This window comes from Artemia franciscana, chromosome 1, assembly GCF_032884065.1.
Source record: "Artemia franciscana chromosome 1, ASM3288406v1, whole genome shotgun sequence".
Lineage (NCBI taxonomy): Eukaryota > Metazoa > Arthropoda > Branchiopoda > Anostraca > Artemiidae > Artemia > Artemia franciscana.
Window position 1 is genome coordinate 50,332,116 of NC_088863.1, and position 60,948 is coordinate 50,393,063.

General features: G+C 35.2%; 2 protein-coding genes across 2 annotated transcripts in view; one reads left to right on the top strand and one right to left on the bottom strand.

Annotated features, from left to right (window-relative positions):
* Window positions 1–133, bottom strand: part of LOC136031051 (CDK5RAP1-like protein) — a 118,138-nt gene extending 118,005 nt beyond the window's left edge. The window contains exon 1 of the mRNA XM_065710265.1: window positions 1–133. This exon is cut by the window's left edge and continues 164 nt beyond it. Coding sequence (XP_065566337.1) covers window positions 1–110 — 110 coding nt within the window. The 5' untranslated portion in view covers window positions 111–133.
* A 31,321-nt stretch (window positions 134–31,454) lies between these two features.
* LOC136031054 (B9 domain-containing protein 2-like) lies at window positions 31,455–60,197 on the top strand. Its single transcript, XM_065710281.1, has 3 exons — window positions 31,455–31,866; window positions 42,520–42,783; window positions 59,667–60,197. The coding sequence occupies exons 1-3, from the start codon at window positions 31,779–31,781 to the stop codon at window positions 59,834–59,836; spliced, it is 522 nt and encodes a 173-aa protein (XP_065566353.1). The 5' UTR covers window positions 31,455–31,778; the 3' UTR covers window positions 59,837–60,197.
* The last annotated feature ends 751 nt before the right edge of the window (window positions 60,198–60,948 follow it).

Sequence of the window (60,948 nt, forward strand, 5' to 3'; positions counted from 1 at the left end):
ACAGTCACTTTATTTTTAGGCTGCTTTGTAGAGAACATACTGACTGTATAGCAACATTGAAGTTTCTGGGACTGTAAGTAAAGTCTGATAAAATTCTTTAGTCCTAGCATGTTTTGCAGTTTTGAAAACTCGCCTTAGAATGCCACGCATAGTAAAACTAAATAGAATAAAAGCCAAAGTCCGAAAACTTTCGCTGTCAGATTTTTCTGATAATCAGGACTCATCCTATTCTTAAATTATGCTGTTCACAGTGGAAGGGAGAAATAAGTAGTGACAAATAGCCGGAATTTAGTCTTTATTGTGGTTTTTAACTCTTTAATAGCATTACCTATTCGCACAAGTTACATATCTTTCGCACTTTTGCTACCGTTTGAAGAAGAAACAAGCGAATGATAACGACTCCATAGAATACCTTCCTATGTTTATAAGAATAAATATGATGTCTACATTAGACCTTAAAAAAGAGTTTAATCCTTTGATTGACTAAACTTGGATGCAACGTAAAACCACCTGGTTTTCTGTATGACTGGTATTTTTCAAAAATGATTATGTTTCTTAAAACGACTTTGAACTTGCTTCAAATCTAAGCTTAACGGTAGTTTTGGAGCATTTTCTATTTCAATTTCTCAGCTGTATATGTTTTTTTCTCTGAATCGATGGAAAAATCGAGAATCTAAGGAAAGGTCTATTTGTAATTATGTGCACTTGTTTGTTTGTATCATAAAGAAAATAAAGTGTGCCAGGTTTAAAGATACATTTATTTTGTCAGAGGATTAAACTTTTTTCGTCAAATTGACAAGTGCTCTCCTAAATGATATGTAAAAATTCTTTGAAACAATTCCTTCCAAGCTAATAAGCTGAAACTCTTGCTTGAGGGTAATGTCTGTGGCAAGCACTTTAATGTGAACTTTGCCGTTCAGTGCCAGATCGACTAGGTACAGGGCCCGATTGGTTTTTTTTGTGAGGGCTAATCTATGTATTAAATTTTAAACAAAATTCAGATTCAGTATATATATATATATATATATATATATATATATATATATATATATATATATATATATATATATAGTAACAGGAGACAGACGGCTACGTGATTGGCTTCTATATATTGGTTCTCGTTGTCGCTTGTCTTTTATACGTGCCTAAGGGCCCAGTGAACCAGCATGTTGCTTTAAAGCATCCTCCACTTCTCACATTTTCACATAACGTTGATCATAGCTGTTTATGTATTGAAATATTTCTTCCCAGAGATCTATTGTATTACGAGAGGGGTCTAAAAAGTACATTTGGCCATATAAATGTGGTTCAAAATCCCCGTCAGGGGCTTGTGAATGATGAGCTGCTAAATTGATTTTTTTTAAATTTGACCAGCTACTTTGAAGCTGAAAACATTAAGACTATTGACAATTGGATCGTCACTTATGTTGAACTAAGCTGAAGAAAAATCTGATTTCAAGTTTTGTATTTGTTTGTGGAATTCTTTAGAGAGCAAGTGATATTCTATAACAGGCCAAGCCAACTAATTTGGAAATTGTGGGAGTGGCAATCCAATTTTACCAAGCAGTCAGCAACATCTGAATAAATCACTTTTGTTGCCTGTTTATAAAGTGGCAAAATAAAGGACTGCACAGTGAATACATAGAAAGTTAAAGGGTGTCCAATGACTTGCAAATAACACTTGCGTAGTTGCCGGCATCTTTGAAGGATTTTACTGAATTTTGTGCTAGAGTTTAGATGGTGTTGTTCTTCTAACAATACATTTCTTTCCTCTTCACTTTCATTTTTGACTCCTTTTTTTATTTTCGCTGTTGCTTGTTTTCTAACAGGACAATTCTTCGTACTTCATTGCCAGTTTTAGCAGTCTCTGATACTTGCTGTCACGTTTCACCTTACCCTATAATTCTTTGTTCCTTATTTTTATTTATGACACGTTCTGATTCCCGCGGTTGCATGTAATTCTTGCTGCTGCTTATATTCTAACTGCACCTTTCTTTGTTCTTTGTATTCATTTTTAATTCGTTCTGATCCTCATTGTCAGAGGTCTTATAGCCACATATTTTGTTGGGTACTTTTATGATATACCCCCTGCAGATCAAGCTGTTCGTGCATCAACGGTCTGTAAACTGGTTTCTTTCGCTAGTTTCTTTCAACTTAGCGCGAGAAAAGACAAAGAGAAATGAAAGAATAGATGTCAAATATATAATTTTTGCTATATATTTGCACATTAAGAGGTGAAGGTAAAGTATTTGGACAGTGTGAATTCAGAAACGAATTCTTAGTTCATAGTATCAGAATAATTGTAGCGAACACATTTTGCATGCAGACCCCTTTTACCTTACCCCCAACCCCCCTAATGTGCGAATATATAGCCCAAATCTGTTTTCAAAGTATTATATTTTTTCATTAATTAGGTATAGTTTATCTGGATTAACCTAACCTCACCTTTTGAGGTGTAGGGGGTAAATCATACAAGTGCTTTTTTTTGCTTTTCAGCTTCGTTTTCAGTCGTTTTGATTCTTTCTGCCACTTATCTTTTAACCTCATATCTATTTGTTCTTCGAGTTCGTTTATCATTGCTTTTTTTAATGACCTTTGCCGTAGCTGATTGGATTGGTCAAATAACTTTTAATGGTCTAGTTTGCTCATTTTTGCACGTAAATTTATATTTCTCATGAGGTTCTCTTCATCTTCCCCCATTTGATGGTCTAGTTTGTTCATTTTGAGCCTACTTTTTTGTCCTTTTTTCATTTTTTGTTTTCATTTCGAGATTGCATTAGTTACTTTTTATCCTCTGGAAATTATGAAGCTGTGAAAATGTCTTCTGAAATGTACATCACTGATTATGAATACTTGAAATTAACATATTTCTAAGATTTTGCTCTACAAATCCATTGTTGATATCGGATATTATTTTATTGGTTTTAGCCTGGAAAACAATTTCTCCCCTAAAGCAACACTTACTAGAAATGTCAAGAAAAGGCTATTTCATAATGTAGAGAAAAATATTCATTTTGATGAACTGTTTAAATGAAATATATTCATTGACTAAAGTGACTTCAAGAAAGCTAGTGATTACATAAGGCAAAGAAAACTCAAGTCATACGAACGCATATGATTTTTTGGTCGAAGGCTTCTAGCCATAAACAATAGCAATAACACGAGCAGTAGCTAACCAATTTATGAGACGGCCGTTTCCTTTCTAAATTCTATGGGATCTACGACAAATCTGTCAACAATGCAGATATCAATAACTTTAAAAACTCTTAAGTTAAGCTTACGTGTAAAGAGTAAATGCTCTAAGTTAATTGAGACCTCTCCTTAAAAGTTTTTTTCTAGGATCAAGAGATTAAATTTTTTCACAATACGGTACCTGATACTTAGATGAAGTTTTTTTCAGGTTTCAGGTTTAGGGAAGAAAAACTTTGTTCAGGTTTAGGAAACGAGATCAATTAAGGCTGTGAGAAGTCCCTTTCTATTATTTATTTATTGCCTTATATTATATTCTGTAATATGGCATACGCTATACGACATATAACTATACGACAGGCTGACATCCTCAAATTCTTGTTTATCTGCTCTTGTTTACCAATTTTGTTTTCCTCGACCGTTACGTAACCTTTACTTATGGTCAAACTCAAATCTCTAATTTATTACAAAACGGGACTGAAGATGACGGCCCTTAAAAGCGAATGTTAGAACAATATTCGGAGAGTTCTGATTCACAGTTTCTGGACGACAGATAGATATAATAACTGCTACCTTTATTTGGCTTATCTACTTTCCTCTTGGATAACCATTCTTTTCTTGGATACTAGCTTTTCAATTAAAACGAGGGACAGCCTGTCGTGTGTATTTACAAGATTTAAGGTAAGTTTTTTTTTATTTCCAGATTTATACTTCTTCGCCCAAGCAAGGATTTCTCATCAACCAGAAAGAACTCTCCAGCTCAACTTCTTTCCACTTTATATTTCTTTACCTGTTTTTTTTTTACATACTCCTTCTAAAATAAAATTCCTTGTCTGGAGAGATTGTGACTTATAATAGGCCTTAGGAAACAGATAGACTGTTGCCATAGTAGATAGAAAAGTGAACCTATTCGCACGCTGAATACTAGTGACACGCTAGCATAATTCAAAGCACTATTATTTCGCTTACTCACCCCATAGGGTGGGACCTTACAAAGTGGTGGCTAGCGGTGTTCTTTTCTGCTCTATGGTGGCATTCTTACTGTTGTCTATCTATTTTTTCATTTGATTTTCCCCCCTACAATTTTTTCTTTGCCCGAGTCGGCTCGTTTTTAGCAAAGGAGATTCCCATATTCCTCCCATATTCCTATCTATAAGCTAGAAGTTTCCTGTCTATAGACTAACGTACTAGTTTCACCAAGTACGATAAGTTTTTTTCTCATTAATTCATGAGTTAAGTCTCTTTAAATTATCTGTAAATATTTTTTTTTTGCATTTTCTTTAGTGTCTGTAACATCAATATATTTTTATTGACTCATACTAAAATTAACAGAGCATATCTGTCTCCTAATAAATTTTATTGCTCATTGTTAAGATTTACGATTTCCACCGGAAATTCAAGTAAAGATAACCCGACAAATATCCCAGATAATTCTCAATTAGCCTATCAACAGGTCCCTTCTCAAATAACCCACCAGATGGTAGTTGACCCTTTTTCACACATTCAAACTTTAACAAAACCATCGGAAGTAGAGACTTGGATAAGACAACTTAAAAACATGAAGGCTACTCTAAAATGGGACGATGATTATACTTTAGTTATGGCGTCAAACACCTGTAGAGGAATTTTCCAGCGGTATGTGGACGAAATAATTGAGTCAAGAAATACTTTTACCCTCGACGACCTATGCGAAAAATTGTTAAGAAGTGTAGGCGCTAGAAAAACCCCTCGGCAATGTCTGCAGGCAATAGTAAAAATGAAGCAAAAACCAGAAGAAACTGTCTTTATATTTTGTATGAGATTAAAAACGGGAAAGATAGATTATTGTAAAGCAGAAGGGTTAGACAACTCAAAAAGTATAGATGCATTTGCCTTAGTCGATTCAATTGTTCTGCAAGCGTTTGAGACGGGGCTGCGGAGTGAGCTCCAAGAAGCGGTTAGGTTAAGACAAGACGATTATGATAATCTAGACGAAGAACTTGAGATCGCCCAAACTATTGAGTCAGTAAAATCTAGCCTCAGATCTAACAACCAAATGGACTAATTTGAATATTTTACGGCAGGGGTCGCAGAAATAAATGTTAGTAGAAACAGAACTCCCCGCGGGCAAGTAGAAAGGGCTTCCCGTGGTAAAAACTTCAAATCAATTCAATTCTTACCAGCAGGGTCCACACCAAATGGCCCGGCACCCGAATACGGGAAATATTTTTTGTGGTCTAGAAATTATCAAGGGCCACAGGGATCGCATTTACAAGGTCCTGGGAGGTATTATGAAAGAAATCCCAGAGATAGTTATAATTATTAGAGCCCTAGAGGTCATTTTGATCAAAGAGGTATTGTCCTACATCATTTTATGTATTTATGCTATTCTATTTTGGTTTTGTCTATATTAGTTTAATTTACTTTGTTTTTAGGTTATCTATTTAGTTAATATTTTTTATATTTCACAATTTGTTTTACGCTCCAACTTACATTATAGCAATGACTGTTGAGTTAACCATTAATAAAAAAAAGTCTAGATTATTTACGTGGTCGAAACGAAAGGGCTTCGGAACAGTTTTTATTCTATAGCTTAAATAAGAGTAGGGAAATCAAAATGAGAGCATGCATGTCTATGACTATGTAACAGCTGAACTTTAGGTAGTTTTTTTTTCGCCCGGGATCAATTTGTCACACACATAAACCGCCCCCCCCCCAGATTTCCCGGGTATTAAAATTAAAAGCGTGCTTATGTAAATGGTGCCCCAACTTATACTGCGCCCAGGGATTACCGTACCCCCTTCCTTAGCTATGCCATCGCATACGAATGCGTCAAGTTGGTTTTTGTAATCTTTGAACTTAAGATATTAATATATTTTTGTCTTGTTTTTGCCGGTCCTTCCGACCTTCTATGAAATAAAAGATGCCATTCGGCTGTAATCTCGCTTCGGTCCTTGGTTTTTCCCCTCCTAAAAATCTATTAATACAATATTAGTTTTTAACTCTGTTGAGGGAAAATCGATGCAGGCAAGGTCAAACTTTAAAGGAAGGAAAATTGGAGAAAAAGAACTTTAAGGGAGAGAAAGTTGAAGGAAAGTAAGAGAATAAGAAGTTTAGGGGATGGAAATTTTGCTAGCCACTGCGTGTACACAGTTTGAGTAGTAAAGAAAAAAAGAAAGAATAAATATAAAAATTGAAATGTAATTTTTATTCAATTCAAACTGTTTTCTACAATACAGATGCCACTTGGCTGTGGTTACTCGGCTTGCTTACTAAAAGATTCAAATCGGCTGAGGTAATTCAAAAGGTGTTATGTCACAGCATAAGTTTAGAAGAGAGGGGAGAATGGCAGAAAAATTTGTTTATTTTTCACTTTATAGGACCAATTTTTTGCACATGGTTATTTCAAACACGACATAAATCTTCAGTTACTATATGTTTCGGTTTTACGGTTCGCTTTCTGAACCTGAACTACGATTTTAACTTCTGTTGTGTGAACCGCAATTCATACGATGATTTTGATAGGGCCTTGGTGTCAAAGGTTTGTTTCTTTGTCAGCAATTCAATTGTCATGTTGTCAGACAGAAACATAAAATGGCTCTACATTAATGGGAAGCTCAACCCAGTTAATGGATTAAGCCAACCACCAGACGCCACGCTTCTTCAAACTCGACCTTTCTCACTCGCGGATGAAGAAGCAGTTTTTTTGCAGTGACAGTACAGACAGAATCAACGACAATGAATTCAACTTCGCCGAAAGGAAGTTTGGACTTTCCAGGTTTTGAAAGTTCAACAGTTTAGGAATTACCAGATGAAAGACGTAGAATTAGCACCAATTATAAGCTTAATGCTTCAGCACGGGACAAATGATTACGCGAAACTTGGATTTAGTAGCACAAAAAATGGGGATGCCCTGCAAAGACAGGAAGACCGGGACGCCAGGTTGAGATTTAATGAAGATAGAAATGGCAAAAATAGCCATATTACAGTTAGTCCACAGGACCATGACTCCTTAGGAGAGGCTGCTAGTCTCCAAGACCAGCCTGATTATATTGATACTTCGGAAAGAAATGAGAAATTGAATAATATGAAAGGAAATGAATGTATATTTATAGATCCACAAATGAATCCAGGAAAGCTTGAAAAGTTACTGGAAAAGTGGAATATTGTGCCATGGCTGCAAAAGGAAGTTGACAGGCTCATTTTGTGGGAGAGGATCTTGTAGGGATGCCACCACCGGAAGAAGGCAGAAAATCAAATGCGCAAATTTAAAACTACTGATTCCTAGGTGCCTGATTTCTGGTGTTTTCCAACTGTCGCATTCACATGTCCTCATGGCCGCCCACCCTAACGCGGAAAGAAGCCTAGTCAAACTAAGAAATTTCTGCTATTTCGACAAAATGTCGACACATGTCCGTAATTGCTTAGTTGTCTTAGAACCCATACCTGATGTTACTTCAGAGACTGTTTGTAAATTTTTACTGCGTCGCGTTATTTCTTATTTTGGAATATTTTGTTTTCTATTGACAAATTGTCACGCGGTTTTCCGCTCAAGTCTTTTCAAATGACTTATGAGTTTCTTGAAGGTGAAGAAACTCTTCACCAGCCATCGGGGTCCTTCCACGAATGGAACAGCAGAGAACAAGGTCAAACTTCTTAACCCAAGCTCTGGATACGGCCTTGGCTAATGGGTTTTGACGTGCTTAAATAGAATTGATGTTATTGTGTTGCTATTAAACACCATTATTATAGGTTCCGCACAAGAGGGAAATTGTTTTTTCTAATTTAAATTATCACATTGTAAGACTGAGGGGTAGGAGCACTTGATGTTAAAATAAAAATCAATAAAAAAAGTCCATTTTTCCAATCTCTAACTGCTGATAAAGCTAACTTCAGTTTAGGTCAAAATAATTTTGGTGTGAGATGTGCCTTTATATATATATATATATATATATATATATATATATATATATATATATATATATATATATATATATATATATATATATATATATATGCATAATTACAAAAATTAGCCCGGTTTGACTTTTGTTTTAAATTATGTTTTTTTGTATTCGCATATATGTATGGCTGAGTGTTTCCACTCTACTAATGTCGTATTAAAATATTCGATTACCAAAACACGTAAAACTATAGTAGGATACTTTCTGAGAAAAGTATAAATAAAGTAGAAGCTGTAATATGTCTATATAACTAAGGTTTAAAGACTATCAAGACAGACGGGCTGCTCATTTGAATTTTGGGCATACACTCAAAAATATTTAAAAACGAAATGATAATGGTAATTTATAAGCTACGACTATCTTAGGACATAAAGGTTTTAGTCAATGGCTTAGGGATCATTCTGTTTAAGAATTGATTTAAGAATTTCTATGTATAATTTTATGGACCAAGTACATAAGTCGATATCACCGTCCTCTTCATCCTCCCAAATCCGTAAGCGCTCGCCATTTCTTCTAACGGAAATCTTTTGGACCTGGTTAAGATTGTAAAATGTGAACTCATGTCAACTTTTGAACAATTAATAATTGTATGCCATTTACCACTGAATCGAATAGGCAGTGAATTTAACTTGTATGAAACAATATCAGTGCCGTACAGAATAAGTGACTCCCAACATTATATTAAAACTCAACCTTCTTCCGACTTATTTGCTGTAACAAATGATGCTGATTCATACCTTTTATTGAACCGTTATGATTTAGAATTTAATTGTGTATCCTATAAACAGAAAACCATTTGTGATAGCCATATAGTTCTGAGAAAAGCTAGCTTCAAATCATGCTCATATACAGAAGATACAAGTGCAATTAACCAGTTATGCGAAAGGAAGGTAACAGCGTTCTCCTCACCATTTGCAGCTGTTTTAGACCAAGACACCTATGTCTTTGCAAGCCCTTCGTCAGGACCAATTACCCTGAATGTTGTCTATCCTGAATCAAATTTATTTTTAACTAATCAAACTTATAAACATTATTCAATCAATGTTAGTGAGGCCCAAGTTTTTTCTATCAACAGTGAGCGTAAAATTAGTCATTCGCCTTTTATAATTCGAGATTTTTATAGCCCTGTCACTTCGTTTCATGCCAAATCTTTTTCGCCCGTATCAGAGGTGGAAAAGCTTATTTTTATCATTATATCAAGTAACGTCAAACTTTACCATTAAAGAACTGAATGAGTACTGGCAAGAAAAATTAATATCAAAAACTAATAGAATTGATAAAACTATTAAATTTCCACTTGGACTCTTTTTGACGGGCGAACCAACCAGTACTCATCCACCATCATTAACACCAATTTTTATACTCTTAACTATATTAACAATTGCAGTTATTTTATGTATGTGCATGTCTGTGCATTTACACAGAGAACATAGTAAATGTTCTGATACAATGTTTATGCCTATCCAAAATATGAGGGAAGAAATTCCTCCAGAAGAAGGAGCCTTGTGAAAAATTTATCTTGTGACTAAATGCTCAAAAAGGTTGATCGAAACTGAAGAAAAATTTGAATTTTTAGCTGGGAGCCTACTATACATAAATAAACATTAAATTAGGTTTCATGTAGGAATTTGGAAAAGAGAAAACATTTACTTCGATATTATCCCCCCTTCATATTCATTACTTGCTCTTCATAGCTTAGCCTAAGTTATTAAATTTCCCACGAGGGGTATTTACATTCTTCAAAGTCGAGTGATTGACAGTTAAGGGTTATTCAAGAACCTTATTGCAAAAACGGACGTGCTACCGTTACCTGGCATACGAAAAAAAAATGCACCCCTCGGCAAAGCAGTCGATATATTATGTGGTTAGTCAATCCTATATTTTGACATCATATACAGATTTGCATAAAACCCTTTTTGTCTGCTCAGGCATGTCGAGCTTATATGATATAACAAAGGGGTCAATACTCTGACGAATACTACGTAAGTATAAATATACCACAATCGGGAATTTTCATAACTAGACTAAAAGAAGTATATTCGTAGAATAAATTTTTTTTACCGAAGTATTTCAAACTCTTATGAAAGGTTCATATCAGTAAAGATTTTTGGGGTATTGCACCAGGGAAATTCATTTAAGATTCAGCTTCGAATAACCGCTAACGTTAATAAAATTTGTGTAGTGTACCGATTTTAAAGAAAAGAATAAAAAGAACCCTTAGAAAAAAAGAAGACACTGAAAAAAAAGGAGAACGCTTGGAAAAAAAAACAAGACTGGAGAAAAAAGAGGAAAAAGAATGATAACTCCGGCGATCCAAGAAAAAAAAGAAACAAGGGATAAACAGATTTTTTATCATCTAATTCAATTATTTCTTGATGTCCCTTGTGAAAGAATCTTGTTCTGTCAAAGATTATGTTCTGTCAAAGATTTTGTTCTGTCAAAGATTAAGTTCTGTCAAAGATTCAGTAGTGTTCACTTTATTTATTTGTGCAGTGTTAAAACTTGACGAGTCAATACTAATATTGACAAGAACCGGTGTTGTTCTTAGCTTTGCCTTAGTGATGGTATATCATTGTATAACCATACATTATATGCTGTGTAATAAGTTCTTGTTCGACACAAGTTTAAATTCTAAAGTTGACATAAGTTCACACACAAATCAAAGTGACTAACTTATAGAGCAAATAATATTAAGGGGAGAAATGGATAAACGTGATGACATCTTACATCACTTTACTAATACATCGTACCTCTCTTATAATTATTCCAAAACTATGTTGAACTCCCTTGGACAAAGTGCAAAAAAAAATCAACAAAAAAAATTCTTTTTCGTCATGTTTTTATGATTTTCTGTTTTTTTTTCATGATATCTTTCATTTCTTGAAACCTGATGGTTAGGGTGTTATAAAGATGTTTTTCCAGACACTTCGATCTTTAGTGCTGAATGTTCAATGTTTTATACCCTCTATTTTTCAGATTCTTCTCGTATAGTAGATACCTAGATGATACAAATTACACCACAACAGTTTCAACAACACAAAGGCGGCTTAATGGTGTAGCACCGAGCCGTGCTTTTTCGAAGCTGGGGAGTATGTGAGAAGTCCCTTTCTATTATTTATTTATTGCCTTATATTATATTCTGTAATATGGCATACGATATACGACATAGCTATACGACATATAACTATACGACAGGTTTACATCCTCAAATTCTTGTTTATCTGCTCTTATTTGCCAATTTTGTTTTCCTCGACCGTTAGGTAACCTTTACTTACGGTCAAACTCAAATCTCTAATTTATTACAAAACGGGATTGAAGATGACGGCCCTTAAAAGCGAATGTTAGAACAATATTCGGAGATTACTGATTCACAGTTTCTGGACGACAGATAGATATAACAACCCTGCTACTTTATTTGGCTTATCTACTTTCCTCTTGGATCACCATTCTTTTCTTGGATACTAGCTGTTCAGTTAATACGAGAGACAGCCTGTCGTGTGTATTTACAAGATTTAACGTAAGTTTTCTTTATTTCCAGATTTGTACTTCTTCGCCCAAGCAAGGACTTTTCATCAACCAGAAAGAACTCTCCAGCTCAACTTCTTTCCACTTTATATTTCTTTACCTGTTTTTTTACATACTCCTTCTAAAATAAAATTCCTTGTCTGGAGAGATTGTGACTTATAATAGGCCTTAGGAAACAGATAGACTGTTGCTATAGTAGATAGAAAAGTGAACCTATTCGCACGTTGAATACTAGTGACACGCTACCATAATTCAAAGCACTAGTATTCGAATTCACCCCATAGGGTGAAACCTTACAAGGCTATAATCTACAATTGATGGAGCTCAAATCATCAATTCTAATATAGATTTCATAGAAAATATTTTTTAATGAAATTAGCAAGTGGTATTAAAAATTTGACGAAGAAACAGCTATCTTAAATACTAGATGGCTGTAACCCCTTACATATCACCATATTTAATCAACACTTTCAAATAACTATGTATGGTACAACGTTAAAAAACTATGCATTACACTTTAGCACAAAGAGTGAGAGAGCTCCAGTTCAATTTAGATCCATCCCCAAGAGACTAGTTCTAGAATAAGGAGCTTAAATTTCTTCTCAATGTTTATCTATTTATTGAAATTTTGAAACTTTAGAATGGTACTCTCCTTTCCCTGCAGAATTCCAAAGAACTTTGGCTGGGTTCTATAGCACTTGCTACAAATAGTTACTATAAGATACAAACTGATTGAATTTAGCACTACCATTTTCACTGTTACCAAGCTATAAAAGTCTAAAAGTTTTGGATAGGTTTGAAAGGTTTACAGAGCTATGAAGTCTTTCGAAGGTTAATTAATGACACATCACCAATTCTCCAAGTTAAGTGAGACCTCTCCCCAAAAATAACTTTCTAGGATCAAGGGATTTCTTTTAAAAGATCAAGCCATTTCTATAGCACGTGTTACAAATAGTTATCATAAGATACAAACTGACTGAATTTATCGCTACCATTTTCGCTGTTACAAAGCTCTGAAGTATAAAAGTCATGTGCAAAGACCTTCTCATTGTTGGCAGACCAAACCGTGAAAAAAATAGGGGAAACTAATCTAGTATATTCGAGAATGCTTGTTATGTTTACAGAGTGCAACCATGCACACAGTATCAGAAGAAAATAAAAATTATACTAATTTTTGAAAAAAGATGAGACGTTAAAGGGATAACTTTAACTAGATAATATAATTTGTATTTTCAAAAAACTGTTTTTGAAAATTAACTAACAATTTAAAGAGTTTAATCTTGAGTATGTTTTATAATTAAAATTTCAATGCAGAGTTTATATTTTTAGCTACTCATTTATATATGCACTTCTATTCAGTCTCTTTTTTGAAAATAAGCTCTGAAGATTGTATTCTTACCCATTTCACTCGTTCAATCACTGTTTTTCTACCGAATAATTACCAGTTAATCCCATTGTTTGTATTTTATCACAGAAATGAGGAAAATTACACTTTTTGGAGCTTCATAATGACAATTTTTTTCGCTGATCGTCAAACCACCACAAACTTTCCTTATTTTCAAATTTGGAGGTCGCTAAGTGTTAAAACTGCATATATTGTATTGTTGGGTATGTTTTCACTAGACTAATTTAGAGAATCAGATTCGATTTTTAGATTCATTTTTACTGAAATGCAGTAATAGTGTAATCATAATGAAATGTATAAGTATGGGATACATTCCAATTGAAACTCAGAAGGCTTTTGCCGTAAATAAAGAATGAAATTTCCTTGAAAATTTGTTTGTTGCTCCAGATTGCGTTGTAAATTTTATATCCATGTCTAACTTATAGAGCTGACTGGGTAATCTAGCATATCAGAAAAATATATTATAAGTATCCACGCTGAAAAATTCAACCTATTGAAACCTAGAAAACACCTAGAAGTGGACATAGAAAACACCTGATAATTATTGAAAAAAAGCCACAGACCGTGTCCGAAAGCTTATTTCACAAAGAATGCTGCATCCAGATGCAGGGTTAATTCTGAATACTCAGTCCGAAAGCTGTTTTCGTCATTTGTTCTTTGAAGCTCAAATCTCTACTCAACAGCAACTCAGTAGTAGGAGAAGAAACAGAAATCAACCATCAGATTGAAAACAGCTTCTATGTAGAAGAAGAAAAAGCTTCTATGTAGCTCCTAATCACTTTGCTACTACTGCAAATTAAAGTACTGGACATGTTTTTGCTCTGTCTGATGGAGGAGCAATTTTTCTCTTACAGATAATGCATGTACAATTGTCAAGATTTTGTATAGCTTAGGTCAGACACTGGGTATATCTAGCATTTACCATAGTCTTTGGTAGGCCTATGCCTAACAATAAGTAAGGCCCAAGACTTTCTTATAATGTCAATCAAGATCAAAGGTCATCACTAGATTCAAGGATCAAATTTTCTCTGGCCCTTGAAATCTAGTGGTCATGCAAATTGGGTGATCATTAGATTTGTAACATAGTGCATATCCACTTATGCGCTAAATATACCTCTAGAGAAAATAAAATGTAAATGTCTCCATAACCATCTAGACCATATCTAGTAGGCTAATAGAAGATTATGAACATGATTTTTGAAAAAGGGGAAGTACCCAATGATTTTAGGAAAACCTTAATTAAACCACTGTATAAGAAAGGTGACAAGAGTGAATGTCGGAATTATCGAGGCATTAGTCTGGTCTCTGTAGGTAGCAAATTACTGAGTAATATGATACTTTTTAGACTGAGACATGCTGTAGACAAAGTTTTAAGGGAAGAACAATGCGGTTTTAGAAAAGGTAGAGGATGTGTCGACCATGTTTTCACTCTTAGGTTAATAATTGAGAAGTCCCTTCGTTGTCAAACACCTTTGGTCCTTAGTTTTATCGATTATGAGCAAGCTTTCGATTCTGTTGATAGAACAGCGTTAACAAAGGTCTTATCGTTATATGGTATACCAGAAAAATACATTAAAGTGATTTGCGCTATGTACGAGAATAATACTGCTGCGGTTAAGGTAGGAAATGAGGTTAGCAACTGGTTTTGTATTAAATCAGGAGTTAAGCAGGGTTGTGTTCTATCCCCCTTTATATGGATCATTTTGATGGACTTCGTCTTAAGGAGCACAGGAAAGGCAATTGGAGACCATGGAATCAAATGGGGAGGAAGAACGCTCCTGGACTTAGATTATGCTGATGATTTAAGCATATTAGATGAAAGTGTGAGCAAAATGAATGAATTTTTAGAGGTTTTACGAGTTCAGGGTGCTAAAATAGGCTTGAAAATTAATGTTAAGAAGACTAAGTCACTAAGGTTAGGAATAAGTGAAGATGAACAGGTGACCTTAGGTAACGAAAAGATTGATCAGGTTGGGAGCTTCAGTTACCTTGGTAGTATTATTAGTAGAGATGGTGGGAGCAGTGAGGATGTTAAAAGTAGAATAGCTAAAGGTCAGGGTGTTTTTTCACAGTTAAAAAAAGTTTGGAAGAATAGAAAAATAAGTCTACAAACCAAGATTAGAATATTGGAAGCTACAGTGATGACAGTGGTCAAATATGGCTCTGAAGCATGGACACTCCGAAAAGCAGATGAAAATTTACTAGATGTTTTCCAGAGAAATTGCCTACGGATTGTTCTGGGTACCCGGCTGACTGACCGTATTTCAAACAGTAGGTTGTACGAAAAGTGTGGTTCAATCCCGCTTTCTGGGGCTATAATGAAAGAAAGGTTGAGATGGCTAGGCCACGTTCTACGGATGAAGGATGACAGATTACCGAAGATTGTCCTTTTTGGCCAACCGTCTGGGGCTACACGGAAAGCAGGTCGTCCTTGTCTGGGTTGGGAGGATGTCATAAATAAGGATTTAAAGGAAATGGGAACTTCCTGGGAGGGTGTAAAGAGGGAGGATTTAAATAGACTAGGTTGGAGGAGGAGCGTGCGTAGCTGTGTTGGTCTCAGGCGGTTTGGTGCTGCAGTGAGTTATTAGTAGTAGTAGTAGTAGTAATAGAACTGAGATTGTCTGTTGCCAAGCTGCTGCTAAGAATCAGAAACACAAAGAATTCAGAATAGAAAACTGTTGTTTTTATAGGCATTGATTATTTAGACCAATAAGATCTGTCATATATTTCACCAACTTTTAGCTGAATTCTTATGTTTTGAATTTGCTTTGCTAAAAAGTTGTCTTAAAAAGTGCCAAGTTTAGAGAGTTATGTTAATATTTTTTTGCTGATCAGAACAATTGTCTTTACAATTCTTTCCATTAAAAGCATTTCAGAGAGTTTATAAGTGCACTATGGGCATATTGCAGTCTCAAATGAGCTTGTGGAAAACAAATAGGAAATATAATTTTTTCTTATTTTGCATTATTTCAAGACTAGAATATCACAAAACTAAGCTTTCATATTGCTTGTTGTATCTTAAGTAAATACAATTCCTGATGAAGTTTTGTTGATACCTGTCTTAAATTTACTTTGTTTAAATAAAATGCATATTGTTTATGGGCAGCAACTATGACTTGAGTTTTTTTTCAATATTTTCCTTTTTCAAACAATTGTTGTTCTGTGGTCACATTTGTGTTCTTTCCTAAGTGGCTGGCTCTCTAGCTTGAGAATCCTTGTCCAAAGGGCACAGGTTTAATTCCTGGCATTACCAGTTTATTTGGTTTGGGACAGGGATCAGTGATGTGACTCTGTCAGCTTGGCTAGAATTGGCCCAACTTTAAAAGGTTACCTAAAGAAATGTGGAGTAGGAAGGGCATGCAAAAGCATAGGATGGCTGGCCCCTAGCTTCCTATTGTACTTTGTGGCTAAAGGAACACCTGGTCCTTTACTGGCCTACTGACTTGGCCATATAAGCTTTCTTTTAAACTTATCAAACATAAGTACAAATCAATTTAAAGATTAAAAAACAATCATTTAGAATTCAAACAAGACAAATAAATAAATAAAAGTATCCCTTTATAACAATTTAATGAATTGTCACAAATTGTAGGTCACTCTTAAGATTGAAATGAACAGCTTCAATTATGAATCTGTTTTTTTTAACAGACTGAAGGGGCAAACCTTCAAGCTTTGACAAATTCAATCTTACTTTTGGGCTCTTTTCAATGGGGACTTTCTTTGGATTTTTCTTGACCAACTAAAAACAGTGGGGAAAGCATCAGGTATAAGTGACTTAAGAGACTTCACAACATTTAGAAAAAGCTACATGCAACCTGATCTAAATGAGGATGCTATTGTAGAGTATGAAAGAGAAGTCTATACAGGTATATCCCAAATACAGTAAAGGCATATTACAAAGAACAAGAACAGGTTCATAGAATACCATTGAAGTGGTAAAGAAACAAGAAAATTGCAAAAGTTGAGATTATAGGATTAACAAGAAATTATGAAAATTGCAAGTACAGTACTAGCCTCCTTCAAACAGGACAAATAAGGGGATTCACACCCCAAAGCTCTGACTATTTTCAATCACACCTTTAGGAGCAAAAAAAAAATTAAATACATTTTTTCACATATGTCAAATATGACAGTTGACTCAGGAGTTAAGGGTCAGGGATTCAACACCCTGTGGTGCCACACATGAAAGGACCTTTGCTGTCATAAGCATTGTTAATCCTAGCACACACCCACACTCAAGTATAACATTCAGTAAAATCATAAACATCTTAAACAGCAAAAATAAAAGACTTTTTTTTTATTTTTGATAAAGACACTACAAGGCAAATATCAGGTTCATCAGCATGCTAAATTTGATGTGTCAATGATAAGATTTGTTAAATCTTTTCTGGGATCAAATGTGTTAGCTATAGATAACACAGACATTGCAATATCTATTTGTCCATCCATCTGTTTGATTGAAATTCTGAGACTATGACCCAAAGTCAAAAAAGCTAAGGCTTTTAAGTTTTTTTCATTGACCTTAGGTCAAATAGGGAAACAGGAGGGGGTTCTATAAACAAAAAGTAGAATTTTTTGTTGATTTGCTGAAGTCAGTGAAAGGAGTATAAAAATTTAAATGAAAGATAGAAAAAATGTGCATAGCAAAATATCACCAAATTGGATCCTACTAGGATTTATCAGATTTGTTTATTTTAATTTCAAGCATAGGTAAGGTGCTGTCTCTGATATTTGACCAAGTTAAAAAAAAATCCTTTTGACCAAAAAGCTTCAAAATAAATTTGTGTCTGATGTAATTAAAGGAAAAGCTACCATATTTTTTATCCCTGGGAAATTAGTTTAAAGCCCTGTCCTGATTAGAAGAGGTAGCTCACATCAGGTTACTCAAACATAATTCTAAAGGAGCTAGACCATGGTTAAAATGCTAATACTACACTGATACTTAGTGAATTATACTGCTATTTCACCTTATTTGCATTGTGATGTTAACAATGGGTTTGCAGCTTTAATGTGATGATTGCTTGAAGACAGGATTATCACCGTATTTAGGGCAGATCAATTTTACTTGAAAGAAAATCACTTGGTAAAATTCTAGTTGATTGATTTCTTGCTATCTCAAAAAGAGGTTATGTTAGGAAAATGAAACTTCCAGGGATGCATCTACAGGCTAAAGAATGTCCTGGGAAGGTATTTTGAAGTGCCTACCTCTACTCCTTCTCTCTCTAGAGGGCCCTGACCTTTGATGACCTTAAAAATATGTGTTATAAAAGTGAAATACTGCAAAATAGATCTTCTGCTTGAATAAAGTACAATAAAATTGTTTTCAGCTTCACAACTTTGCTGAATCCAAATTTATAAGGTTTTAAGGATATGCCAATACATTTCCTAAATTTTGAAAAAAAAAAACATTGATATGGCTCAGAATTCTACTCATAACAGGAATTGCATTTTCAGAACTAAAGGCAGAGAAAAAGTAACTGGTAACTAAAAATTAAGATAAAATATTGTTTTGTCAAAATTTCAATTTTGACAAACCTGTTAAAACTGTCAAACCTGTCATGTAGGTGAATTTCAGGGCTCTCTAGAGGGAAGAGTGGAGGTGGGTACTCTAGAATTCCTTCCCAGGATACACTTTAGCCTGTAGGCCCACCCCTGAAAGTTTCATTTTCTTAACCTTACCCCTCTGTGAGATAACAAGAAGTCACTCAACTAGAATATTAACAATCACTTTATTAAACAACTATCAACAACTGCTGATACGTTATCACTCTGCTTAGAGATAACCTTTAGCAAGGCATGAGAAATTTTATGTTTTCTCTTTGTTTGAAACAGCTTAATTTTTTTGCTTCAAGAATAACAAAACAAGAAGTCAATGATCATTGTATTTAGCAGTTATCATAAAATTAAAGCTCTATGATCAAAGAACGAGGTGAAGATCTACATACTTAATGATAATAATCTAAAAGCTGCTGATCACAAATGATTATTTTTTTAACTGAGATATTCTTAGCCACTTACATTGGAAGTTTTTTTATCACACATTCCTGGAATTTGAAATCTCTCTGGAAACAGACCTATCTTCCTTATTCTCTGGTCTTCCTTATGCTTGGATATGGATCGCCACTATCTTTCTTTAGTTTCTTCTGAAAAACCTCAGATAAATGCTGCAATTTCGTAGAATCTTTCGTAGGGTTTTTTGACGTCATAACCCTGCGATAATTACAGATGAAATTCTAGTCCGGACTGAGAATTCTTCGAAGAATTCCAGACGGATGCGAAATTAATTCTGCATACTTGAGCTTTCGGACACGCTCACAATATAATACGTGCTATTTAGTCTGGACCGGAAAATGCCAAAAAATGGGCCTATTCTATCGCTAATTCTTCATCACAAAACAAATCACAAACCTTTAAATGCCCCTTTTCCTCTCTATTAAACATAAAGCTTTCCCACTAATATTCCTAGCTGGGCCATAACTTTCTTTAAAATTATTGCGTTTCTGAAATTATACCATCCATCTCCTTCTTTGTCACAACTTAAAATCTTCAGTTTAGTATTCAACTGGTTCAGCAAAGTTTATCTCAACTTCTAATACCAGAGTCTACCAACATCATAAATTTCAGGGAGATAGTTACCCTTCTAAAATTTCAGCTTTAAATCGACCCTAGACAAAGCTATACGGTGATCTTTACTTTTAACGTCAATAACAGCACTCCCACATACCCTAGTATCTTGTATTGATCCTACCAGTCTTCGGTTTACAATAACATAGTCTTAAGGTTTGCTGTCTTACCATCACGTTAAGCTATGGGCCATAATATGACCAAATACTGTATTGGTTGTTACTAGATTGCTATACCCAAGAATTTGCAGCAACCTTTAGCCATTACTGTTTTCTCTTCCTACACCAAATATACATAGGCTGGGATACCATCTATCCACATTTCCATCGACCAAGGTGTTAAAATCTCCTAATGAAAGCTCCACATTTCTACCTGGGACCCTGTCTAGTTGCTCTTGTAACTGTATGTAAAATCCATGCGAGTCACTAGTATCTCCTTCAGTAGGTTCTACAGGGGCATATACTACTATAACTGATATCCTGATCTCTATAGTCAAGTTTTGAAGGTGACCGTCTTTTACTAGGTTTCTAGTTACCACTACAACCGAAATAAAATGGGCGATTAATATTCTATTACTAATACCTCCCCAGCCTACACAAGACTTAGCAGCTTCCTTATGTATCATGAGCCGTACTCCCTGTCTATGAGCCCCATCCTTCCCGCCTGAGAAAATAATTTCTATATCGCCTTACTTCATGCTTCTTGCCCCTAGGTATGAGTTTCCGAAATTCTTAATAAGCCCAGCTTGAAGCATTTGAATCCGTCAGTCAAAATATTGGTATGATAGTTATTTTTTAACATTGTTACACTCCAAGTTCCAATTTTTATGTCCTTTAAGTCACTGAGATCATTTTGACCTCAGGAAAAGCAATGCTTTCGGATCCAGTGCAAGACAGGGACCACTACATCTTCTCAACTCTACATTGAAGAGTTTAAGGCGATATTGAACTATAAACCAAGAATTCCCTAGGACCTCCTTGAATGGAGACTTTATGCAATCCTGGTCCCATCTTGGTCACGATGTGGTTTTTGTACTTGATGATGTTCTTTTATCAACAAGATTCGAAGTTCTGGACAGGTAATCTCAAGGCTATTACCTCCTAATCGTTATATACTCATACCTACCAATATTATGCTACTATGGAGCCCATAGCAGATAAAGTAGCTAGGAAGCGGTTTTTCATCCCGAAAACGCCCGCCAAAAGAAAACAAGCCCATAAGAATTATCATTAATAAGAATCATGTACGAATACTGTGTTGTTTACTAGGCTGTAATTTCCTTGAGGATCTCACTCCTAAAGAGGGAATACGATTGGCTGCATATTCCCCATTTTTACAAGTACCCCGAATGGGTCGAGGCAGTTCTTTGCAAAGGCCGTTGGCCATGGACCTGGATCTTATGCCCTACGTGATGGTTTTCTGTGTCACTATACATTATTGGGAAAAAGCTTGTAACTGACAGGAGGTGTGCAAACACTGGTGGGTCCTGCTGAGTGTAAATTTGAGGGGCCTTCTTCCTCCTCCATCTATGCACAGTAGACTTAATTAATTCTACTTGCTAAATACCACATACAGTTCCCTCATTTAAATTTAATGGTATAGCCATTTATCCATTTCCACATGGAAAGATTTAAAATTTTCTATCTTTCTATAAATTCGTCTTTGTTGTTTGTTCCCGTCATGTTCCGGTATAATTTTTGCTAAGACAAGTAGCGCTGTCGGGGGATTTCTTGACTTCCCCTTCCAACAAATTCGTTTTTGATTTAATTTAAAACTTTATTTAGTCTTCTTTGCCCAGTTATTCCGTCTGCCATCAGATATAGTAAAGCGAATAAGGCATTGTCACTAGAGGGGGGAAGGGGTACGTCAATAGAGTCACTAATAGCTATGTTAGCGTCCTAATTTTTGGTTGGCCTGAACCAATTACAAGAGATTATTCCTAATGGACATGTGCGAAGAGACCAATATAAATTATTGATTACTTCTAATGGACTCTAAATAATGATGATACAGACTAAAAACTGCAAATAACAATGATAGTACAGGGGATTAAGTCCCAAGGATTTAGGACGACTGATTGTGGACAGCTATGAGAGGAACATTCAATTGAAAGTGCTGAAGTAAATCAACTTCCTTGGGCGATCAAAAGAATAAAAAGAAAGATTGCTTCATATTCTAAATGTATATTGGTATTGATCAACCGAAATTGAATTCCTTGAAGCACTGGATTAAAATTTATTTGAAATTAAAATATACTAAGTTAGATATCACAAAAACTAAATTGACATTTTAGTCTATGAATACTAGCCCAGGCTTTTAAAATATTTAATCCTAGGAGGAATACGTCTATATTACTTTCATAGCCGTGCAGAGAAAGGGGGATGAGAAATCCCTGAGGCTAGTCTGAAGCATCACCACTGCATTCGAAGACCGAATCATATTTGAACTACTCCCTGATAATTATTTGAACAGATACTTCATAGGCTGGGAGACCGCTTCACTAGCGGTACTAAACCCCATAATTTGAAATACAAAGGACTCTAAAAATGTAATATGTTTCTTTCAATTGGCTAAGTGGAGACTTAAAAAAAAAACGAGAAGTCAGTTTTTAATGAAAATGACCTCTATATAACGTCATGCAGTTTTAGTGCTTAAAGGGCACCAATTGTTAAAATAAGGAACGTATGAAAAATCAGCTGAAAAGGAAAAAAAAATTATGGAGCTCTGGAAATTGTAACCTTACAGATTACTCTAGGAATTGAGAAATTACTCCAGAAATGATTACTCTTGAGCTCTAGAAATTGCAACCTTATATACTACTCTAGCAAAAGACAAACCCTACCACCAATCTCAGTTATGTCTTATTAGGGATATTATTAAATTTATTCAAGATTAAGCGCTTCAAATTATTAGTTAATTGACTTATCTACAAAGTACTGTATAGAAACCAATTAGGGAACAGAATTCTATTATATTTTTCTCTTTAGCTCACTATTGACATATTAAAATCCATTCTTTCTTGTGACTCAGACAATATCACTTTTATTACTTAATTCTTACAAATTCCTACTAGCCAATATTTGTTCAATAGCCCTATTGAACGAAAAGGATGTACCACCCTATGGGTGTTACAAAGATGTTTTGAGATTCTTTGTAAATAAGAAAAGATTCTGCTTGTTTCTTTTGACAATTCATCGTGGCGACAGTGGAGAGAAATTACCAGACGTAAAAATCTTACTACTTGTATAATAGCCAAAAGAAAAATCGTTAACCATCCCCGTTTTCAAGTATCAATAGATAATAGATGGAGCCAGTGGGCAAAAATATTTACATTTTGATGTCCTTGGTACTTTAGTTTTGACAAAACTATCGAACAGATGCGCAATTCAAAATATTGTCAATCATTATCGTAGAAGCTCTTCCTTGACCTGACAGATTAAAATGATCAACGAAAGGATTATAGTTAAATACTTAACCACTCAGTACTGTTCAAGATCCCTAGATGGCAATTTTTTTAATTCAAAGAGATGGAGGGAAATAAGTGGATTTTAAGATTTTTTTTCGAGAAATGTCTTGGTTTTCCCCCTCTTAATTCTAAACCTGGCATACACTGAGCATAACAATTCGAATGTTGAGCGATTCAACTTGAATATGCGTCTTCAACAATGCTTTTTATCTGCATTACCTTTTTCAAATATTGAGGGATAGTGACTAGAAAACTAAGCACAGAAACGCACAAATTCAAATTTATTAGAAAAATTAAAATGAAAACATAATTTCGATAGGGTAAATAATAAAACTATGGTTTGCATGTTCGAGTTGAAAATAAACGCAATCAGCTCGCATAAGTTTGTGCCATAAATAATGTAGTTTAAAATGATCGATCCATTAAGTCAAAAGTACGCAAAGATAATATTAACTTTTTTATTAATGCTGTTAAATTTTTTTTACTATAACACACATTAACTGAGTCTTCACTTATTTTTAAAAGCTTATTCAAATTATAACGCAAGAACTAGTTAAAACAGGAAAAGGGTTTACATATTTTTGTTTCATTGTGCAGATAAACTACCATAGGCAGCGCAATAGTGCAGCCTAAGTAAAGAATGATGTTGGCACAATGTTTTATTTACTTGCTTTTTTTTAGAACAGGACACTTCGCATCGAAGGAATTGTCGTAGGAGCTTCGAAAAAGGCTCATTCGATTGGAAGTTGAAAGGGCTAGTGCCCCTTTTAATAGTCGAAAGAAATTAGAGGGAACTAAACCTCAACCCACGCCAACCATTTACCCAAATTATAGTCAATCAAAATTTTGAGATAAACATTTTATTCAGTATACTTACTAGGTCCTTTGAGGATAACAGCCCATCACAGCCCTCAGGTCAATGTCTGTAAATTATGCCCCGGGGGCATATAAGGTTTTTATAGGAAGCACTGTAGTAGAAACTACAAAAAAGACTCATTCAGTTTGAAATTGAGAGGGCCAGTACCATTTTTAACAGTTTAAAGGGATCGGAGGGCAAATGCCCCTCACATGCCCATCATTTCCCCAGATAATTCCCATTAAAACGTTGATTGATATCGCATTTTGTTCAATGTCTTTGAAGATTATTTCTTTGAGAATTTCAACCCCCTCCCCCCACAGTTATCAGGGCAAGGGTTGTAAGTTATGCCTTGGGGACATATAAGGTTTTTCATAGAAAGCGTTGTCGTAGAAACTTCAAAAGGCCTCATCCGATTGGACATTGAGAGGACTAGTGACCTTTTCAATAGTCGAAAGTGATAAGAGGGAAAATACCCCCCCCCCTCAAACGCCCATCATTTCCCCAAACATTTTTGATCAAAATTTTGAGATAGCCATTTTGTTCAACGTAGTTGAAAGGTCTGGACGTTGTGTCTTTGAGGATGACAACCCCTCACAGCCTCCAAGGCAAGGGTTGTAACTTATAACTTTGGGGCATATAAGGTTTTTTTTTAGAAAGTGTGGTCATATAAACTTCGGGGGGGGGGGCTCTTTGGATTGGTAATCCCTAGTGCCCTTTTTATGAGTCAAAGGGATCAGGGTCCCAAGATCCTATAACAAGGATTTTGGGGTTGACAAAACTACCAGAGGCTGAGGGCGAGGATTGTAAGTTATACCCCTGCGGCATTTAAGTTTCTTATGGAAAGGATGGCTGTATAAATTTTAGAGTTGGCTCATTTGGTTGAAATTGAAAGTTCTGGTTCCATTTCATCGTCAAAAGTGATGGACATTAATTTCCCCTTCCCCCTCCCCAAATACCCCTCTTTTACATAAACGTATTTGATGGAAATTTTGCGATGGCAAATTTGTTTAGTCCAAAGAACATACAACAATGCCTCCAGGGTTGACTCAACCCCCCCCCCCCAGAGCCCTGGGACAAGGGCTTTTAGTTAACCCCCCCCCCCTGGCCTCAGGCCAAGGGCTGTGAGTTATGAAATTTGTTCATTGTCTACGTATAATATATGTTACTGATCAAAGGTAAGCATGTTTGACTTCCACTTTTCCAAAATACGAAGGGCGTTATAATGGTCTTTCAGATAATGTTGAACTAAATCAAAACTTGTTATGCGTATATGGTTTGTTAAAAGGGCTATGTATGGTTTGTTAGGGCTAAAAATGCTACTGCTACTACTGCAAAGCTTATTAGTTCCACTACTACTATTACTATCGCTCTAACTACTGCTTCCCTTGCAACTACTTGCAAGTTAAGAGCATTAAGATGAATATTTCAAGAAGTATATGGATATGCAGGTTATCAAAAGAACAAATCGACAATGTCATAGCAATGGCTAGTTGTATTAAGTTGAGTAGTTATACTACTGCTGTGACTACTATTACAGTTATGCCTTAGAGTATGAAGGTGAAATTTTCAGGGAATATTTCCGATAATTTCTGTCGTACAAATAACAACCTGCCATCCGTATGTAGGTTGTCAAAAAGGTATATCAGCAATATCTTAGGAATAGTCTAGCGTTTGAAATTAAAACTTACAACACTTGTTCTTTTGTGGGGGATACTGAACTAACCAAAAGAAAATATTTGCATCATAATGCTACTGCTTCTACTCCTACAACTACTACTACTGCTGCTATTGTTATTACTGCTACTACTACCAGTTCTACTAAAGCTAAGACTACTGCGATTAACTCTAATCCTACTGCTACTACTATAAATACTGGTGCCTCTACTACTTCTTATAAACCTAAGGGTATTAAGGCGAAAATGTTGGACAATATTGTAACTGTGTTGAAATAAATCGAAACACACGCATGCATAAGTGCTAAGAGGACTTATCAGCAATGCTGACCGATGTATGGCATTAAGTTAATAATTTCATCTTCTGTTGACGGGGATGTTAAAAAAGGTGCTCTGTACCTGTGGCGGTAGTGATGCAGCTAATGCTATTACTAAAACAATAACCATTGTTACTACACAAGTAAGAGTACTAAGATGAAGTTTTCAAGGAACATTTAGGTGGATGCAGAACTAGATCAAAACAAACTATGATAATGTAGATTGTCAACAGGGTGACAAAACCATATCACAATAACAGCTTGCATTACTAATTTAGGTCTTTCAGGTAAGTTGTGACAGATTTTGAACTAGCCAGAAGACACTATGTGCATACTTTTGATGCCTTCTGATACGATTTCTATAACTAATGACAATAAGGGCATTACGTAGATACGTTTAGGGGGAGTTTTGAATAAACGAAAAAACTATACACACGCACGTATTAAAACCCCTATGCCTTCCCAAGGCCAGGACATAATTTGCACTTTACTGAAATATTTTTATGCTTTCACTTTTAAAAGTTTAATAAATCCAACATCGTTAACATTTAAGACATAAGTATCAGCATATGTATATTAAACTGACAATATACGTTCTTTTTTTATCAGTAAAGTGTAAATTATGTTCTGGCCTTGGGAAGGCATAGATGTTTTGAGCCGTATTCATGTTAATTTCTGCTGGTTTTGAGTTTGGCTCGGTTATTTATAGTAATTTTTGTTCGTTTTGAGGTTCATTTATTTAATGATGCTGGTTTTTGATAGTTTTACGCTTGGTAGATTATTGGAATCTAATTTTGCTCATTTCTGGCTTAACGAAGTTCTTTACTTTTCTTTGAAAAACTTATTTTGTGAAAATGTTTTTTAATTAATTCTAAAAAAATCGTTAGGTTTTTTCAAAGATTAAACTTCAAGAGGTTCTCATCATAGTAAAAAAAGGTAAAGACTTTAATTACAAGATAAACCCAGTTGAAGGGTGCAATTGTCGGTAAAGTCATTTCCACCAATTTATAAAATTTAGCATTATGTCTTGTCACTTAATTGGAGCTTTTTACACATAATTTGGAAGCGACTCAGCAGCTGGAAGTAGGTAAATTTATGTTATAATAATAAAAACGTTGAAAATGATTTTTTGAAGTAGCTACACAACCAAATCTATCTTAAAAATCAAGTGAGATCGGGAGTTAATTTTTTATTGGGAAGTACCTTCATTTGCACTCATGCAGTCTCTAATAATAGAAAGCATAACTTAAAAAAAGAAGAACACGGTAAAAACAACAATATTAGCTAAAAAAAAAAATAAGGCAGTAAACAGCTAAAGAAGGTGAGGTTGTCTTTGGGAATAAAAAGTTGGAATTTTTCCATAAAAGCATAGTCAAACTTGACCAATTAGCTTTTCCTATTGATTTATATGGTTGGCAGAACTACAATATGGATGGGCGGAGCATATTGTTTACTTGCTAAACTGAGATAGAGTTGCAGGAAAAGATATTGAGGAAAATGAAAAAGTTTGAGATACCTTGGATGTTTCAGTCTATAATCCGCATTCTAAAAAGGGTCTTCTAAATTGAAGGACTTCAGAAGTTTGGATAAATCAAGCCTCTTCCTCTCGTTTCGGATTTCGAAAAAAAGGGTTTTTTCATTCAGCATTTATCCGGGTAAAAACAAATACGATAGCCGTTCCACGTACTTGTGCATGAATTTTGCTTAGGGAAGGACTATTGTCCAAGATTCTCAAAACAAGTCGGACAAATGTAGAAAAAAGTAATGTAATCCCTATAAACCAAGATCTATAGCATGGGAGGGGGATACCCGAAATAAACTCTTCTTCATGTGTGCCTAGCTTATTTTATCAAGTATACTTATTATTATTTTCTTAAGGAAAAGTAATCAGACTACACACAGTACTTGACAAAAAAAAAACTGTTTAACATAAAAATAATTGTTGAAACTTAACAGTCAAATATATTTTATAAGACTCTACCAACTCAAAAAACGAACTTGCTCAGAAAGAGCAAAATTCTTTGTGCTTCTTTATTCTTAAAATTTCAATGAACCAAAATGTTTATATGGTGAAAGAAACAAGAAATTTAGCTGTGCAGGAGAGTCACTATCCCACTTCCCACCACAAAACCCTCAATTATTACATGAATGTTTAATTAATGCTTAATTGAAATATTTGTGGGTGTAATAAATGCATTGAGTTGGTAAGTGCAAATATTTATTTAAAAATTATCCACCAAATGATTGGCATAAGAATTTTACTATTCGGAGTGAATATGCATCAATCTGTATTTTCTTGAAGCATTGAGAAAAAACAACAACTTTGTACCCTTTACATCCCATTGTTCTCGTGGCAGAGCTGTCGGTCTTTAAGTATTGGGGGAAAAGTCAAACCTTAGCTCAAAAGGATCGGGATAGTGATCCCCTCCCAATATAAGAAATGTTTCCGTTTGCTCCACGTTTTAACATCACTCTTTACTTCCATTTTACAAAAATAATTTTATTTTTTTTGTTCAGAATAATTATAAGTAAAAAGTAGAAATAAAGTAAATAAGGCGACAATAGACCCCTAAGGTCCAAACCGATGGTACAGATCTCCGTTTCATAGCCCTTCAGCCAGGAAGTAAAAAGGGGGCCTGGGGGCCCACCGTCCTGTGCTTTCACACATCATACCATCCTCAGATTTCTCCAGGTACCTATTTAGAGCTGGATCAACTCTGGCTGAGCTTACAGAGTCAGGCCACTGACCCCCGTCCCAAACCAGATAACTGGTCATAACATGGATTGAACCATCGCCCCTTTGAAAAAGAGTTGTCACACCAGCGAGCCAACCACTCAGCCAGGATGGCTGATAGACTATACAGGGTTGTCCACGATATCCAGGATAGTCTGTATCTTTGTTTGGGATTTTTCATATGGTATATATAATTTATAAACCCAGAATTTTACTTATTGAACATGTAAAAACCACTATTATCTTGAAGGTCAACAATATTGAAAATGCTGGGGGCCACTAGCTAGCAGGAACCACGCTTTAAAGAATATTAATGGCTCGGCCAAAATTTATGCCCTACTATATGCTGTAACATCTTAAACCTGTGATCTACAAGCTCTACTTGGAAAATATCTTGTACATAGTTACTGTCTTCAGATTTTAAACTTTCCCCCAATCTAACTCGGATTAAGAAATAACCAATCGCAATATTAAGAAAACAACTACACTTCTGATTGTCGATTTTGCGCTGAGATAGCAAAAACTTAAGCTTGAAGTTGGAAAATATTAACATAAGTTGAAATCAAAACGTAGAAATAAAAATAAAGTAAATTCACATCTTTTCGGGAACCAGGATGTTTTAGCCAATCACAAGCAGCAGTTTCCAATTACCCTCATTCCAATCAGATTAGATCAGATTTTTTAACCTTGGAAAATCATTAAACTAAAAGCGTGCATCAAAGCGGATTCATTTGAAAAAAGAATATAATACTATGAGGAGTAACAGAAAACATTTATGTAAAATGAAGAAGGACATTTATTTGGTCATAAAATCGATTATGTAATGTTATACAGCCCTCCCCCCTTGTGTATATCGCCTTGGTTACATCCCTCTTGGTCAAAATTAAAACAAAAACTAAACTTCAGAATCTTGTTTTCAACATATCTTCTCTTTTTCTCCTCTATGTCAATATTCAACTTTGTAGGTTACCAATCTGACTTGGCATAGATTAGCTACTATTTCACTGCCATCCACGTATCTTCAGTTCTGAATCTTTGGAATAATGGCCACATAACCATTTGGATTTTGAAGAAAGAATCCAACAAATAAGATGAAAGTAATTGACAATCCATACCATCTTATTGTCTTTTACCAGAGAAGTTATTTTGATCTTCTTAAAGAGAAGCTGAAAATCTGTTCCTCTCTAACGTAAGTTATATGTTTTAACATGGATATATACTATCAAACTCACAAATTGCAAGTGCCACCCAACCCTTAAGGTCCGATAGATTTACAGGAAAAATAGGTACTTTGGTATTTTATGGTACACATTTGAGAATTTGGATATTCAAGATGAGATAATTAGCTTCGGCTCGGTGGAAAACTACATTGTAGCTATATTTTAATTAAATATTTAGTTAATAGTTTGTTTAAGTTAGGTATTTAATATAATGCTTTCTGTGCGGCCCCCTCATCATAATTCTTTGTCATAGTTTTCATAATTTTGTTACTAAAGTATTGTAATTTCATCATATTTGTTTTATTTCAATAGTATTCGTCAAATTTAACTTGTCGAGTGTGTATCATATAATATGGAGGTACCCAGAGATCAAACTGCTGTTAACATAGTTTTTCTCCTGTATTGCCAATTTCGTTCGTTTGAAAGAATTTTCACCATCCCTGTGACTTTCTGAAACAAACTTGCAGAACTTTGTATATGTGCCTTTGCTGTGCTTGTGCAGTATTAAGCGACAGTATTGAGCTTGAATCACCAAGAATCATAGATTCTTGGTGATTGAATTACGTTTGAAATTAGGTTTTTTGGCTTTTAAAATTTTCAATTATCTTGTTTAATTTTTTAAATCATTTAGTTCTTCTATTTTAGATTTTTTTTTCTTTTGCCTTTCGTGGTGTTTGTCTTTATCTTTTTCATTTTAATTTGGAGTGTTTTGTTTGGATTTTAATTCAGAAAATTAATACGTATGAAAGATCTAACGCCCAGCTAGCCAGCCGGCCTGGCAAGCCATTCTTTTCTTCATCCTGAGATTTTCTCTCTCTATACATTTAAATTTGAACATATTTCATTGTTACTTTCTCTTATAGCACTGAAGAATGAAAGAAAAGAAAGCGGTGGTCCTCCCCAAATATTCGTCTTTATTCATCCAGTATTTCTTTTGCCTTAAAAAGCAACATTTTCCGTCTTAATTTCTTTAGTTTTTATTCTTTATTATGGTAGGCCCATAAGGTTTACGAAATTATCTTATACACATTTATATGTTGGATGTGGCCAGTTTGTGGCCTGAAGTAGCAAAATCTTACAATATAGTAGGCTTATGTAAGATAATTATGTTTTTTTGTAAAACAAGCACGCTAGATGAGCTCTTTTTCTCGAATTATTAATGTATTTAAGTTAAATTTTTATCTGGAGAGCCATATTTGAGGGGGTAGGGCATCCTAACATTTATTTTAAACCCAGATATGCTGCGAAAACAGCGTATAAATTAAATTTAAAAAAAAATTAAACTTAACCCTAATCTCTTTCCTGTTTACCTAAAGTTTTATATTGCTTTAAAATTATGTCTTATTTAAATCAAATGGCTGGAGTCTTTCTTAAATAATTGCAACAAAATGTAAGGCTTTGGTGTAAAGAGTGTGGGGTTGAGGAATGGAAAGCTCCCCTCATACACGGAACAATTTCTATTCACTATATGGTTTAGTTTTACATTTAACTTAATTGAAAAAACTTGCTTTTTATTTAATATATTTAAGAGAAACTCAAGTCTCAACTCTGAACGCAAATCACAATTCTCTTGCGTAATGTACTGCTTTCTAAATAATTTTCTCACTTGCTTCTTCATGATCTTCCTGTTAATGACAGGTTTTCTTTCATGACTAGTTTACCCATCTACATATACTTCATGAAGCTGTTTTTCCTTTATTTCGTATTCATTTTGTTTGAAATCTGCTTGCCATGGTAACTGTAACTTAGATCTTGTTAGTGATAGAAAATAGGATAGACTATCTTATTATGAAGACCCGACTAAAGTAAAGTTATATACGAAAATGGCTGAAATACATATGATTGGCGAAATACACTATTTTTTAGACAATAAGAAAAGGATTGCGGGTGCCAGATGGAGTCTATTGTACGGTAAGTTGATTTTTTTTCTCTAGAAGACTGTCCTAATGAAGCAAGCTATGAAATAAAGTTGACCCTTTTTATTCTTCCCATTACCTGAGAGGAGATTTCATTAAGATTTTTTTGGAAGGGGTGGGGTAGATACAGAAGTATGAACATAGAAAGAGAGATCAGAATAGTTCAAATGTCTAAAAAAATATAATTTTAGCGATGACACAACATACTCTGTCATAAGGGAACGGGCGCTTAACAATGTAATTGATTCATTAAAAACAAGGCTTCATGAATACATTTTAAGGAAAGGATGAACAATTTTATATTGTTGAAATTAAAATGATACAAATATATAAAACATCTAAAAATAGCATGAAACACTAGAAGCTATAAAAAAACATAACACTAAAATTGAAAAAAAAATGAAACACTAAAATTGAAACAATGAGGTACTCAAACAGGAAACAAAAAAGAAAATGCGGCTGTAAAACGAAAACCTAGAAAAAATTAAATATAAGAAAATCCTACTTTAAAGAAAAACTGAGAGCACGGTCTAACCCTCCAACCCCAGAAGGGATACCACTCTAAGACAAAATAACAAAATCTGAGTTTGCTACATCTGCAAAATAATAAAATTGGAAAAAACCTTCAAAACTAAAGCATTGGCAAACCATAAAAACTCAATCCTAAAAATAATAAAATATGAAAAATAGTTGTGTTAAAGTTTAAATAATCGTCAAACTCTTAGAACCTAGAAGGATCACCCCCTTTAAACGTCGAAAAGCTATTAAAAGATATGGTGTTAGAGGAATTTACGACAATGAAAGAATAAACCAATTTTCTACCATTATGGTGTTTCTATGCCCCATATTTCATTACATGAGATATTTGTAGGCCCCCTATGCTCCAATGCAATATGGTAAGGTGCCCTTTTATGCTTCTATACAATATCCTGAGGATCAAGGTCCCTGAAAATAATTGAAGGAGGAGGGCCCCTTTAGGTATTGGATAAATTGGATGTTTGGTCCAAAAAAGAGAGACTTGTTTTGCGTTTCAAAACTAGTTTCAGTTATTAAGTTTCTTCTTTCATTAGTCAGCAACGTTTTTGTCTCTTTTTAGTTTTATGTATTCCTTTAATAGTCGTAATTCTAAAGAAAATATGCATCAGCACCTTTCAGGTCTGAGTTGAAGTCACCACATATGACAAGCGATTTATTTGATGACTTAACTTTATGCAGTAATTTGGACAGGGACGCACAAGCTGACGCATATTGTCGGCTAGATGTAGAATTTCGATAATAAGTTGGCATATAAATACATACAAGAACAATACTACCTAAATCAACAGCGAGGTATAGATCTTTAGATTCAAGACAACTACATCTAAACTTCTTATTTACAGCAACTAATAGGCCACCAGATGGACGGCCAGTAGCAGTTTTAGCAGGTCAAATAGAAAATAAACGGTCAGACGAAACTTCTAGCATAGGAAGATTATCCACATTGAGCAAGCTTTCGGCTAAACAGACTATATTATGCTTAAATAAGAGGTTCTCAAGAGTTCCTAATTTCTCCCGGTAACCATTAATATTCTGAAAAAATACAGAAACTATTTCACTAAGAATAGAGGCCATATTAACAGGCACGGCTTGTAGTTTAATTTCTAATATCAGGCCCTCGAACAGGTAGGGGTTTCTTGAACTCTAAACGCGACAGACTGTTACTTCGATGACTGCCACCACAGTTGGCACAGCTAAAGGATGATGCCTGACAGCTCCTGTCACGGTTGCTATAATTACTGGCACATTTGCTGTATTTAGTTAGATTAGAATAATCTCTAGCAAATTGACCAAAGCATTAACAATTGTGACGTTGCATCGGTTTCTCGATCGGCAACGTAACTCGAAATAAACCATATTAAATCTTGATTTCGTGTCTAACAGCACGATCTAATTCATCTTTCGATATAGTTTGTAACTGTACTACGGACGTATTGCCAAATCTGATTGCATTGACCAGATTCTGAAAATTATATGTGGTTTTGTACGTTATAATGATTCATTAAAAATGTTCTTTTGCATTATCATGTTATTATTCCTTTATCTTTAGAATTACGACTATTAAAGGAATGCATAAAGCTAAAAAGAAATAAAAACGTTGCAGACTAATGAAAGAAAAAACTTAATACCTGAAACTAGTGTTGAAATGCAAAACAAGTCTTTCTTTTTTGGATGACACATCCTATTTCTCTTTCATTTACAAGTCACTAATAATATTTTTACATTATTCACAGAATAGCGTAACACCATCATGATCAAAATCTTTATTTTCATTTTTTTTACAATTAATGTCCTTCTTAGACATTTCAATACCTAAAGGGGCCCTCCTCCGTCACTTATTTTCAGGGACCTTAATCCTCAGGGTATTGTATTGAAGCATAAAAGGGCACCCTACCACATTGCATTGGAGCATAGGGGGCCTACAAATACCTCATGTAATGAAATATGTGGCATAGTAACACCATAATGGTAGAAAATTGGTTTATTCTTTCATTGTCGTAAATCCCTCTAACACCATATCTTATGACAACTTTTGACGTTAAATTTGCTTTCAATTTATTGATTTTGCCCTTTTGGTCCCTCTTAACCCTAGTTTTTACATTAATTTACATTCTTTTCCACTTTTAACACAAATTCATAATACCATAATGATAAAAAAACCTTTATTTTATTATTTTTTCAGATTGGATGAATTCAGACCTTGCAATTTCGTCTTATGGAGGTGATCCTTCTAGTTTTTGAGAGTTTGGCCATTATTTCAATTTTAACACAATTATTTTTCATATTTTATTATTTTTAGGATTCAGTTTTGAGGGTTTGTCAATGCTTTAGTTTTGAAGGCTTTTTCCAATTTTTTTATTTTGCAGATGCAACGAACTCAGATTTTATTACTTTGTCTTAGTATTATCCCTTAGTGGTATCCCTTCTAGGGTTTGAGGGATAGACCGTGCTCTCAGTTTTTCTTTAAAGTAGGATTTTTTTTCATATTTAATTTTTTTCTAGGTTTTCGTTTTACAGCCGCATTTTCTTTGTTTTTTTTTCTCTTTTAGTACCTCATTGTTTCAATTTTAGTGTTTCGTTTTTTGTTTTGTTTTTTCAATTTTAGTGTTTCGTTTTTTCATAGCTTCTAATGTTTCATATTTGTCAATGTTCTATTTATTAAGTTTTTTTTTTTTTACTTTTATTGGTCTCCATGTTGTTATTCCTTTATATTTTTATACAATCCTTTAATAGTTCTTATTTTGAAAATCGAAGAATTATAACAATATAGTACAAAAGGACATTTTTAATGAAGCATTGTGACGTAAACTATTATGTATTATGAATATTAATGAACAACTTAGGATGTTTAGAATCCCTTCTATAAAATAATTCACCTTATTTTTTCTTGACAGGGCGCTTATTATCTTCTCTTACTTCATAACCAGTGCAGTATTCATTGCTTCACGTTGAGACATACACATGTCTGATTGTGGTGTCATCTACAAGCTCATTAAGCGTTTCATTGCTGCCGTTCCTGGGATAGGTACATCATCCTGAGAGAGTAATCCCTAGGAAATGCGACGTCGTACTCCTTAAAATAATGTTTAGGTACACCTCGTACGGAGCTCCCCCTTCAGAAGCTGGTAGAAAATTCAGGATAGGTACACCAACGAAAGAAACTCCAAAGTCTTCCAGAGTAATGGGAAGGGGGTTGGTGACATGAAAAATTAAAGTAAGAGCAAGGGATCTAGAATTTGCCGTAAGAATCTGCTATTCTATGCATTAGCGTTTAGAAATGGCAATCTCTATACGGTGTTTTAGAGCGCTCTTTTGATTAATTACATAAAAAAACTAGGTTTTTTTAACTGAAAGTAAGGAGCGACATTAAAACTTAAAACGAACAGAAATTACTCCGTATATGAAATGGATTGCTCCCTCCGCAATCCCTCGCTCTTTACGCTAAAGCTTTTAATTGTTTTAAACAGCAGAATTGTGGCAAAGAGTCAAACTTTAGCGTAAAGAGCGAGGGATTGCGGAGGGAACAATCCATTTCATATACGGAGTAATTTCTGTTCGTTTTAAGTTTTAATGTCGCTCCTTACTTTCAGTTAAAAAAACCTAGTTTTTTTATGTAATTTCTGAACGTTTTTGAATTAATGCATGTTTGATTTTGACTCTCCACACGTAAACTATTCAAACGAAATTTGCATATTAATTCCTTTTTTGGCTAAATGGCTTTCTCTTAGTTTTGATCATACGATTTTGAGAAATATGGGATGGGGAAGGAGGCCTAGTTGCCATGCAATTTTTCGGTTACATAAAAAGGCAACTATTAATTTTAATTTTCACGAATTTTTTATTAGCAAAAAATATACGTAACTTTAGAATTAACTTACGTAACAAACTTTTATATTCTTTAATTATTATTATGTATATGAGGGGGTTTGTACCCTCGTTAATACCTCGTTCTTTTCACTAAATCGTAAGTCTTGTCCCAATTCTTTAAGAATGACCCCTGAATTAGAAAGGCCGTAGAATAAATAGTTGAAATTACTAAACATACTTTAGCATAAAGAGCGAGGTATTTATCACCTCCTAAATACCTCGCTCTTTATGCTAAAGTATTTTTAGAACCCCTCATATGCGTAATAATCTCTGTTCGTTTTAAGTTTCAATGCTACTTCTTCCTTTCATTTGAAAAAACGTTTTCATGTTTATTTTTCATTGTTTTCTTATAGTAATGCTAGAGAATCCTGCGCCCTTTTCATTGAATTTTTCTTCCCCCATGACAGATTCCTCCAAGGAAAGATCCTCCAACATAGCCCCCTCTCCTCCTCCCCACCCCCAAACAAAATAAAATCCCCCTGAAAACGTCTGTACACTTCCCAATAACCATTACTATATGTAAACACTGGTCAAAGTTTGTAACTTGAAGCCCCTCCCCCAGGGATTGTGGGGGAGTAAGTCATCCCCAAAGACATAGTTATTATGGTTTTCGACTATGCTAAACAAAATGGCTATCTCAAAATTTTGATCCGTTGACTTTGGGAAAAAAATGAGCGTGGGAGGGGGCCTAGATGCCCTCCAATTTTTTTGGTCACTTAAAAAGGGCACTAGAACTTTTCATTTCCGTTAGAATAAGCCCTCTTGCGATATTCTAGGACCACTTGGTCGATACGATGACCCCTGGGGGAAAAAAAAACAAACAAAAAAACAAACAAATAAACACGCACCCGTGATTTGTCTTCTGGCAAAAAATACAAAATTCCACATTTTTGTAGATAGGAGCTTGAAACTTCTACAGTAGGGTTCTCTGATACGCTGAATCTGATGGTGTCATTTTCACTAAGATCCTACGACTTTTAGGGGGTGTTTCCTCCTATTTTCCTAAATAAGGCAAATTTTCTCAGGCTCGTAACTTTTGATGGGTAAGACTGAACTTGATGGAACTTATATATTTAAAATCAGCATTGAAATGCGGTTCTTTTGATGTAGTTATTGTTATAAAAATTCCGTTTTTTAGAGTTTTGGTTACTATTGAGCCGGGTCGCTCCTTACTACAGTTCGTTACCACGAACTGTTTGATCATCCACTTTTAGCATGTTTTGAAACAATAAATTTCTCCGAGATAAATTTGTAATTGATCTAGGAATTTTGCCAGAAAAATAATGGAAAAGTGTGACTTTTGCTTGCAAGATGGTTCTAAGAGTCAGGGTTAAACTTGGCCATGTGTAATCTTGACGAGTTTTTGAGATGAGACTCCAGGAGATATTTAGAAATTACAAAAGTAAATTGCTAGAAAATTTGCAAGACAGGGTTCATTGGGGTTAAAATACTTCCAAGAGGTTGTTTTTGTAATGAAGGTTTAAGGTTCTAAACAAGGAACAAAATTAAAATAACATTCTTTTTGTATATATCGTATCGCCTTTTAGAAATAAGTCTAGGTACACCATGGAGGGAGTAACCCCCTGAAAATCTGGTGTTGTGGCCCTGGGATAGATATACCATCCTGAAAGAGAAACCCCATGAAAATACGATTTAGCACTCCTAAAAGACAAGGTGTAGGTACACCATGTGAGGAGTAACCCCTGAAAGCTTTTATGTCTCTCCTAGCCAGATTAATTGTCTTACAAATGCTCTGTCTAGGGAGTATTTCGCAAGCTAATATGTGTTTGCATTGTGACTAAGTACTATGGTACCTTAATATAATAATGTACTGTACTTCTACCGTAGTTTTACTATACTTGTACATTGTGTTTGATACACTACGGTACTGTTCTTGACTTGACTATAGTGAAGTCAGCTATAGTTCATGACTAGCTTAATATTCCTTCAAAAATTTTTAACAAATCGGAAACAATACTTTATCTAAATATTTGAAGAAGTCAGCTATAGTTCAGTTAAAGGTCCAAACGATCCAAATTAACACGTGCAAATTTCTAGCTGAGTTTTATCTTTTAGATATAAAAAGAACCCGAATTATTATCTTATTTAGAGGTTATTTAAGTAGTGAGCCCTTCTTATTTTAATTCAAATATATTTGACAAATCTGAAATCAATGATCGCTGGATAACTTTAAAATCTTTGTAAGGGAGGTAATAGTGGTCAGAACAGTGAGAGGGGCAAATATTTTGACTTGCACTCTTTTTGAGCAAGAATTCCTCTTTTATGCCTTGATTTACATTGTTTTTATACCTCTGCAGTTGCCAATCCTGCTATGAAGGGCCGTAATATTCCTCATAGTTAGGAAAAGTTTATTTACTATGTGAAATGAATACACATAAACGAGATCCTTAACGTAAAACACCGGTAACCAAATGTTAAAGTTTACTACGAAGACGAACTTAATAAAAATTTTAATACCAGTAAAAAGTCTAAATGCAGCTAGAAAACGGCATATGGTATTTTAAATATTTAAAAGTCTGCTATCCCCTTGACCTCCCTCTCCTTGCAGTAAAGCTATAGTTTCTCTTTCAAAATCTTGGCTCCGAGAATGAATGCTATAGCGCAAGGGCTAATCAATAAAATGTTGAGCTTTCTGTCATGTGGTCTATGTAACTTGCACGTGTAAAAATACAGCGAAATTTTCAGCCATGTTTCAAAATAAATTGGAACTCATTCGATAACTTAAATACTCCGGTCTACCGGAGTATTAGTAATGTATCCGTTCTAGACCGGTCTAGCTGTCAATAATTTTGAACTTTGTCATAATTTCTGTCAAGTGTTACTCCATATCCTTGTTGTCCCCTTAGGGTAAATATATTAAAGAACAAAGCCTAGCCAATGGTAACCGAAGTTTTAAAATGCGTTTGAAAAAAAGTATTAAGTGAAGAAGCAATATAGAACTTTCAGGGAATGGGCTGGGTAATGATCTTTTCAACAAAAACAAAAGGTAATATGTGCATGCTACTGCTACTAATAATACTACTGTTATTACCACAGCTGCTGCTACTACTACTACTGCTATTATTAATATTACTGCCACTACAACTACTACTTGAACTGTGATCACTACTAAGGTCTGGGGTAGTATAATAAAAATTTCAGCGATTGTTGTGGGGGAAGTTGAACTAAATCAGGACAAACTATATGCATACAGGTTGTCAAAAAGGTGGATAAGTAATATCTTAGGACTGGGAAAACTAAGCGAGAAAAACAGGTTTTAATTTCAACAAAGCAGTTACCAAAAAATAAAAACCAAATAACACTTTAATTTTAAAAAAATCGAATATTTCGGCCCTACGTCCAGGAACCTTTCTTAAAGGAAAAAAAAAATGCAAAAAAAGGTTTAAGTAAAGGAAAAAACAGTTGTTTTTAAAAATAACGTAAAAACACAAGAAAAACGACAAATAAACACACAAAAGAAAAAACTGAAAGTTTGTTTATAATGTGAGTTGTTCTTACTTATTTTTTTTTCTTTTCGTATTTTTATTTGTCATTTTGTGTGTTTTTTTTGCGTCCATCATGCCGGAAGTTTGTGTATAATGCGAGTTGGTCTTACTTACTTAGATGATCCTGGACATGGGGCCGAAATATTGGAATTTTATAAATTGAACTTTAGTTTTGTTTTTAGTTTTCCTTCACTGCTTTGTTGAAATTATAAACCCGTTTTTTCGCCTAGTTTTTCGTAAATGGAAAAGCAGTGTGGTCTAAGAAATTATTTATATCTTAGGACTGGTTTAGATTAGCGGTTTCTAACCGATATTGGGCCCTGCCCCACCTTGGCATTTTTAAGATCTTCATCCCCCCTTATGATTTTTAAATTTTACGGTTTAGAAATTTACTTGTACACACCTAAAGGTAGCTTAAAAGGCAACAGTGGTGCTAATTAGGGGAGGCGCAGGGGGCAAGCCCACTCCAAGATTTGGAAAAAGGCTTCCTTACTTCTATTTATCAACTAGTGAGACTAAATGACCGGTCGCTTGTATTTTCCACCCCGTGCATTTTTATTCAGAGCATTAAACAGCACTGTTACTTTTATTGCTGTTATTTTTTATAGTTATTTTTCAATGACTTTGTTTTGAAAGGTTACATCTGTCCTTAACTGGATTAATGGTTACATTTATCCGGTATAACTGGCAAATCCAGTTATACCGATAGTAGACAATCCTGTTTTGAAATGTGTAAAATTATTCCTCTCAACTGTCTTACCTGCTGTCATGATCCCTGCCTAGGGTAGTCATAACTGGGAGTCACTTCGTCAATTTACCCTTTTTGTTTGCTGTTAATCCGTAACATAACATTGAGTAAAATTTGACAACAAACTTTGGACTTTTTTGAGGTGAAAATTCGGAAAAAACGAAGAATCTTCAGTGCAAGAAACTGGCAATTCTGTCAGTGCTCAAAATGTCGGGTTACTGGACATAACTTCCCCTACCTCTGATAATCTTTCAGAAGCAAGTGGAAAAATAAATGAACCAGGTTAAATTGAAAGATTGGTCTGCATTCCCGAAACCGTTACAAGTTCCAGTGACAGTCAAGAATGTCTCCAAAGTGTCTCTACGACGCGTCACGACCAACCATCTCAACCTGTTTTTCGGAGATATCCGGCTTCCACTTCTAACAAAAGAACATTCAGTACACATTGCTTTAAGGCTTACAAATGGATTCAATACTCATTAAACTTGGATTTTGTTTTGTTTTTCTTGCTGCCATTTATCTAGTGGAGTCTTAAGTGGAGTCCCTTTTGCTCTTCAAATACAATAAAATGTAACATCATTCATATAAAAAAGGCTCTTTTTCAAAATTGAGGCTCTAAAGTGTAGTCAGCTGAAGGGTGTACTTACTGCCCATGACCCACCAAAAAATAGCCATGCCCCACTGATAGGGAGCGGACCCCACGTTGGGAATCACGGGCTTAGATAATTAAATTGAAACTGTTACGGTATGGTGATGGAGAACAAACTAATGTGCATGCAGGTTGAAAAAAACAGCGCGTAAGCAATATCTTAAGAACAGATATTAAACCAAAGATGCAAAATCCAAACCTAAATTCCTGCAAGAAAGAGCAGGGTTAGCTTCTCCAAAGTCTTCGAAAAATGAGAGCTACATTGACGGTTCACTGAAAGTAATTTTTATCTTCAGTGGCATTTTTGTTTGTCACTATGTCACTCTATTTTGTTTGTCAAAGGGAAGATCATTATAATGTCCAAATTTGCTGAAAAGAATTAATGAAAGTACACTAAGAGTTTAATGTAAGGCTATATAAAAAAGTCGGAGTTGCAGTAGTAGTAGTAGTACCAACTGTGCAAGTAGTAGTAGTATGCACTCAGTCCCTTTTAGTTAGTTCAAACTCTCGTTAAACATGCACTGAAAGTTTTAACCTAATTTTCTATCTGTTATACATAGTGTGTTTTGATTTAGTTGAACATTCCCTTTAACATTCCTTGAAACTTTCACATTAATACCATTAGAAACAGCAGTAGTAGCAGTCATAGCAGTAGCATCAGTAATAATTGCAAGAGTGGTAGTGTGCATATAGTACCTTATGGCTAGATCAAGATCCCCTTAGCATGCCATGAAAGTTTCAACTTAAAACTATTACCCATTCATAAGATTTTGTTGATACGCTTTTTGGCAACCTGCATGCTTATAGTCTTTATTGATTTACTTCAAAATCCCCCTATGTATTCCCTGAAAGATTCACTTTAACACTTATAGCCTCCCCATCAGTAGCACTAGTAGTCTTAATAGTAATAGTAGTAGCAGCATTAATGGTAGAAGTAGTAGCAGTAGAACCTCCAAGTGTGACAAGAAGGGACAGCAGAAGAAAGGCTCGTAGGGTCGTCGACCCCTCAAAGCCAAAAATTAACAGAATACGCTTGGCATTTTACCAAAAGTTCAAATTATACAACAAATAACCAATGAAGTCCTTCTACTTTTGAGAACAGTCCTTTGTACAGAAATGCTGTAATTTTTTTTGTTTCCATACTAAACTTCAGACTATCTAATCTAGCGTCATTAGAAGCAGCGTTGAAAAAAAATTGTTTTATAGTTGAGTGCTAAGGATAAAAAAAACTTGAGCACATTATTTCAAAATTCTTTCGTGAGTAAAGATGATCGAAAATTCAGGAGTTGATTTCTAAATTATAGTTGAAATTTATCTTTGATAATAGCATTTCTAACCTAGGACCAAAATGGAAGACAATATCTGGACAAGATGACTGTCGAACGCAATTTGATGAGCCCTATTTCGGTAAGCAGTGCACATGGTCCGCGCCAATTGACTTACATCTTCTAACTACCAGTGTTGATGGATGGCCTCAATTTATCTTCAAGATCTTAAGGAAGGATTTTGATACCGGGACAATTTCTCTGATTGGTTATGGATCCTGTCACGTGCCCTCTGTGCCTGGCCAACACAGTCTCAAGGGTTTTATTTGGAAACCTATTGGTAATAGACAGTAGATCTTGTATTGCTTGAGTTTTGAGGTCTTGAGAAAATAGGTACTCTCCGGCCCTCTGTAGTTCATTGCGTCTTAATAAATATAAAGAATAGCGTTGATAAATAAATATAGTCGATTTGGAAAGTGGATAAATAGTTTTATACCCCTTTTTTGAAGAAAAATCCAAAATCTATGAAAATGAGGAAAATTTCAGAGACTTGCTCAACCACAAGCATTAAAGCAATTAATGAAGCTGATTTAACCTGGTTTTGCAATAGGAAAAATCAAACTAAAGCCAACTTGTTAGGGAGAAAGATTATTTTTATTCATATTTAGCACCAATGACATTTCATAATCAGAATGTGGCCTATTTTTTAGGACAAGGGGCATGATTTGGTACAAAAGCAAACAAAGAATGTTTTTGCTAGGGCCAGAGGCCAGATTGAATACTCTCGGTCAGAGACTTGGATGAGGGCCCGAGTAAGGCTTTCCATACTTAGATAAATTATATAGGGCTGAAATCAGCAAGCTTTGAAAATTTTCACCTTGGACCCAATAGCTAAGCCAGGCAACTTTGTAAAGTTATATTTAAAAAAAAACTTAGGCAGTAAATTTAAAGCTAATAAAGAAGAAAAAAAGGAAAGGGGTAAGGATCAACAGATATATTTTGAAACAAGGCTTTAATACTGGTGAAAAAAATTTCATTTTAAGCAAGTATGGTTCGATTACTGGTCTCTCGTAGCTTTCTGATACCAGTTGAAAACCTTAAAAAACATATTATTCACTAGTGCATCAACAAGTGCATTAACAATGTGCTCTTAAAGAAAGGATGATTCACGCAGCCATAGTGGAAATAGCCCTAAATCATGCAAATCACCCAATGCTTAGCCATATATTTTATTGTTACAGGCCAAGGTCTTGACCGAGGTTCCTTAGTCTAAGAAGGACGAAATATATTTTTTGGGATAAAGGAGGGTTTCGGGGGCAATAGTGCAGCACCAAATGCTTGCAAATGAATTCCATATCATCTGAGCAATTTTACTTAAAGTTTTCGAGCCTATGCCTCAAAACCTCATCCCTGGATTTAGTCCTATTTGAGAACTAACATTATTTAAAGTTGTCATATTTATGATTAATTTAAGAAACTTTTTCCACAAGAAAAGTTTTCCAAGAAATGTAAAACTCAAAACGAAAAGAAGTTACAATAAATAATCAAATAAAACTCAAAACAAGCAAAAATTTAACTGAGTAGGGCTGATAACCCCCCATGCCTTCTCAAGGCCAGAAAACAATTTGTACTTTACTAAAAAAAAAAAAAAAAAAAAAAAAACAACAAAGGAATAACCGCGGATTGTCAGTTTGACTGACATACATTGAAATTCGTTCCTCTAGGTTTTGACAATTTTTTATTTATGAAAATAAGAAAGGGGGAAAATTCCAAACGTATTTTGTGGAAAAAATAATATCGTATATCTTTTCAGTTTTTTTTTCTATAAAAATCCATAACAAGGTCTGCTGTTTGTATATTGGAGAAACTTTTTCAACAGTTTTTAATCCTGACACGAACAGTATAATTTTTAACTTGCTTTTATAGCTTCTAAAGTTGACCTGAAAAATTAAACTTAATATTATTCCCAAAAGATTCTGTCTATGCTCTTTGACAACCTGGATACGCTTACACTTTTTTTATTTATTTAAATTGTAAGGGCAGAAGTAATAGGTAGGTAGGTAGGTAGGTGGGTTTTGTTTTTATCCACAATATAAACATAAATTAAAATGACAACACTAATAAATTATTGCAGCAAAAAGAAAGTCCTAAGGACTTGTGCTACAAATTCAAATTATGATTTATATCTTATAAATAAGAATCTAAACATAACATCTAATGATTTTCCACCTAGCCTATCTTATATATAAAAAACAACAACACATACACTTGAACACAATGCAACAAAATAATTCTATTAAATATTATTCATCGGTTTCACCCCCACCCTACCCCAATAAACTACAAAAAAAAATAAATCAAAAACCTCCTGCCCTTCAAAATCTATTAGTTAAATAAAATGTTTCCAATTTATTTTTAAACCCGTATAAAGTGACAGACTCCCTGATGCTAGCCGGCAGATTATTCCAAACAAAAGGCCCCAGATTATGAACCACATATGATGATCTGACTGTTTTTCTTTTTTCACGGCTTAAAACTTGTGAATTTCTTGTATCATAATTATGGTGCTCATAATTCAGGGAAAAATAATCACGAAAATACTCAGTGCATATGTGTTTCATGCTCTGGAACACAAAAATTGATGCCTGGTAGTCACGGCACGGACCAACATTTAAAACATTACACCGAGAAAAGCTAGCAATAGTTTGGATTCAACCTGCTCTTTTGTGTCCGCAATCAATCGAACGTTTTTTGTTGCACAATTCGGATCCTTTATAATTAGAAAAAAAATTGCTGGCCCAATGAACACAACCGTAATCTATATAAGGATGAACAAGGGAAAAATATGATTTTTAAAATCTTGAATGGAAATGTTTTTTTTTACAGGTCTCAGAATTCCTAAACCCCTAGCCATTTTTGCACCAATAACACTAAAATGCTTTTTCCAACTAATAATATTATCTAAATAAAAACCCCAAGTTTAATGGGTAAATTTCCAAAAAATATGTTATTATTATCATTAAGTAACCTACCTGTTCTACTAAAGATAATGTAATTTGTTTTAGATGCGTTAACTGCTAGGGTACTACCTACTGTAAAACTGCACAAATGTTCCAGTGCTAAATTAGAATTATGTACAACCTAAACCAAACAACTACCAATTACTGTTATCGCAGTGTCGTCCGCGAAAGAGGTCAGCGCCTCAACTCCAACATATGGAGCCAACGAATTAACATAAATAAGATAAAGTAAAGGTCCTAGCATAGAAACTTGAGGCACTCCGCACTTAACACCAAACTCTCTGCCTAATATATCTGATAAAGCAACTCTTTACACAAGTACTACCTATCCCAAGCCCACTTAGTCTACTTAGAAGAGTATTAAAACCAACATTGTCAAAAGCCTTACGGAAATCTCAACAACAATTAAAGGAACCATATTTTTTTCAAGCGCATTATCAACAAAACTTATAAGATGGTGTACTGCATGACTAGTGGAATGTTTACTTCTGAAACCAAACTGTCCATTATACAATATTTTCTTCGAATCCCAAAAATCATACAATCGCTTATAAATAACTTTTTCATAAATTTTACTAAATAAAGGTAAAATGGAAATCGGTCACCAGTTACAGGGTTCCGAGGGGTCCCCACCTTTATGTAAAGGTATGATTTCAGACCGTTTCAATTCCAACGGGAAGGTCCCTTAACAATTGAGAGATTAATTAAATAAACCAGTACCGGCAAAAAATACCCCGACACAAAATTAAAAATTAAGATACACCGAAAAAATCCATCTACACCAGAAAAATTTGATTTAAGGCTACAAACAATTTTTTCAACCTCTTCAACAGTACATGGTACGAATTCAAACCCATCCTGCATGCTTAAAGGATGTGTGTTAATACTGACGGCACCACAGCCTCTAGACACATCATTCTGTATAACACTACCAATCTTCGAAAAATAATCACCCATGGAATTTGCTAATTCCAATTTATTATGAATAATTCTATTATTAGTTTTTAAATCGATTATACTCGTATCTTTTTTTTAAAAATCCTATCACTTCACGGACAATTCCCCAAGTATCTTTTATGTTATTAAATAAAAAAAACAAGTTTTTTCAACTGAAAGTAAGGAGTGACATCAAAACTTAAAACGCACAAAAATTACTTCGTATATGAAAGAGGCTGCTTCCTCATCAACGCCTCGCTCTTTACGCTAAAGTTTGACTCTTTCTCTCAATTCTTCTTTCTAAAACAGTAAAAAACTTTAGCGTAAAGAGCGGGGCGTTGATGAGGAAGCAGCCTCTTTCATATACGGAGTAATTTCTGTGTGTTTTATGTTTTGATGTCACTCCTTACTTTCAGTAGAAAAAACTTGTTTTTTTCATTTAATTTCTGAACGTTTTTGAATCAATGCATGTTTTGATTTTGGCTCTCCGCAGAGGAATAATCAAAACGAAATTTGCATATTTTTTTTTTTTTGGCTCAATGGCTTTCTCATAATTTTGATCGAATGATTTTGAGAAAAAAAGAGCGGGGGACGAAGCCTAGTTGCCCCCCGATTTTTTGGTTAATTAAAAAGGCAACTAGAACTTTTAATTTTTTACGAATCTTTTTATTGGTAAAAGATTTACGTAACTTATAAATTAGCTTACGTAAAGAACTTTTGTATTCTCATGTTTTTATTACATATATGAGGGGATTCGCCCCATCGTCAGTACCTCGCTCTTTACACTAAAGCTTAAATTTTATCCCAATTCATTAAGAATGACCCCCTGAATCACAAAAGCCGTAGAATAAGTAGTTGAAATTACCGAAAATACTTTAGCGTAAAGAGCGAGGTATTAGAAGGAGGTGAGCCCCTCATATGGGTAATAATTTCTGTTTGTTTTAAGTTTTATTGCTGTTCCTTACTTCCAGCTGAAAAAGCTTTTTCACTTTTATTTTTTAATTGTTTTTTTTTTAAATAATGCTAGTAAATCCTGCTCTCCCTTCATGGAAATTTTCTTCTCCCATTACAAATTCTCGAAGGAAAGTTCCCCCAGCATATCCCCCTCTTCTCAACCCCTCCCCCAAACCAAAAAAATCCTCCTGAAAACGCCTGTATACTTCCCAATAACCATTACTATATGTAAGCACAGGTCAAAGTTTGTAACTTGTTGCCCCTCCCACGGGGACTGTGGGGGAGTAAGTCGTCCCCAAAGACATAGTTATAAGGTTTTTCGACTACGCTGAATAAAATGGCTATCTCAGAATTTTGATCCGTTGACTTTGGGAAAATAATTAGCGTGGGAGGGGGCCTAGGTGCCCTCCAATTTTTTTGGTCACTTAAAAAGGGCACTAGAACTTTCCATTTCCGTTAGAATGAGCCCTCTTGCAATATTCTAGGACAACTGGGTCGATACGATCACCCCTGGGAAAAAAAACAAAAAAACAAAAAAACAAATAAACACGCATCCGTGATCTGCCTTCTGGCAAAAAATGCAAAATTCCACATTTTTGTAGATAGGAGCTCGAAACTTCTACAGTAGGGTTCTCTGATACGCTGAATCTGATGGTGTGATTTTCGTTAAGATTCTATGACTTTTAGGGGGCGTTTCCCCCTATTTTCTAAAATAACGCAAATTTTCTCAGGCTCGTAACTTTTGATGGGTAAGACTAAACTTGATGAAACTTATATATTTAAAACCAGCATTAAAATGCAATTCTTTTGATGTAGCTATTGGTATCAAAATTCCATTTTTTAGAGTTTTGGTTACTATTGAGCCGGGTCGCTCCTTACTACAGTTCGTTACCACGAACTGTTTGACCTTCCTTACTCTTCAAACGGTTTAAATAATACTCTTTCTTTGCATTTCTTTTTGAATTATTTACATAATTTCTCAACTCTTTAAACACATTTAAAATCACTTCAGATGGATTATCAAGATATTGACAATACAATTTATTTCTTTGGCTTATTAAACTCAAAATTTCATCATTAATCCACGGCTTTCTCGGTTTAGCTTTCTTGCAATTAATTTCTTTCAATGGGCAATTTTTCTCAAACACAGGGTAAAGGATATCTGAAAAAATATTAGAAGCTTTTGAAGCATCGTCCTTTTCATTGTAAACCACCTCCCATTCCAGCGAACTAACTTTATTTTCAAATTTAGCCAGATTAACTTCTTTCATGTCACGCCGAAGAATCTTATTGTTTGGTTTTAATTTTACAATCTGATAACTTCTGCAACGAACAAAGAAGCGGTAAGTGGTCCGAACCAGAATGTGTTAATGCGTCACATGTGCTATTTTCCACTAAAACTTCACAGACGAAAATATTATCAAACAAAGTTGCAGAATGGTCCGTTAATCGGTATGGGATAGAATTTAACGAGAAAAGACCAAATGAAAGCATGACATTAAGGAAATCCAAATTTTTGGCTTGAAGATCTAATAAATCAAAGTTAAAGTCACCCCTGATTACCATTTTATCAAAATTTCGAATTATTTCAGATATTAAATAATATATTAAATAATATTAAGTAATAAAATACATAGATATTAAATATCCCCAAAAATTTCAACTTAAAATCCCTAGTCATTATCGATATATTGCTGAGGTGTCTTATTGGCAACCATAAACACAACGCCTTTGATTTATTTTAAAGCAACATTAACTTTTAAAGCATAATGGGCCAATTGCATAATTATGGGGTGTTGACTGCCTAAAACCCCTTAAAACATAGTTGCTATACCGTTCTACTCTGCTGAACAAAATGGCTGTCTCAAAATTTTGACTGGATGTGTTCGGAAAATGAATGGGCTTAGGAGAAGGGCTGTTTCCCTCCAATCTCTTGTTACTCTTAAAAAAGGTACCATACATTTCCGCTGTAATTGTAGTGCAAGGGGGAGTACTTCCCTCAATATACACCTAGTAAAAACTTTTTAAACAAGTGAAATAAAGTAGATACATTTTAAATATTTTTCATTTTCAGTAAACTGCAAATTATGGGCTGGTCTTGAGAAGATATGGGGATTGTACAAAGACATAATTTTAAGAGCTTTCAATTACGTTGAACCAAATGACTACCTCAAATTTTTATTAGATGTATTTTGGAAATTGATGGGCGTGAGAAGGGGGGCTAGCTGCCCTCCAATCACTTCAGACTAATAAAAAGGGCACTAGTCCTTCCAATTTCTAGTCGAATGAGCCTTTTCCGGAGTCTCTGCGACAGGGAATGGTCATCTCAACATTTCTATCAGATGTATTTTGCAAAAATATAAGGTGTATGTGCAGGAGAGGAGGGGGGTCCATCTTCCGGTTACTCTGAATCATACAAAGGGCACTAGAGCTTCTCAATACTAGTCCAGTGAACCCACTCCAAATCTCATATTATCATCGTTTCTGTATATGTTTTATATGCCCCCAGGGCATAACTTACAACCCTTGCCCTGAGGGCTGTGGGGGGGGGGGTTATTCTAAAAGACATGATTTCCAGACCTTTCAAATACGTTAAACAAAATGACTGTCTCAAAATTTTTTATTGAATGTGTTTGGGGAAACGATGGCCGCGGAAGGGAGGGGGGTAGTTGATATATTTTGGGAAAACCCGGGTCGTGGGGGATCCACCCTCCGATCACTTTGAATCTTAAAAAGGGCTCTAGAACTTCCGATTCAATGAGCCGCTTCCGTAATTTATACGATCACACTTTCTATATATACCTTATATGCACCCAGGGCATAGCTCAAAACCCTTGCCATGAGGGCTGTAGGAGGGGTTTGGTGTCATCCTCAAAGACATAACTGTCAGACCTTTCATTTACGTTGAACAAGTGACTATCTAAAATTTTTTATTAGAGATGATTGGAGAAATGTTGGGCTTGGGAGGGGGGTTAGCTGCCCAATTGCCAATTACCAATTCAATGAACCAACTTCAAAATTTAAATGAGCATCCTTTCTATATGTACCTTATATACAAGATGCCCCAGGGTATAACTTATAAATCCTTGCCCTGAGGGCTGTAAGGGGGGGGGGGTTGTCATCCGCAGACATAATATCCGGACCTTTCAATTACATTGAATAAAATGTCTATCTCAAAATTTTTATTGGATGTGTTTGGGAAATGGTGGGCGTGGGAGGGGAGTTAGTTGCCCTGCAGTCACTTTTGACCATTAAAAAGGGCACTAGCCCTTTCAGCTTCCAATCAAATGAGCTCTTTTCAAAGTTTCTACGACAACTTCTTTGATGCAAAGTGCCCTGGTTTTTGTTTTTTGTTCCCTCCTCAACGTCCCACTCTTTACACTAAAGTTTTTTTATTGTTTTAAAAATTAGAGCTGTGAGAAAAAGTCAAACTTTAGTGTAAAGAGCGGGGTGTTGAGGAGAGGACATCCTTTTTCATATATGGAATAATTTCTGTTCGTTTTAAGCTTTAATGTCGCTCCTTACTTTCAGTTAAAAAAAAAAATAGTTTTTTTATTTAATTTCTGAACGTTTTTGAATTAATGCAGGTTTTGATTTTAAATGAATAACTAAAACGAAATTTGCATATTAATTTTACATTATTTGGCTAAATGTCTTTCTCAAAGTTCTGATCGGACAATTTTGAGAAAAAGTGGTGGGGAGGGGGCCTAGTTGCCCTCCAATTTTTTCGGTTACTTAGAAGGGCCACTAGAACTATTAGTTTTGTTTACGAACGTTTTTATTAGTAATAAATATGTGTAAGTTACAAATTCGTATATTTTTCTTACGTATGTGAGGGGTACGCCCCCTCATCAATACTTTACTCTTTACACTAAAGTCAGTACAATTCTTTAAGAATGACCCCTGAATCGCAATAGCTCTTTACAAATTACTAAAAATACTTTAGCGTAAAGAGCAAGGTATTGAGGAGGGGACGAACTCCCTCATCTACGTCATAATTTCTGTTCATTTGAAGTTTTAATGCTGCTTCAGTTAAAAAAGTTATTTTTTTTTATTTTCTCATTGTTTTTTAAATAACGCTGGAAAATTCAGCGCCATTTTCATGGAAATTCTTTTCCCCCAAGATAAATTCTTCCACGAAAAGATCCCAACGTAACCCCTTCCCTCCGCCTCGAAATCCACCAGAAGAAGTTCCCTCTGAAAACGTCAGTATACTTCCCAATAACCTATGCTATATGTAAACAGTGGGCAAAGTTCATAGCTTGCAGACCTTCCCGCGGGGACTGTGGGGGATTAAGTCATCCTCAAAGAACTAGTCATCAGATTTTACGACTATGCTGAATAAAATAGCTATCTAAAATTTAGGTCCGCCGACTGGGAAAAAAAACAGCCTCGGAGGAGTCCTAGTTGCCCTCCAATTTTTTTCGGTTACTTAAAAAGGGCACTAGAGCTTATAATTTTCGTTCAAATGAGCCCCCTCACGCCATTCTAGGACCACTGGGTCGATACGATCACCCCTGGAAAAAAAAAACAAAAAAAAAAAAACAAATAAATACGCATCCGTTATCTTTATTCTGGTAAAAAGAAAATACAAAATTCAACATTTTTGCAGATAGACGCTTGAAACCTCTACAATAGAGATCTCTGATACCCTGAATCTGATGATGTGATTTCCATTAAGCTTCTGATTAATGACTTTTAGGGGATGTTATCCCTTTTTTCAAAAATAAAGAAAATTTCCCTCGGGCTTGTAAGTTTTGGTAAGTTACAATTGGTAAGACTAAACTTGATGAAATTTATATATTTAAAATCAGCATTAAAATCCAATTCTTTTGATGTATACATTGGTCTTCAAATTCCGCTTTTTAGAGTTTTGGTTACTATTGAGCCGGGTCGCTCCTTACTACAGTTCGTTACCACAAACTGTTTAAAAACTAAGACTCTTATGCAGGACACTAACCATTCACTGCTTAAACCTTTGCTTGACTTGAGTTCCCTTTGTTTTCTGACTTGTGCTTCTTTTAATTTTTTGAGGTTACCTGGCCAGCTTCCTGCTACCCTGTGTAGTAATATATGTTTTATATCCGCACTTCCAATAGGTTACAGATACCTTACCGTCCATCAGTAGGGTTTGACTTCAACCCTCTGATAGCTTGTAACATGATTTGGAACAATCCTAGATTTTATCTTATCTTCGGTATCTTCAAATAGAGTGTAAGATAATTTTTTTGTTAACAGTTAAGTTTTCCTTGGGGCAAATATATCCGGATTGTTTATTCTGTCCTTTTTTGAGTAGGTGGAATAACTGCCTAGCTTGCCTTATTTTTAGATTGTTTAGGTTGGCGACCAAAACAGTTGTGTATTATTTTGAACATGTTTATTGGATGTGTTTGTTTCATTTTTTGTTTTGTTTCTCCTCTGTTTCTTTCTGGCCATAGAGCCTTACGGGATTGACCATGTGGAGTCGCTTGTTGTTGTTATGCTGTAGTTAATCACAACACTCATACATTATTAAACAGTGGCGCCATTTGGGGGGGCAGGGGGGCATGCCCCCCCTGATTTCTGGAGGGGCCCAATTTCAACCACGTGATTCTTTGTTTATTCGTCCTTGTTCTACTTTTTTTCTCTTTTTTTACCGTATTTCTACTGTGAATTATTACTAAATAGCAAATTCAAGATACACGACGATTATTGCATTTCAAGAAAGTATCCTGTTTTTGCCGTTCTCCCTAATTAATTTATGGTCACCCTTTTGGCAGGGGTTTGTAAAGTCCTTTCTGGGCTCGGAGTACTTCTGTGACATTGAAGTCTCTCCAGTGATTAATGAATCCCGTCAGTCGGCACATTTATGTATAGGCTAACATCTGGAAAAGAGGATATCCAGACCAGGGTGTCATTCCAGTTTTGTATTTAGTTTCTCGTTACCCTTCATCAAATAAAGAATCGTGAAACAGTGTTGAGTTGTGTTCAAGTTCAAATCGGATTATTGAAACATGAGTTCATCCGGTGCGAATGGTGCAAAAAAAAGGAAAATAAAAGCCCAAAGGAAAGAGGAAGAAATAAAGATGCAACGACGATTGGCTTCGTTTTTCAAACCGACTGTAAGTAAATCTACCACATTTTAAATTTTGTTTCGTCGACCAATCTTACTGAACGAACCAGAACAAGAGCTACGAGCTCATATGGCACTTGTTACGAGTGTTTTTCTATTTAATTTCTGATAATTTTTTAAATAAAGCCAGGAAATCTGGATTCACCTCCACGGAGAAATCCCCCTTAGAAACATCCTCTGAATAATACAATCCTGGTTAAAATTTACTGGGACAATTACCCTTAACACTTCCAAGCGTGAAATTGAGCCAGTAAACAGAAAGCAAGATATATAAAGAAATTTTGTATAGGAATTCTGGAAAATTTTTCCAGTACACAATTTCCCCTGAAAAGTTCATCCCCTAGAAAATTCATTTTCCATGGAAAATTCTCCCCGAGCTAAGTCCCCCAGCCAAAAAAATCGTCCTCCCCTTCCCACCCTAGAACTGTATGCATGCTTCCGAATAAGAAATACTATATGTAAACAATGGTCACATTTTTTAACTTGAAGACCTTTTCCCAAGAGCTCTGGGGTTTCATGTTATCTCCAAAGACATTATTATTAGGCCTTTCAACGATGTTGAACAAAATAGCTATCTCAGATTTTTGGTCAGGGGAATTTGGGGAAAAATGGCGTGGGAGGGGGCCTAGTTGCCCTCCATTTTTTTTGGTAACTTAAAAAGGGCACTAGAACTTTGAATTTCCGTTAGAATAAGCCCTCTCCCGATGTCTTGGCCCACTGGTTCGATATGATCACCCCTGGGCAAAAAAATAAATAAATAAACACGCATCCGTGATCTTTCTTCTAATATGAAGTACAAAATTCCACATTTTTGCAGATAGGAGCTTGGAGCCTCTACAATAGGGTTCTCTTAATACGCTGAATCTGATGGTATGATTTTATTATGATTATATGAGTTCTAAGGGTGTTTCAGCCATTTTTTGAAAATCAGGCACATTTCTCAGGCTTGTAACCTTTGAAGGGTAAGACTAAACTTAACAAAATGTATTTAAAATCAGCATAAAAGTTTAGTTCTTTTGACATATCTATTGGTATCAAATTCCGTTTTTTAGAGTTTCGGTTACTATTGAGCCGGGTCGCTCCTTACTTACAGCTCGTTACCAAGAACTGTTTATAAGATAATGCTCAGACAAATCTTGTTGAGTTTCTTCTTTTGAAGAGGAAAGATAGAACAAAAAGCGACAAAGAGAAGAAATTTCAAACCTAATAAGTTTTCGTCCGCATGAATTACTATGGCTAGCTTCAGTTTACCTTGCTTCAAAAAGTGTTTAATCACCCGACAGCAGTACTCGTGCATCATATTTTGTGTTTATTGATTCTAGGTTAAAATATAGAATCAAGGGAATGATAGCTTTGCAAGGTAATCCTACATAAACAAAAAAATAAATAAAGAAGTGTATCACAGAAACCTATAAAAACCTACAAAACATAAAATTTAATAGCACATTGGACTTAATTGAATGAAATAAAAAAGACATGTTTTTTCAACTGAATGTAAGAAGAAACATTAAAGCTCAAAACGGATAGCAATTTTTAAGTATATGAAGGGGTTCACCCCCTTGTCAATACTCGCTCTTTACGCTGTTCAAATTTGGTTCCAATTCTTTAAGAATGACTCCTGAATCTCAAAGGCCGTTTGATTAGAATAAATATATCTTTTGAAAGTACTAAAAAAAAACTTTAGCGTAAAGAGCAAGGTATTGACGAAAGGGTGAACCTTCTCATATGTACTAATTTTTTTTCGTTTTAAGTTTCAATCCTGCTCCTTACTTTGAGTTGAAGAAACTTTTTTTTCATTTAATTTCTTATTCTTTTTTTAATAATGCTTGGAAATCCAGTGCCCCCTTGATCGAAAATTCAGCTCCCCTATGAAAAGTTTCTCCATGGAAAGATCCTCCTACATAACCTCCTCTGCTCGAGCTGCCCCCCCACCAGAAAAAAAACTGAAAACGTCTGTATACTTCGCAATTACCTATACTATTTATAAAAAAGGGCAAAGTCCACAAATTGAAAACCTTCCCCCAGAGACTTTAGACAATTAAGACATCTTTAAAGACATATTTATTAGATTTTTCAAATATATTAAACAAAATGGCTGTTAAACAAAATGTAAATATATTTAAACAAAATGGCAAAATGCGGAGAGAGTTCTACGAGGTTTTGGACAGAGTGTTAAATGAGTTTGAAGAGCGTTTTTCTGTCCAGCTGCCAGTGCTAGAAGCCACACGTTGCCTTAACCCCAAATCAAAGATTTTATGGACTCAGATTTACTTCTTGTGATCGCGACATACTTCGATCAGGCGGGAATCTATACTATGCAGCTGAAATGTCAAGCTTTAATAGCTCGCGCATTTGTGTCGCAGCTTCCACAGAAACCGGCAAACGCTTTAGATGTCTTCGAACGCCTCGGAGGATTGAAAGAAGCTTATTCTGAGCTTCTTAAGGTCGTCAGGGTAGTCCTCACACTCCCGCTCACAACGTGCTCAAATGAACGTTTTTTCTCTGTGTTGACGTTTGTGAAGGACTACCTCCGGACAACGATGGAAAACGAGCGACTTTCGCATATGCTGCTTATATTCTCTGAGAAAGCTGCAGTGAAGGAGCTCAGTTTTGAGAAGCTTGTCGACGACTTCGCAAAAATGAAGCAAAGGAGATATCCATTGCTGAAGTAACTGTAGGTAAGTTTCTGATTTATACAGTAAATGTTCTATTTTGGTACTGTTTTTGGTCCCTAAATAAGCTGCAAAATGCGAACCCCAAAGGTAGTACGGTACCTAAAGGCATGTTCGAAAATTTTAAAATTTTTAAGGCTGGATGGGGGCCCAAAATCGATTATTAGCCCCCCCCTAAGGTTTTCTGAAATGGCGCCACTGTTATTAAAATGTTCATATAAAAATTAAAAGTTGCTATTTTGTTTGTTATTATGAATGTTGCTTTTTCACAATCAATAACTAATAGCTGGGTACCGGCGGCTTCGCCGCTGGGCACCAGCATGACACGCGGCGGGCTTCTATATATGGATTCTCGCTGTCCCTTATGTTCTAACCGCAGACAGTTCGCTGTCTTTTCATATTGCAGTTTTTTCAAAGACATTTGATTATCAAAGCAAGTCCAATTTCTAACAATGGTATCTACTAAGCTTCAAAGTTTTGGTTTTCTTTTTTAAGGTTTTTGAATTCTTGTTCTCCCTGGTTTTTTTAATTTTAATTTTTTTATTTTTTTCTTTTTAGTTTTTTTTAAATGTTTACCTTTTTTAGTTTTTTCTTCTTTTTTTATTTTCTTTTTCTTCTTTATTTTTTTTTGTTTTTTTTTCCGCAATGTGTTCCAGTAGCACGTGTGCAGGGTGCTAATTTTTACTGCGTAACACCTGCGGATATACAACTGGTAATTCCTCTGATATACACTGGTAATTCCTCGACACGCATTCTTTTTATACTTTCTCTTTCAGCCGCAAGCCTGGTTTCACGTTGCTCTTGTAATATATCGACACGCTTTCTTTTGGTAATTTCTCTCTGAGCCACAAGCCTTAACCCCGCCCCCCTAAAGCAATACGTATGCAAGGTGCTAATTTTTAACTGCGAAAAACTTGTTGATATGCAACATTCTTCGCGGTCGTGTGCCGCTGCAAAGCTTTGGTGGGTAAATATTCCGCAACATAATTAATTTTACGCCTATTTTTGGTTGTAGCATGTGTTTTGGAAACCCTGGGGGATCCAGCGAATTTTTACTTTCTCTTTCCTTAACGTGCCCCCAACAACACGTGTGCAGGGTGCTAATTTTTAACTCCGCAAAACTTGCAGATATACGACTGGTAATTCCTCTGATATACTCTGGAAATTCCTCGACACGCATTCTTTTTTTACTTTTTCTTTCAGCCACAAGCCTGGTTTCGCGTTGCTCTTGTAATACATCGACACGCTTTCTTTTGGTAATTACTCTCTAAGCCGCAGCCTAACCCCCCCTAAAGCAACATGTATGCAAGTTACTAATTTTTAACTGCGTAAAATTTTTGGATAAGCAACATTCTTCGCGGTCCCATTGTCTGTGCATATAAATAGATTGTCCGGTTTACTGACTCTTGAACATGCAACATATAATTGTCCATGGGAAAAACAATCCGTATTAAGATCTATACCGCATTTTTCTAATGATTGCCCTTGAGCTTTGTTGATGGTGATTGCAAATGCTAATCGAATTGGAAATTGCAATCTTTTAAATTTAAAAGGCAGATCCGTTGGAATCATGGGAATGCGAAGAATAAGAACAGCATCACCCTCGAAAGGCCCTGTCAAGATTGTTGCCTCTATTACGTTTTCCATTGTTTTTTTTACGGCAAGTCGCGTGCCGTTGCAAAGCTTTGGTGGGTTAATGATTGGCCACATGATTATTGCTACGCGTATTTTTAGTTGTAGCACACGTCGTGGAAACCGTGAGAGATCCAGTGAATTAAAAAATTCTGATGGATAGTTAACCGCTTTATTTGATTCCAGAACTGTGTCGACTGAAGCATTCATTTCGTCCGCAGGTGTCAATCTAGGACACGCCTTCGTTGACGAAACCGCAAGCCTGGTTCTGCGTTACTCTGGTGATTCCTCGACACGCCTTCTTTTTTTACTATCTCTTTCAGCTGCAAGCCTGGTTTCGCGTTGCTCAGGTGGTTCCTCGACACGCCTTCGTTGACATAAATTGCACATTCCTAATCTGGCCCTTTTTCTTTGAGCCGCAAGCCTGGTTCTGCGTTGCTCTGGTGTTTCCTCCTGGTGTTCCTTTTTTGGTGACATTATAGAATAATTTCTCTTTGACATTAGTGATACTTTTTCTTTGAGCCACAATATAAGTGGTACTTTTTCTCTGAGCCACAAATATTTATATATCTTTGCCCAATTTTGAGCATAATGACTATCTCAAAATTCTACCGAATTCTTTTGGTGAAAAAAAGACGGGGGGGGGATCTGCTTGCACTCTTATCGCTTTCGACTCTTAAAAAGTGAACTATAACTTTCAATTTCTGATCAAATGAGCCTCTTCCAACATTTATACGACCACCCCTTCCATAAGAACCCTATATACCCCCGGGGCATAGCTTACAACCTTTGGCCCCGGGCTCTGTCAACCCCAAAGGCATTGCCATATGATACTTGGACGGTTTTGAACAAAATGACTATCTCAAAATTTTGATCAGATGCATTTGGGGGAGAGGGTGTGGGGTGGAAGGGAGATAGTTACCTTCCGATTACTTTTGACTCTTAAAAAGGGAACTAGAACTTTTAATTTTCAATCAAATGAACCAACTCCAAAGTTTACATGACCAAACTTCCGCAAAAACCGTATACGCCCCCAGGCAAAGCTTACAGTCTTTACGCCAAGGCTCTTGGATGTTGTGTTAACCCCAGAAGCATTGTAACATGATCTTTGTCCGATGTTGAACAGAATGACTGTCTTAAAATGCCATGGGATGCACTTGACGAAAAGAGAACGCGTGGGGGGGGGGGGCTAATTGCGCTCTCATCTCTTAAAAAGTGAACTAGAACTTTCAATTTCCAATCACATGAGCCTTATCCAAATTTCATATGATTACTCTTTCAATAAAAACTATGTATACCCCATGGTCATAGCTTACAAAACTTTCCACCGAGGTCAGGCGGGGGGGTTATGTCCACCCCGGAGTTTTTGTTATCTGATCTTGCTGTTCTTCTTTTCCACCTTTGACATCTGGTGAAAATTATTTATTAAAATTACCTTTCTTATCTCTGAATTACCAGGTACGTTTGGAGTAACTACGGCTGTCATTCATTTTCTTGGTCCTGCTCACTTCTTTTCAGGTAGTGCTTTGCTCATTTTATTATATAGAAAGGAGAACATTTATACATCTATTCATATACATACTTTTAGGATTTAGTATGGTATTTAATATAAGGTATTAGTGTATATTGATAAAGGAATGCTAACCTTGGAGCTAGAATTGTACGCTCTTGAGATACCAATGGTACACTTCCCCAGTAGAGTTCTAGAAGCTAATCTCTACATTCCTGAGTCGATATGTTGGGAGCTTTAAAAATGATAATCCCATGTAAATATATATTTAAAACCAGGAAACCTGCAATTCTTACAGGCATCATCAAAGTCTCATAAAGTTTAATGTTAGGAATGTAGCAACCATGTACAACGCTGCTTTTAATATCGGTCATTGCATTTTCACAGGAATTGCAGAGGAATCAACAGCACAAGAATCGTCTGAAAGTTTCCGAAAATCAAAAGTCTGGTCGAGCGCTTTCCGTCACCAGCTTGAAACAAAACCTGTGGGTTCAGTGGATATTACAGTTACACTGATATTCAAAAGCATGAATTGCCTAGGGGTTGCTTACAAGTGATCCTTTTTCTGATGTTTAATTATTATAGTTCATTTACTGCAAAAACTAGAACTGCGAAAACTATTACCAATTACGTGTTTATTTATATATCAGCTGGGCAAATTTAGGATTTTAGTGGTTTATAACTTTAGTCCTAAAATAAGTATTAAAGGAAAGGATTCGAATTAAAAGCTTGAGACATTAGGCTGTAGTAGGGGACAAGGTATCAATCCCAAGCTAGGTAATCCTTAACTAGGAAAATACGGAAGCAATGAATCTAGGTCATTTTTTCATTATTTATATGACATAGAAATGTGACTTTATTTCCGATTTCTTCCTAACTCATGGTTTACTTGTGTGTGTTTTTTTTAAAATAAAAATAGTTTAGATAAGAAGCATTTTTACAGATGATATGACAGAAATATTTATATTACAATTTTCCTAACTTTCTAAGAAGAGAGCAGTTTTAGGCCTCATAATCTGGGAGAGAGGGAGGGGGGCAAGGCATATCATGGAAGTAAAAAATATAAAATAAATGGTATTTGATTCCAGATGTCAGAAAAACTGGGAGGGGGGGGGGGGTAGCTGCCCCCCATCCAGGCCTATAACCACCACTGTTAAGATATACAACCAAAACATTTTACTTTTTTCTTAATTCGTGGTTTACTAATATGAATGTACCTGATTTTTCCAATTATGAAACATTCAGCTTTCAGCCGCAGATAATCCAACAGTTTATGCTAACGAACTGTAAGTAAGGAGCGACGCGGATCAACAGTAACTGAAAATCTATAAAACAGAATTTTGATACCAATACACATCAAAAGAATTGGATTTTTATGCTGATTTCAAAAATATAAGTTTTATCAAGTTTAGTCTCACCCATTAAAAGTTACAAGCCTCAGAAAATTTGATACCAACAGACACATCAAAAGAATCAGATTTTTGTGCTGATTTCAAAAATATAAGTTTAATCAAGTTTAGTATCACCCATTAAAAGTTACGAAGCTGAGAAAATGTGTCTTACTTTCGAAAAAAGGGGGAAATACCCACTAAAAGTCATAGAATATTCATGAAAATTACACCATCAGATTCATCGTATCACAGAGCCCTACAGTAGAGGTTTCAAGCTC

Excerpts from the sequence above, each read along its gene's own strand:
- LOC136031054 (XM_065710281.1), top strand. The coding sequence starts at position 31,779 with ATGGCTGAAATACATATGATTGGCGAAATACACTATTTTTTAGACAAT. Across the intron at positions 31,867-42,519 it reads CAGATGGAGTCTATTGTACG|GACCAAAATGGAAGACAATA; the intron begins GTAAGTTGATTT and ends TTTCTAACCTAG. Across the intron at positions 42,784-59,666 it reads TTTTATTTGGAAACCTATTG|GAATTGCAGAGGAATCAACA; the intron begins GTAATAGACAGT and ends GCATTTTCACAG.